General features: G+C 35.2%; 5 protein-coding genes and 1 non-coding gene across 6 annotated transcripts; 4 read left to right on the top strand and 2 right to left on the bottom strand.

The window, feature by feature from the left end:
• Positions 1 to 26,451: 26,451 nt before the first annotated feature.
• Positions 26,452 to 26,524, top strand: TRNAK-UUU (transfer RNA lysine (anticodon UUU)). The gene has a single exon. It is a non-coding gene; the product is annotated as a tRNA-Lys (tRNA).
• A 1,437-nt stretch (positions 26,525 to 27,961) lies between these two features.
• LOC145140612 (uncharacterized) lies at positions 27,962 to 28,977 on the bottom strand. Its single transcript, XM_079074043.1, has 3 exons — positions 28,822 to 28,977; positions 28,431 to 28,707; positions 27,962 to 28,341 (listed from the first exon to the last, which is right to left on the bottom strand). The coding sequence occupies exons 1-3, from the start codon at positions 28,975 to 28,977 to the stop codon at positions 27,962 to 27,964; spliced, it is 813 nt and encodes a 270-aa protein (XP_078930169.1).
• A 7,312-nt stretch (positions 28,978 to 36,289) lies between these two features.
• On the top strand, positions 36,290 to 39,471 carry LOC145136995 (serine carboxypeptidase-like). The gene is made up of 9 exons (XM_079071132.1): positions 36,290 to 36,683; positions 37,281 to 37,449; positions 37,567 to 37,686; positions 37,765 to 37,908; positions 37,985 to 38,135; positions 38,226 to 38,317; positions 38,462 to 38,720; positions 38,948 to 39,081; positions 39,158 to 39,471. Exons 1-9 carry the CDS (start codon positions 36,373 to 36,375, stop codon positions 39,284 to 39,286), a joined length of 1,509 nt encoding a protein of 502 aa, XP_078927258.1. The 5' UTR covers positions 36,290 to 36,372; the 3' UTR covers positions 39,287 to 39,471.
• A 4,821-nt stretch (positions 39,472 to 44,292) lies between these two features.
• On the top strand, positions 44,293 to 47,435 carry LOC145135657 (phosphopantothenate--cysteine ligase 2-like). Its single transcript, XM_079069907.1, has 10 exons — positions 44,293 to 44,429; positions 45,366 to 45,502; positions 45,583 to 45,706; positions 45,797 to 45,841; positions 46,167 to 46,252; positions 46,362 to 46,414; positions 46,530 to 46,589; positions 46,679 to 46,780; positions 46,862 to 46,981; positions 47,086 to 47,435. The coding sequence occupies exons 2-10, from the start codon at positions 45,385 to 45,387 to the stop codon at positions 47,308 to 47,310; spliced, it is 933 nt and encodes a 310-aa protein (XP_078926033.1). The 5' UTR covers positions 44,293 to 44,429; positions 45,366 to 45,384; the 3' UTR covers positions 47,311 to 47,435.
• A 10,502-nt stretch (positions 47,436 to 57,937) lies between these two features.
• LOC145141008 (glycerol-3-phosphate dehydrogenase SDP6, mitochondrial-like) lies at positions 57,938 to 61,804 on the top strand. The gene is made up of 6 exons (XM_079074372.1): positions 57,938 to 58,382; positions 58,687 to 59,160; positions 60,065 to 60,396; positions 60,621 to 60,781; positions 60,888 to 61,146; positions 61,245 to 61,804. The coding sequence occupies exons 1-6, from the start codon at positions 58,010 to 58,012 to the stop codon at positions 61,542 to 61,544; spliced, it is 1,899 nt and encodes a 632-aa protein (XP_078930498.1). The 5' UTR covers positions 57,938 to 58,009; the 3' UTR covers positions 61,545 to 61,804.
• Positions 61,805 to 62,418: 614 nt separating this feature from the next.
• On the bottom strand, positions 62,419 to 65,413 carry LOC145141009 (serine carboxypeptidase-like). Its single transcript, XM_079074373.1, has 9 exons — positions 65,048 to 65,413; positions 64,364 to 64,532; positions 64,130 to 64,249; positions 63,915 to 64,058; positions 63,684 to 63,834; positions 63,453 to 63,541; positions 63,085 to 63,343; positions 62,767 to 62,900; positions 62,419 to 62,679 (listed from the first exon to the last, which is right to left on the bottom strand). Exons 1-9 carry the CDS (start codon positions 65,356 to 65,358, stop codon positions 62,551 to 62,553), a joined length of 1,506 nt encoding a protein of 501 aa, XP_078930499.1. The 5' UTR covers positions 65,359 to 65,413; the 3' UTR covers positions 62,419 to 62,550.
• Between the last annotated feature and the right edge of the window lie 6,676 nt (positions 65,414 to 72,089).

Here is a 72,089-nt window from a genome sequence, read left to right as displayed (position 1 = left end):
ACACTGCAGCTATGTCTAAAACACCTAGAAAAACTACAAACCCATTCACGACAGTCTTGCCTCAATACCTACTTCCAAAGTATGATCGACTGTGGATGGTTTGAATAACATAGTTATTCGGGAAGTCAAAACATGCAAAGTGAAACACAAGAATAATATTAATCCTATATGGCCCCAAAACTTTTGATTCATATTGATTACTCATTACTCATTATATAATGTTTCGATTTATCAACTTAATACTTGAATTCAAACAATAGCTATGCCATGCTCCAAGCATTCACACTATGTTTGTCTATGGTCCTGACTTTGTGAAATAGATAAATTGAAAAACATTTCAATGATGCTCATTTCACAATTCCAAATCTTTATTGCAAGTGTAAGAATTCTAGATTCTTGTCACTGCTAGGAAGTTTTAGATTCTAAACTATCATGCAATGATTCTTCTGTAATGTCTAGGTACCAAAAGTCACAGAGACTTGACCAACGATATTACAAAATATTCCTTTGGAGATTGTTACAAGACAATTCCATGAAATGAAGTGTCAAATTCAAAGTACATTCCTTTGAACATCCTTCTTGCATAAAAGTTTCTAACTTTCTTATCTATTCTTCAACTCCCAATATGGAAACATTCCATATTTTCCATACGACAAATCATTATTAATAGACTCCTGTCTATTCATAATAATGTCAATATGGTTCATCCATTACTATACTTCCAACTGTCCTTAAGCGACCAATCCTTGGCGAACCTTAGATTGTCCTTAACAGTGTTTAACCATTCTAGTCATATCCGGTTCTATTCATTTATCCCTCTTAATGCCCCAGGCATTTGGAAAATTAGAACACGAGAATATTATAGCATATGCAATCGATCCTATACCCGAAGCATATGGGATGCGATTCATAATGTCTAACATAAAGACATGATACTTGATCAGCATTTTGCTATAATATTTCTATTTTCCATGTTCTCAAAATTCAATTATGAAGAGGGATGTCGTAATCATAATTGAATTTTGATGACACAATTAACATTTCCATATAGAATTTCCTTACGCCGAATCTTGATGACACAATTAACATTCATATATGTCCTTGACTAAATTTGATTAAAAACTCAATCTAAGCTTTTAGATTTTACATGAAGTATAATATCCTCTCCCTTAATTATAGCAAAACAACTTTTCAAACCCTGCAACTTTGTGAAATGAAACCTTTGTTTTCTATAATTAACATTGCTAACTTGCAACTCTTACCATAATAATTATGCTCCCACTAGCATAATAAGTACATTCTTATTAGCATAACACTTATGCTCCCACTAGCTTTGACATGTATTCAGAAATCAGCTGGGCTTCTGGAAATCAATACTTATTGACTTTCATTACCAAAGTTCAGATTTCTGATACGAGATGCTTCGATAAGACTTTATCTAGGCTTCTCAAAATCATACACCTTTCCTTAGATAACTTCCATGTGTGTCTTAGCTATTCAGAATTTACGACAATAAGTTCCAAATGTTTAGACCCTTTTGCCATTTCTCACAATTCGAACTATGAAGAGGGATGTCGTAATCATAATCGAATTTGAGAATGCAAATATCACAATTGCTATCTCCTTAAAATCTACTTAATGAAAGCGTTTCCTCACAATCATTTTCATGAATTGGAGAGAAACCTTATGACACTTAGATTTTATGGTGTATGTGTTCCAATCCATGTGAATTTGTCATAACCATAATCATAAGACAAGGTTAGTGACAAATCCAAACTCATATGGACTGAACTTGTTCAATCTTAATTTCTTGCCACCTGGCAGCACAAGGGCCTACCATTGCTTCCAAGGTTGTTATGCAAACAACTGAGAACTCATAGAACTCACATGCATAGTCAACTTTAACTGGAATGGGCACAAAAACAAGAAAATGTCAACACGATAGGTTACAAACCTCATGTCGTGTGCTAGCGATAAACAACAGGTTTACTCTTGATTAGTTCTTGAAACTTTCAAGATCATTAAGACTCCCACTGACCTCTTGACATATAAGATTCTCTTGTCAAGAACCAATCCTTGACAAACAAATATTCAAGAGTTAGTGCGGTTTCTTACCAAGACATCACAACTTACCAATTTCAAATGTACAAGAGTAAGAAACATGTTACTCTACATTTGATGAGTGTTATAAACCTTCTTAATTTAGTGTCACTCAAGGCACAAGCTTGGGGTAGAACTCTAAGACTTGTTTTGGAACAAAGTATGACTCGTCTTCTAGATTTAACCATTTCAACAATTCACGATTCCTCTTCTTAGCCATACAAATGCACTAAGATATTAATTGTGACATGGTTTTCATAATCATTAAGATGATCGTAAAACACGATACACAAGTACTCTCCCATCTTTTCAGATTGAAGAAACTTCTATATTTCTGCCTAATTTGATTTTTCTCATTCGTTCTGCCATACATTGAACTTTTCCAATGATTCAGAATTATACTTAAACTTGTAAGCATAACCATATTTACTAAACTTTAGTAAATCATGACGAATAGTCTTATCATTCTTTGTGGTGGACCTGACCAGCGCACACCCAGTGTACCCGATCCCCTAGTCCTTCACTTGACTCACATATACATGTGAACAAGGAATTAGTCTTAATTTCCCAAAGATGAAAGTTCTCATTCATCACACAATACAAGTTGCATGATTCCAAGTTTCTATCCAACTGAAACTTGGGTGATGAGAATCTTTCCTTATTTGGAAAATTCTCGACACTACCACAAACGAAGGAATCAAATTCATATTGCTAACATAGAAACATACAAACATCAATTTTCACAAATGTCATTGCAAGGAGATATAATAAAATAAAATAGAAAATTTTATTTATTTATAAAATGCGGAAAAACTTTTCCTTACAATGCAATTACAAATGAAAACTATGTTACTACATATTTGTAAGCAATCTATCATAACTCTCTAAGCAGCAGCTCAAAAATCCGATCATCGAACCATGCGATTGAAATCCAACTTCGCGATCAGATTCAACATACTCTTCTTTTAAGTTTCCTCTCTTTTCGATCCTACAAAACATCAAAATGCGACCTAGTTACATCTTGTATTAAGAATCTCCAAATAGGAACTTAATAGAGTTAGACAGTAGATTTACCTGAAGCAGAGTCAAACTTTTTGATTGTACCTTCTTTGGATCTTTCAGGTAAATGTGGCAGCTTCGCAACCAATACCCCTTCTCTTGGCAATAGAAACATATGGACTCTTTGGTAATGGTACACGGGACTATCTAAGACTTAGCATTTCTCTTTACCATTCGGTCAAATGACTTGACCATGGCTAATCCCTTTCCATTGGGAAGAGAAAGCTTTTTTGGACTTCCACTGTTACCATTGTCAATGTCCATGAAAGTTTGGGGTAGATCTTCCAATCAAATTTGCTTAACCAGTGCGCCAAATCATTGTTGATTCAGCAGCAACAAGCAAATATGTTAGATCATAAGGGTCATGTTGTGGTCCCCCATATAATAGTCCTTAAAGAACCCGCTATATGACTCAGGAAGTGATTGCAGAACCCAGTCAACAGCCAACTTCCTCGAGACAACGACACCCAATACTCTCAGCCTGTCAATATGTGACTTCATCTCGAAGACGTGAGTACACACATACTTTCCTTCCTGCCAATAGGGCTTTGAGTAACCTTGAACTTGTGGGTTAGGGAGAATTATTGGAGGAGGCGGAGGAAGTGAAGTTCCACTACAGCACGAAGAAGGGATTAATCTTTCACCTTGATCGCCTTGTGGAAAATCATCTTTATAAAGAAATCTTTTTCCAAAAGATTCGGGAAGACCATAGTTGTCTGAACTACACATTTATGAGGGAGAAATTCAAGTTTAGTTGATTTTAGTCCTTAATATAACACCCAACATGAAATATAAAGGCTAGGACCCAACACAATACTTTACAATTCGGAAGAGGGATGTCGTAATCCAAATTGCAAAATATTTGAAGGTAGGTAAATGACGATTTACCAATTTCCACCATGAAAAACGAAATTGATTATTAAGTTTTAAATGGATTGAAACTCCTAGATCCTTTGAGATTCATTGATTTTTTCAATGGCATGTTTAAATCTCGATTGTGCCCTTCAAGTTTGTGACTGGGATGCCGAGTATTACAAACAAGGTGTGAATAACCATGCAAATTAGCTTGGTACACCCAATGTTACAACCACCTAATCAATGTGCCAGTTAACCACACACGCTCTATTAATCTATGATTAACATCAAGCTACCCTTTGCCACGCACTGTCAGTCCTAGGTTAGTGTGCCGGTTAACCACACACGCTCCACTAACGACTTAACAAGGTGCAAAGTGCAATTTCATGGGTTAGCACCAAATTTGCATTTTCCTAAGTAACTAAGATTGAGAATTTAATAAAATTTTAGTTACTTTATAATTATCATTATACTTATAATGAAAATTAATGTCCTATCATACCCGTTCGGCTAACGACCCTCCACCAGTCAAGGAAGCGGTGGGTGAGAGTGGACACCCATTAAACTGCCATTTTATAGGCAGTAACCTTATACCCCCCCCCCCCTTATAGACCGGCCGGTAAGACTGACTTGTCTTATACATATATATATATATATATATATATATATATATATATATATTAAACTTATAATAATATAAAGTATAAGAGTTGAATTTTACACTTTTAAAATTCTAGGGTTTGGAATTAAATGTTTCAAAGTGAGATTTTGCATTTACAAATTCCAAAACTCGAGGGCAAGTTTTTAACTATTCAACAACTTTTGGTATCCATAACTTATGAGTTTAATATAGGTTTTATGAAAAGACTCTTAACATTCCATAACTTAAGGACAAGTTATGGAGTTCATAAAAAACATTTATGTAAAGAATTCTTCAAGTTCCATAACTTGAGGACAAGTTATGGAAGACTTAAACCCATTAAAGATGATATTTAAAAATGAGACCTTTAATTTTCCATAACTTGAGGACAAGTTATGGATTTCACCAAAAACAATTAGATCAAAAATTCCAACTAACAAAATCAAACAATTTGCCTATGATCTAATTAAATTCATAAGTTAAGATAATTCATATCAAACAAGTTTCAAGAAATTAGCCTAATCATATAAACTAATACAAATCATGAAAATTTCACAATTATCTTTTATTTGGATGAGTATCATCATTACCATAACAACAAAATCAAATTTTATGAACTAAAACATTTTGTGGTAATGATTCTAATCTAAAACAGGCCAAAAAAAACTCGAAAAACTGCCCACTGGAGCACCAACTCGGCGAGTACATGAACTGGACTCGTCGAGTTTGACTTTTCTTGAGTGGACTCGGCGAGTCACCCAGTGGACTCGGCGAGTTCACTGTCCAGAATGCAGAAAATTCGATTTTTTTTGCTTTGAAAACCAATAAAACATCAAGTATAGTGGAAAACAATCCTAGGCTCTGATACCACTGATGGGTTTTGGTATACTACAACATCCTATGGTGCACATACAACCCTAAATGATTTGGATCTATGTTTTCTCTAATTATACATGCAATATTGTTTCCAAAGCATTAAGCCTACAACTAGCATGAAAATGACATAATCAACATAAAAGAGAGTTATAGAATTACCTCTTTGTTGTAGCTTGTAGAACTTCTATAGTTTGGCCTTTAAGAACTTAGTGCCCCGAGTGTTGCACCTCAAATGGAATCACAACACACCTTTGGACAAAGGATGACTTTGAGAGAGTATGGTGTAGACCAATCAGCTCAATGATCTCCAAGAACACTAGTGTCATTTTTGGATGTTAAGGGGCTTCTTATATAGTGTGGCAAAACTAGGGTTACACCATGTAAACCCTAATGGACATGACCTTCCATATTCCTTAGGATCCATGGGTTTAAACCTCCATGGATCATCCATGGATTGTCACATGGGTTTAGCCCAACTTAAGGAATCATGGATCATTGCCCACACCATAAGAATGAATGATTTACCAAATCAACCCCTTATATTTAATTAGTCTCTTTTGATCACAAAATTAAATCCAAACTAATTCTTGATCAATACGAATAAAATAATATGATTTCATATTAATATATTAGAACTTATAATATATTAATAAATCATAAATAACCTCTTCTCAAAAGTCCATTCTATCAAATTGTCCTGGTGATATGCAACCCAAATGGACCATGCTACTCTCGGGTAAAGTACATACCAATTATAGTTATGGGCTTATACACCTAATCCAACACAAGCAACCACCTTGAAAGCCGCCATTTGGGCAACTAAGAATGTCGAGACCCAGTTAAGGGAGAAGTGTCTGGAGAGAGCTGAGGTATGAGAGAAAAGGAAGTTTGATGGATCTTCAAGATCCGAAATGAAAAAAATAGGTTCTCGAAGTCTGACCTCAACAACAAGAGGTATGGGGATAGCAATGAAGAAAAGTGGAGTGACAAGTGCAGAAGGAAACACATTGGGAGATGCTCTAAAGAGGTGACCTGCTTCAAATGAGGGAAGATTGGTCCACTATGCCAACGAATGCATGAAAAAGAGAGAATTCTACTTTAAGTGTGGTGAAGAAGGACACTTCAAGCAAGACTGTCCAAAGAGGGAAGGAGCTACAAAGCTAAACGTACCGCCAAAGCCAAAGGCAAGAGCATTCCAGATGATCCTTAATGAAGCAGGCGAGGATGCAAGGGATCAGGAGTAAGGATCTATATATATATATATATATATATATATATATATATATATATATATATATATATGGGGAAATCTCCAGAAAAGTCCTAAAATTTTACCCTAATTTACGAAAAAGTCCTAAACTAAAATTTGTTTACGAAAAAACATGAATTACCGGTAAAAATGGCGATTTGACCCCTTTTTTCCGGTTTACCGGTTTTATTACTTACATGTTTCACTAAAGTCCCATTATTTTACCCTAATTTGCGAATAAGTCCCAAAATAAAATTTACTGATGATTTAGTCCTTTTCTTCTTGTAACATACATTTTATCGGTTTCATTGTTGAGTTAGACACCTAGTCATTAAGTTAGTTGACAAGATGAATACGATTGGTTATATAATGTCACATTTACTGAAAAATTTGATATCTATCTCATCGGCTCATTTATGACTATGTATCTATATCAGCAATGAAACCAATAAAATGTGTGTTTCCAATAAAAAAAGGCAGAAAATGAGTTGATGTCTGATGAGATGGATATATTGGGTTACATAAGATTAGATAGACAATTCGATATTTCTTATAAACGTAAAAAATAACGTAGTTGTTGTTAGTTTATGTAATTATTGTAGTCGTCGTTGGATGCATTTCATGTTTTAAAAAGATATACAATACATCAGGATATCAAGTTTTATGCTAAACATAGCATTATATAACTAAACATATCTATCTCATCATCTCATTTAATGACTAGGCGTCCAGGTCAACAATGAAACCGGTAAAATGTATGTTACATAGAGCAAAGGGCCAAATCATCAGTAAATTTTATGTTGGGACTTATTCGCAAATTAGGGTAAAATAATGGGACTTTAGTGAAATAGGTAAGTAATAAAACTGGGAAACCGGAAAAAGGGGTCAAATCGTCATTTTTACCGATAATTCATGCTTTTTCATAAACAAAATTTAGTTTGGGATTTTTTCGTAAATTAGGATAAAATTTTAGGACTTTTCTGGAGATTTCCCTATATATATATATATATATATATATATATATATATATATATATATATATATATATACCTGAAGATCGAGATATAAAGTAGCCATATAAATAGTATCATGTGGTGTAGCCTAATATAAGAGGCATAGTATAGGGTGAACTTGAACATCTTTGTAATCGTTTCAAGAAATAATATAAACCTTGGTTAGGTTATCTGATGTGTTAAGTTGCTATATGATTTTTCTTGTGTGGTGACTTGGAGAACTACGAGACAATACTTGGGACGAGTATGAGTATGTGTGAAAGGTAGTAGAGGCCTATACTACCGGAAGCATAGGATTTGCACTTGGATCAGGGAAAATCACAAGGTTACCAAGGCACTAGTAATTTATTCTGTATTGTTCATGTATGTTGTTACCATCGTTTCGGTAATGACCAAGAAGATGATTGTTTTTCCAACCCTAGTGGTCATAGCAAATCAAGTACGACTAAGATAAGTATGTTACGTGGTTCAGAGAACCAAGATCGATGTAGCATCTGACTTAAGCCGGAAGATTGAAGTGAATGATAATTGAAGCGATCAATAGAAGTATTGCGATCGTTGTTAAGGTAAGAAGCTTGTAGTTAGAAATTCTACATGCTAGAATGCGATTGTATCACATTAGAACAAGAAGGAAGGTATATTCCATTCTGGAATCTGACTCAAAAAGACCCGAGTCTAAGTGTTGCATCATACGATAAGAGGACATTATAACATGACCCATCGGTCTGTTATGATAATCTAAGTAAAGGACATGTCTTAAGTTAAGTTTGTTTATGAATGCGCAGGAGTCTCCAATAAAGATCAGGTTTGTAACTTGAAGGTTACGATTGAAAGTCCAACACAGTATGAAGAACGGGTGCAAGATTGAGCACTATCAGCAGTTAAGAAGCCCAAGAGTTAGATACTCATTTAAAAAGGACATAAGAGTTACGTGTTGAGTCATTATACAAGCCCTATTTTGTTGATGATTCAGGGATGTAATCATCCTAAAGGGGATATAATTTTAACGTATGCAGATTCGGGCTAGTCAATTTAGAGGCAATAAGCGTCAAAAATGACTTTTTGAAAGAATATTATTTAGAGTAAATAATCTTAACCAAGTTATATTATATTTCACAAGGATTTCGTACGTATAAAGAACGCTAAAATCCGACTTATAACGAAGAAGTTATGACACGTTGAAGTTTCGCGACTAAACCGGCACGACACCGCGTATCGCAAAAAGTAAATTTTTGATAAACTACTTTTTAGCCTTAAAAATATAAACAAAAGTCATAGAATTTTAGACCGATCGATTTTAGCCAACACAACCTAAACGAGAATTGAAGATCTCATAAATAGGAGCTTAACGATATAGAGACAGCTGAAAACGGACGTCGGATGACAAAGTTATGAATTCTTAACGGACTTTAACTGTTTAAGTCTGTTAAAATATAACTTTAAAATATAAAGTCAAAATTAGCCGATGCGAAAGAACGTCAAAACGGAGCTCATATGCGAAAGTTACGAAATTTAGAAGATAATTAATATTTGGGATTAACCAGCGAGTGACACGTGGCAAGATCTGGGCCACTACTTCCTCCCCACGGCTTTGCACGAGATGACAACACCTAGAAAATTATTCCCAATGTACCTCTTAGGTATGCCCAGCATACTGATGTTTTTCCCATTACGCCCAACGTAATGTTGAGTATGCCCAGCGTACTGGGCACTAGGCAGCCTATAAATAGAGCTCGTTTTCACTCCTTTTCTCACATCTTCTCATCCAACTCTCTCCCAAACACCCCTAAACCCTCAAGACTTTTCCCTAGCACCTCCTATGTATTATTAGCGAGTCCTGATGCGCCAGAAGGCTCCGAGAAAAAGATCTTTCGGCTCAAAAGTTCTACTCGTGCAGAGCCCGGTTCCTCGCTAAACTCCCTTGTAAGTGGGTTATGATTACCCAACTTTAAGTATAACTTATGTTTAAGTTCATTATCGTTATTATGAACCTATAAAAAAGATTTATCAGTGATTCCAAGTCGTTATATTGATTGATCTACATACGGGGATGATGTCTAGACTGTGATTTAGTGAGGTGTTTAAAGTGAGATTTTCAAACAATATACTTAGTATACCAAACGGACCCTACCTCCGATATGATCCTATTTGGCTGTTCCTTACTTGATAGATCATGAAAGTAGACTTTGAGTTAATGATGAATCTAGACTACTAATTAGTCGCAATAAATATTAGACTAAAACTTAGCAATAATAATGTTAGGTTACGTCAAAAGAAAAGACAGTTGCTAGAAGCGAAGCTCTGCCCGAATTTCGAGTCGTCACTTTAACAGGTGAGTGCATAGTCCCTTTCATGAACATGATTTTAATACAAGTATTAATAAAAGTGTTAAATATATTTTGAAAGTTTGTATGTGAGTTATATGCTTATTATCTGGAAATATGTGTTATATGTGTATTTGATGATATACGCTATGCGAACCAGACATGGTTCTATATGTGTTGAGATATATTTACATGATAATAATAATAATAAAAGTATTATAAATGAGAAGATAAATGTATGTTAATACTTAATACTCTATATAAAATATTACACTAAATTCGGATAATGTTGCCGAGACAGAGTTAGTATCGGAAGTTGATTATAAGCATTGTAGGCTTGCTTAGTGATGAAATAAGACTTGAAGGAGATGCTTAGTTCAATTAAGTTTGGATATTGGGTAGTATCTTATTAAGGGTACGTGTGTGATCGGAATAGAGAGTAGAAACTTTGTTGAAGGATATTGATGATTGATGGAGTATGTTCTACATACAAAAGTACTATCTTTGTACCAAGTCTTTTCCAAAGCTCCATGTCTTAGGTGTTGCTTGTGCCAGGGTATTATGATGTTTTAGGGTACGAGTCCTACTCATACCAGGGTACTATAATGTGGGAGAAGTACTATCATGTACAAAGTCCTTTTTTTGACACTATCGTGTGTCGAGGTATGGGAGCGTACGGGAGTACTTTATTAGTATTTCCCCATACCTTTTATTTTAAAGAGCTTTGGAGTTATCGTTTCTTTTATGAAGTGATCGGATGAGCTTCATGTGTCAGTGTTTCCTTTGACAAAGTAATTGAGGGAACTTCGTAGACTGCCTAATAGAGTGTTTCAGTAATAGACCACTACCAGGTATGTCTAGTGTTGTATTGTCGGATAGGGTGAGTCTGGGGGTAAAATACCTCACGTTGTCAGACCACTTCTAGGCAAAGTTTGATATTGTATTGCCGAATAGGGTGAGTCTGGGGGTAAAATACCTCACGATGTCAGACCACTGCTAGGCATAGTTATCTAGATAACCACCCCTGACTTAATTGTATTGTTGTTTTTACGAACGGAGGTTCGTGGTGAAACTTGTTCCATTCCCCTCATTTGATGTATTTATTGATCCTCGTTTGCTGCCAGGGAATTTCCCAAGAAGCGTCGTCAGTTTGTTGTTCATATTGATCCTTTAGGTTAGATCTTGTAAGATCGTTGTATAGGATCTATACGTTGGAATCGACGCGATGGGATAAATTGTTTTAGAGATATGATATATCTGTGTTAATGATAATAGTTGGATTTGCAGGTTTTAGAAATATATTATTATCACATTATAGGATTGAAATCCCTATGTACTCAGCAGGTTTCCCACCATGACCCACTCAGTTTATTGTATCACAGGTGGCTATATGAAAGATACATTCTCCTGCGAGATTCAAGGAGTATTAGGCCACTAGTTTAATTACTGTAAGGCTTTAATATTTTGTTATGGTTATGTTTTTGTATTGACCATGACATCTCAATGTTTTAACATAAATAAAATACATTTCTTTTGAAATGCTTTGATAATATCATTATCATGTTTTCTGGGAACAAATTCCGCAATATTATTCTTTAAAAAGGATACTTTGATTTTTAAAGAAGCATAAACAAATAGGTATTTTTTGGCCGTGAAAATGGGGATGTCACACCATCCCTAAGCCCTTAGAAATACTTAATGAAGTCACAAAGCAGCCTGATCCACAGCCAGAAGAAGAAAAGATCGAAGAAGAAAAGACATTTGCCTAGTTCTCACGACGTGACGAGCTCTCTGTCACGTCATGGCCTCGACAGTTTCAGTCAAAGAATTCTTCGGTTAAGCCTTATCATCCGCCATTACCTTATCCTTATCGACCAAGGACACATGCACTGGAACAAGAGAATAGAAGATTCATCAACTAAGTGAAGGGTAATCCGATTATATGGCCAAGATGCCCAAATACGCTAAATTTCTTAAAGATCTTCCCGACCCTCGTCAACAGCTAGAATGTTGGGTTCGAAATTGTTGTAAGGTGTCGATGTGTCCTATGTCTTTAGTTACTATCGAAGTAAGTTTTGTTTATTTGCATAAGGGTATCTTGTAAGGTTTCGAAGCGTGAACGTATAACCCCTTATGTATTTTTTGTATGTTTTTGTTATCCCTATAAATAAGTGATAGGTACTAGAGTTAGAGGGATCTTTTGAAGTCTTCGCTACTTTACTCTATATTCTCTCTGTACCTTTCAAAAACATAAATTGAGCCATACAGATTCTATTTACTTTCGGCGTCCATCTTTAAATCTTAACTCTGATTACTTTCAAACACTCGATCGATATTCTCTACATTTCATATCAGAGCAGGATTCATTCAGCTGCAATCTGATTTTCTTTTGATTTCAAAAGTTTTTTAATCTAGTTCTAGACTCAAAATCTTTCCGCACTTTTGAATTTTAAAATCGCTATAGATCTACTGTTGTGATTCGATTCCGCTTTCGGTTTTTATAATCGAGTGTTTCTGGTTCAATTTCTGGAAGTTTTAATCATCAAATACTTGATCTCTGAAGTTTTCTCTCAAAATCATTTGAGTACATTAATGGCCAGTTTCAACATGAACACCATGACTTCTTATTCTCATCTTCTTGGTTCATCAACTAAGATACCGATGTTGAGTCCTGAGTTTTATGATCAATGGGTTGATCGAATGGAAGACTATTTGAACGGAATCGACAAAGTTCTCTGGAAATGTATCACTGATGAATTTCATCCTGCGAGTCTGTTACAACAAGTTGGAATTGTTGCTGCTAATGCTGATGTTGCTCAACAAACAGAGAAACGGAAGAAAAATGAGAAAAGATGCCTACGTGAACTCCGTGGAGCTCTTCCACCGGTTGTTTACAATTATGTGTGTGGTTGTAAGACATCAAAAGAAATTTGGGATACTTTGAAATAGAAGTATCAAGGTAGTGAAAAGACAAGGAAAAGCTCAGTTAAGCAATGTTTGCTTGAGCTTGGAGAGTTCAGACAAAAGGAAGGTGAAAACATTGAGCACTATTACGATCGTCTGAATGACTTAATCTACAAGTGCAGCAGATATGAAGTCATCCGATCAACAATGGAGTACAATTTAACATTCTTAATGGGGCTTCTCAAGGAATGGCGAAATGTTAGTCTGATAATCAAAACTTAACAATGTTTCGACAATTTCTCACTTAGTGATCTTTATCATGAGTTGAAGGCTCAAGAGAATGAAGTCACTGAAATTGATGAAGAATCGAAGATGAGCTTGGGATGACCACATGCATTGATGTCGAAAGTCTCTGGGAAGGAAGATGATGATGAGTTGGTTGAGAAAGAAGGTTCAGGTGAAGAAGGTTTTATTGTAAATTCTGATAACGAAGCAGTGACCTTCTATTCGAACAATAAGGTCAAGAAATTTTTTAAAAAGCCATTTTGTTCAAAGTATAAGCCAAGTGAGCCGAAGGGAAGTTCTTCTGGGAAGGTAGTGAGAGAGGAGAAGAAAGTTGAAAAGAAGGAAATTAGGACTGAGGATGCAAAAACTAAAAAGAAACTTAAAGGTGACTCTAGGTTCGACTGCCATTATTGAAATGGTGCGAACCACATGAAAAACGATTATATGCTTAGGAAAAGAGATGAGAAGAAAGAGAAGGTTAAGAACGAAGCCTACTATGTAGAAAGGCTTTATGAGATAAGAGCGAAGACAAAGGGAATGTCGTTAGTTGCGAAAGGAGCTGATGAAGAAGAAGGGACGTATTAAATCTGGTCATCTGGATCAGATGATGAAGAGATGCAAAACCCAACTCATGGAGCAATGTAAGCAAGGCTTGAAGAGGAAGAAGAGGATGAGGAGAATGTTACTGGAAGGTGTTTTGTTTCAACCACAGCTCACAAGTCTCCAATGACTTTAAAGGTACGTTCTCTTTTTGAATCCTTTAATATTCCTTCTAGTTCATATGATTCGATTTTATCCGAGTTTGATGTAACTATTACATATGTTAGTGATTTGCTTATTTCTACCAATAGTGATGCTGAAAAGACAAAATTGTTATTTCTAGAATGTCAGAGGTGTTTGGAGTCGAAGAATTCTAAGATAGATAGTTTAGATGTTCAAGTAACAAATGTCATGTGTGATAGGGAAAGTCTTAAAACTGATAATAGCATTTTGTTGAGACAAAGAAATATCTATGTAATTTGGCTACACGGTTCTATGGCAAATTAACTGCATTACATCATTCATATGACATTAGCAAAGAACAACATAGGAAACTTTTGCCCTTTTTAGCTTTCGAAAGGGAGAAAATAGATTCTATTTCCTATGACCATGAGAAGAAGATATCTGAATTTGACAAGGTCCCGAATGACTCATATGCATATGGTGTAGTAAAAATTGATGAATGTTTAGATGCAAATGATCTTGTTGATATTGTAAATAAGACCTTGACCAAAACCGAACAAATGCAAATTTTGAAAAGAACTGAGCATTCGACATCTGACTCTCTAAACATTTTTGCTTATATCGAAGATGATTCAGATAATATCATTGAAATAGAGGATGAGGAATTTGTTGATTATTCTCAGTTATCTATCATTAATGTCACTTCAATGGCTAAGGGTGAAGAAATCTGTAATGATTCTTCGGTTAAAGTTGACACTGACAAACCCTCAACTTCAAAAGTTCATGATCTTGACCATGTGACTGTCAAAGATAGTAAAACAAACAGTGATGATGATGACGAAGATGTTTCGAATGAAACAACCATACCCCGGGTTGTAGTTGATCAGGGATTGGGTGCATCAAAGAATTCAGATTAAGGTGAAGTTGTTGGAAAAATGTCAAGCATATAAATTCTTACTAAATTTCCAGTATCAACAACAACTACTTCTACAACCATGACTTCGAAACCTTTAACTAAAGGTATTGTCATTGGTTCATCTACTGGTGGGTCAAGTTCGAAAATGCCTCCATCATCAGAAGAGTTGAAACAAAGAGGGAAGGATATTCTGATAGAACCAACTGCCGAAGAGAAAAAGTTGGCATTGGCGCAGGAAATGGAAAAACAAAGAAAGATACAGAGTATTCTTTGACAAAGACAAAGCGATCCTCCTGGTCTAGATAAAGGTGATCCTTCCAAACACTATAGCTACGGAACAATTGAGGCTAATGTGTTCAGCGGAGTTATGCATGAGTTTACCAAAATTCCCAAAAAGAGCTATAATATCGAAAACTCAGATGTCAATCAGCTTGACTTCCCAATCAATGAAATGATGTTCATATATTCGCAATATCAAATTGTTGATAAGTTTGATGAAAAGGTAGAATTTAAAAGAATGAAGTTAAGATTCCATGCAGTTCTTGGGAAGAAAGAAGAAGAGATTTAGTCATTGGTGAAGATTGTGAAAGTCTTGAATATCTCAAAGGATGTGTTATTTGAAGGGGTATTATAGAACTTCAGATTTCATGCAGGTTGAGCCAACAACGTAGCTTTTGATTATCTCGCAATGACAGATGTTGAGCTTCCACTTACAATGGGAAATCAAGTCACAGTCCCACAAACCTTGTTAAAAGGTACAAAGAGTTTGAAGGATTACGATGATGGCAAAATTTGTTTGAAGCCACGGGGAATTGTTTTTGTTAGAAAGAGTAAAAACAACAAAATTACAAAGTTTTTGTTTAAGGTAGAAGATGTGGAAAGGTATACGAACTCTCAGTATACAAATTTACGGGTTCGTATCAATAATTACAAGAAGAATTCAGAAGGTGATAAAGCGGAAGTTCGTAAGACAATCTTGTGGTATATGGAAGTTCGGAAGGTCTTACATCAAGTTGCTCAGATGCTGATGACTTAAGATTCGACATTGCTTACAAAGAGGGAGAATGTTGGGTTCGAAATTGTTGTAAGGTGCCGATGTGTGCTATGTCTTTAATTAGTATCGAAGACAGTTTTGTTTATCTGCATAAGGGTGTCTTATGAGGTTTCGAATCGTGAATGTATAATCCCTTATGTATTTTTTATATGTTTCTGTTATCCCTATAAATAGGTGATAAGTATTAGAGTTAGACGGATCTTTGAAGTCTTCGCTACTTTACTCTATATTCTCTCCGTACCTTTCAGAAACATAAATTGAGCCATACAGATTCTATTTACTTTCAGTGTTCATCTTTCAATCTTAACTCTGATTACTTTCAAACACTCGATCGATATTCTCTACATATAAAAGATATTCAAGGTTGTTCTTAATGAACAATGTTCAGTGGTAGTTATGGAAGGAATACTAACAAATATGGGAGATCTAGGACGCCTTAATTTTCCATGTGAGTTTGGAAATGCCACGAAGATATTTGCTTTAGCCAATTATGGAACTAGCATTAATTTGATGCCATATTCTTTTTACCAAAATATTTACCTTCCAAAATTAAAGACTACAAAAATGGCGATCCATATGGCTAACCGTTCGGTTACTTACCCTCGAGGCATAGTTGACGATTTATTGGTTAAAATTGGAAAATTTGTTTTTCCAATTGATTTTGTTGTTTAGGATATGAAAGACGATGAATATGTACCCATCATTCTTGGACGCCCACTTTTTCCTATGGTTAGTTTTAAGACATGGATTAATTCAGTTGAAAGACGATTTTAAAATGTTATATATGCTAGATTGATTAAAATTAAAAAAAGACTTGAAAAATGGTCTAAATTGTAACACCTTGATTTCCAGGTATTCCTTTTATACCCTTGTTATAAATATTGTTGGCAAAAAGGGTCCCTAGTTGCGTTTGAAGAAAAAAAAACGCATCTTCAGTAGAACGCTATGCATTTGTTGAGATCGCCATGCGTTGTGGACACTATGCATCTGTTGTGGATGCTATGCATTCCCGGCCTGGACTCAAAACCCTAATTTTTAGGGTTTGGACCCTATTTAAGCATCATTATAACCCCATACCCTTCCTCATCTCCAACCTCCCTCTCTATTTCAAAACCCTAAAGTGTGTGAGTGTGTTTTGAAGCTTAGAGTGTCATTTGGTGCCATTTTGGTGTTCTTGGTGGTGATGAAAGATTTTGAAGTTGTGGAGTTTCACTCAAGGCATTGGATCCATCATCTATTCTCCCTTTTGCATCATTTCGAGGTATAAAGCTCCAAACTTGATGAGTTTTCCTTTAGATCTTGATTTAGCTAAAGTTACTCCTTTTTGTCCCAAATCGTGATCCTTGTGAGTATGGAATACTACAGGACCTTTGACTTGTCCTTTCAGATGTTTTGAGGTGTGATAAGTCATAAAAATATAGTCTTGGTCGTTGGTGTCCTTCCATGCATGAACTAGGATGTCTTTTGGGTTAAGAAGTGAGGGTTTTGGCATTAAGCACTTTTTAGCCATGCAAGAACATAATGTTGGAAAATTTATGGTTAAGGACGTTAGTTTTGAAGGGTTTTGAGCATTCTAACACTCCTAAGGTGTAACCCTATGTTGGAAAATTTATGGTTAAGGACGTTAGTTTAGAACTTATAATATATTAATAAATCATATATAACCTTCTCTCAAGAATCCATCCTAACAAATTGTCCTGATGATATGCAACCCAAATGGACCATGCTACACTCGGGTCGAGTACATACCAATAATAGTTATGGGCTTATACATTTAATCCAACAGTCTCCCACTTGTATAAGTCTAAAATTATTATTGCAAGTACGACTTCATAACCCGACTAGCAATCGTAGCTCTTAAAGTCGCTGTCGAACTCTGAACCAATAAATGATGCGTCCATTAGATAAGGGATCATATATTCCTCCATTCTAGATATCATATGGACTGAGACATGGATTATAATCATTCTCTCTGCCCATTTGTTGTTTCCCGATTTCCGATTTTTGACGACTGACTAATTGAACAAATCAAATCAGTTCTGGCTTGGCCAAGCACTCACAAGTGTCATCATTAAATCATCGAGGGGCCCACAGATATCACTTTTATCCCTTTAAGGGTAAAAGGAATAGATAAACTTCGACTCATATGGCTTGTTCTACTACTTGTTGAATCATACACAAAGGCACGTTTTATAACATCGAGTTACCAATGCGTTTTCGTGCAATCAATGTATAACCAACTCATATCTCTAGGTTTGAAGAATATAGGATATTATCGTCTCATGATCACTCGTGATAAAATACATGAAGTGATTCAAATGAGCGTGGGTTGAATCCAATACTCAGAACTTATGAGTACTCATGAGTGTTGTAGCAACTCTTGCCATGTCCAACATCTTAGACATCTACAAGCCAACTCATGACAGTCTTGATTTAATACCTACTTCCAATGTATTAATGACTGTGGATGGTTTGAATAACTTAGTTATTCGGGAAGAATGACCTAGTTATTCTGGAAGTCAAAACATGCAAAGTGAAACATAAGAATAATACTAATCCCAACACTTTGAGAGTAAATAAAACACCTTTTATCTAAGCACCATATTGATTACTCATTATTCAATGTTTCGATTTTATCAACTTTATACTTGAATTAAAAAACACTAGTTGTCCCATGCTCCAAGCATGTACACTATGTTTTTCTAAACACCAGTTATGCCATACACAAAGTATGCACACTATGTTTGTTTACGATCCTTACTTTGTGAAATAGATCGATTGAACATAATTCCAATGATTCTCATTTCACACTCCCAAATCCATATCGAAAAATGTAAGAATTCCAAATTCCTGCCATTTACCGAAATCTGTTAGATTTTAAACTTATATGCACTGATCCTCTGTAATGATTATGCACAAAGTCACAAAGACTTGTCACCGGACATTACAGAGTATTCCAATGGAGATCAACTCCATGGAAACGAAGTCTCATATTCAAAGTACATTGCTTTGAACATCCTTCTTGCATTAAGTTTTCTAATCTTACACAGATTGAATAACTTCCACCTATGAGAATATTTCCATATTCCCATTTTGACTATCACTTCTGAACAAGAGTTGCCTCTTTTCCGAATATGTCAATATGGTCCTTCCAAAATTAACACTATACTTCCAACTGTCCCTGAGCAACCAATCTTTGGTAAACCTTAGATTGTCCTCGACAATTGTTTAATCATTTTAGTCATATCCAATTCTAGACCTTTTCCCTTCTTAATGCCCCAGACATTTGGAAAATTTAGAAAGGATAAATATTATAGCGCATGTAATCGATCCTATACCCGAAGCATATGGGACACGATTCATGCTATAAAATTTTTATTTGCCATGTTCTCAAAATTTGACTATGAGGAGGAATGTCGTAATCATAATCGAATTTTGAGAACGCAATATATAGAATTTTCTTATGTTGAACCAATCCAACATAAAATTCATATATATATATCCTTGACTAAAGGTGATTAAAATCTTAATCTAAGCTTTTAGAGTTGAAATGAAGTATATCCTCTCCCTTAATTATAGCAACACAACTTTTCCAACCCCTGCAACTTCAAGAATTGAAACTTTGTTTTCTATAATTAACATTGCTAACTTGCAATACTTATCATAATTATCATGCTCCCACTAACATGATGATTATTAGCATAACACTTATGCTCCCACTAGCTTTGACATGTATCAGAAAACAGCTGGACTTCTAGAAGTCAATACTTTATTGACTTTCTTACTAAAGTTCAGATTTCTGATACGAGATTGCTTTGACAAGACTTTATCAAAATCATACACCTTTTCTTAGATAGCTCACATGTGTGTCTAAACAATTTCAGAACTATGAAAAGGGATGTCGTAATCATAGTCTCAATTGTTTAGACCTTTGCCATTTCTCATAAGTCCATGTTAGTGTGCCGGTTAACCACGCACGCTCCACTAACGACTTTGAGAATGCAAAGATCACAAATGCTATCTACTTAAAGTCTACTTAGTGAAAGCGTTTCCTCACCATCATTTTCATGAATCGGAGAGAAACCTTATGACACTTAGATTTTTTATGGTGTAAATGTTCCTATCCATGTGAATTTGTCATAACCTTAATCACAAGAATATGTCAACACAATAGGTTACAGACCTCAAGTTGTGTGCTAGTGATTAACAATAGGTTTACTCTTGATTAGTTCTTGAAACTATTCAAGATCTTTAAGACTCCCACTGTGCTCTTGACATATAAGATTCTTTTTGTCAAGAACCATTCCTTGACAAAACAAATATTCAAGAGTTAGTGCGGATTCTGATCAAGTTAAACACTTCTCACAATTGGTCTTAGTTGGTCTTTGTCTTATCCAAAACATCACAACTTACCAATTTCAAATATACTAGAGTAAGAAAACATTTTACTCTACATTTGACAAGTGTTTTAAACATTTCTTAAGATTATGTCACTCAAGTTACAATCTTAGAGTATGACTCTAAGATTTGATTTTGGAACAAAGTACGATTTATCTTTTGAGATAACCATTTCAACAATTCATGATTCCTCTCCATAGTCAAACAAATGCACTAAGGTGTCCTTAGAGAATCAATTGTGATATGGTTTCATAATCACTAAGATAGTCATAAAACAAGATATTCAAGTACTCTCCCATCTCTTCAGATTGGAGAAACTTTTATCTTTCTGCCTTACTTGATTCTTCTCATCCGTTCTGCCATACATTGAAACTTTTCCAATGTTTCAGAATTACACTTAAACTTGTAAGCATAACCATATTTACTAAACGTTAGTAAATCATAATGAATAATCGTATTGACCTTTGTGGTGAACCTGATCAGCACACAACCAAGTGTACTCAATCCTTTAGTCCTTCACTCGACTCACACATACATGTGAACAAGGTCTTAGTCTTAATTTCCCAAAGATGAAAATTTTCATTCATCACACAATACAACTTGCATGATTCCAAGTTTCTATCCAACTGAAACTTAGGTGATGAGAATCTTTCCTTATTTGGTAAATTATGACACTACCATAAATGAAAGAATCAAATTTTATTTTCCAATATTGCTTTCAATGGAAACATATAAACAACAATTTTTCACAAATGCGATTGTAAGGATACTTAAAATAAATAAATCAAAACTTTTTTTATTTTTATTTAAAACTTGCTGAAAAATCTTATCCTTACAATGCAAATACATATGAAAACTATGTTGATATCTATTCCTAAGCAATCTATCGTAACTCTTAAGTAGTTGCTCAAAATTCTGATCACCGAACCATTTTCGCGATCAGAATCAGCATACTCTTTCTTTAAGCTTCCTTTGATTTTCTAAAACATCAAAATGTAATTAGATTACATTATGTATTAAGAATCTCCAAAAGATACTTAATAGAGTTAGATAATGGACTTTACCTGAAGTAGAGTCAAACTTTTGACTTTACCAGATCTTTCAGGTAAATTTGGCAGCTTCGCAACCAATGTCCCTTCTTTTGGCAAAAGAAACATATGGACTCTTTCAAAATGGTACATGAGACTATCTCAGACTTATCCTTTCTCTTTACCATTAGGTCAAATGAATTGACCATGGCTGATCCCTTTCCATTGGGAAGAGAAAGCTTTTCTGGACTTCTAATGTTACCATTGTCAATGTCCATGGAAGTTTGGGAAGTTGATCTTCCAATCAAATTTTGCTTTACCAGTGCCCCAAATCATTGCTGATTTAGCAACATCAAGCAAATAGGTAAGATCATTAAGGGTCATGTCTTGATCTGTCATCAGGGTGTGACTGAAGAACCAAGTCAACAGCCAGCTACCTCGAGACTTCGACAATCGACTCTCCCGGCTTGCCAATAGGGATTGAGTGACCTTGAACTTTTCAAGTATTTGAACTTGTGGGATAGGGAGAATAATTGGAGGAGGTGGAGGAAGTGAAGCATGATTTCCAGTCCCATTAATGCACAACAAATGGATTAATTTTTCACCTTGATTGCCATGTGGGATATCATCTTCAATAGGAAAGCTTGTTCCTAAAGATTTGGGAAGACCATAGTTGTCTTAACTAGACATCTATAATGGGAGAAATTCAAGTTTAGTTGATTTAAAGTCCTTAATATAACACCCAATATGAAATATTAAGGCTAGGATCCAACAACCTATTTATAACCGGAAGAGGGATGTCGTAATCCAAGCTATAAAATAGTTGAAGGTAGGTAAATGACGATTTACCAATTTCCACCATGAAAACGAAATATAATTAAGTTTTAATTAGATTTGAAACTCCTAGATCTTTTGAGATACATTGAACTTTCAATGGCATGTTTGAATCTCGATTGTGCCCTCTCAAGTTTGTGACTGGGATGCCGATGATCACAAACAAGGTGTGAATAACCATGCAAATTGACTTGGTACCCTCAACTTTATCACCTAATTGATGTGCCGTTTAATCACACACGCTCCACCAATCTATGATAAACTTAAGTTACCCTTCGCCACACATTGTCAGTCCCATGTTAGTGTGCCGGTTAACCACACACGCTCCACTAACGACTTAACAAAGGTGCAAAGTGTAATTTCATGGGTTAGCACCATTTCACATTTTCCTAAGTAACTAAGATTGGGAATTTATAAGTGTTTAGTTACTTAGTATTTATCATTATAATTTTACTGAAGGGAGAATTATAGTCTTTATCCTACCCGTTCGACTAACGACCCTCCACCAGTCAAGGAAGCGGTGGGTGAGAGTGGACACCCATTAAACTGCCATTTTATAGGCAGTAACCTTATACCCCCCCCCCCCCTTATAGACCGGTTTCGTGAATGAGGCCTACTAATGGTAAGATTGACTTTATCTTATACATATCTATATAATTAAAATTATAATAATAATATAAGGGTTGAATTTTAAACTTTTAAAATTCTAGGGCTTGATTTGGAATTAAAGCATTCATAAGTAAATATTTACAAATTCCAAAACTTGAGGCAAGTTTTGAAACTATTCAAAACTCTTTGATTTTCATAACTTATGAGTTTAATTAAAGTTTTAGAGACTTAAATGAAGAGACTCTTGAACATCCATAACTTGAGGACAAGTTACGGAGTTCATAAAAACTATTTATGAGAAAAAGACTCTTCATTTTGTAACCTATGGAATTATTTATGAGTTTTAAGAATCATAAATGTGTCTTTTCATATAACTTGAGGACAAGTTACAAAAACACATTTTATGAACAATTTGTAGATTAATTTGGATTGAAAACAACTAACACAAAGTTTTTTATTAATCTAAATTAACTCATAAAACAAGGTAACACAAAAAAACTTTTGATAATCCATAACTTATGGAAGTTTCAAAACTCTTAAAATCATAACTTTTAAAAAATACTTTTGAGTTCCAAAATTTTATGACAAAATTTGTAACTCTTAAGATCACCAACCAAGCCGCACATGGAAACTGTTAATCATTTACTACGATATCTCAAACATAATCAAGGTCAAGGATTATTTTTATCCTCCAAACAATCATTACAGCTTCGTGCTTTTAGTGATTCAGATTGGGCGGGATGTCCCAACACAAGGCGTTCCATAACTGGTTTTTGTATTTTCATTGGAGATTCTATGATTTCTTGGAAATCTAAGAAACAAACCATTGTTTCACGCTCTTCTACTGAGGCGGAATATCGTGCCTTAGCTGCCACAACTAGTGAAATTATATGGCTCAAGCATTTGTTACAAGCTTTTCAAGTTGATACCTCACAACCTACATTACTCTTTTGTGATAATGAGTCAGCTATCAAAATAGCCTCTAATCCACAATTTCACGAAAGGACAAAGCATATAGAGTTGGACTGCCATTTCATTCGCGATAAAGTTCTGGATAAAACAGTCAAGCTCATGCTTATTCGTTCTCAACATCAAGTTGCTGATTTATTCACTAAACCTTTACCAAAAGCCAAGATGGTTCCTTTATTATCTAAGATGGCCCTTCAAGATATTTTTCAGCGCCCATCTTAAGGGGGGTATATTAGATATATTTATACATACGTGTTCTTTGACAGCTAATCAGTTAGTCGGTTCATTCAGTTAGTTGTTATAGCTGTTAGGCGTACGATAAGAATATAGTGTATGATAAGAGGTGTGATTTAGTTATGTTTAGAGATTGTATATAAACAGTTTGTAATGATGAAATTCAGTAATGAGAGAAATAATTTCATCTTTTTGTGAACTTCAATATTATTGGTATTTATCCATATTAATAAAATTCTTTCTTCAAAATCCTACAACCATACCAAAGTCTAGACCATTCAATGTAACAAATCACATTATTCAACTTCCATCTTAACATCTAAATCCACCATCTAGCTTCCAAAATTCACTAACATATAAAAACAAAGTTACAAGCCTTATTTATTGGGATACCTCTCTAAAGAGTGGTTAAAAATCGAGGGAATGTTTTTCCTCCCATCCCAAACCACATCATCATGATATCAAATTGTCTCTGTCATCTCACCATGTCACAGAACCATCCCTCAACCGTGGAACTGGTCTCCCTTGCACCCCACATATTTTTATTTAAAAACTCAAATTTATATAAAACTTATAAAAAAAATATAAAAACTAGAAAACATTAAAGATAACATTCTATTAATAAAAAAACAAGAGTAAATAATAATTCAAATAAAAAACCACTAAATAAAAAACTTTAAAAAGTTGTCCAAATTGAGTACGATGGCGGTTGAAATATATTCCATGAGATCCGCTTAAAGGTTATTGTGGGTTTCTAGGGATTGCAATTCTAGACGAGTATAAACACTTGAAAGGCCTTCTTGATTTGTTGGAAAATTATTTTCATCAAAAGGGTATACTACCGAACCTTTGTCTTCTAAAATGATATTGTGTAATGTAATGCAACTGTATGTTATATTGTGAATTCTAGAAATATCCATTTGACGGTTCAACGACATGAAGAATTTCCAAACATTTTTTTAGAAACCAAAAGCTTGTTCCACGTCTTTCATTGGTGCTTCACGTACATTCTTGAACCTTTTTCATCTATCATCATTTTGATGGCTAAACAATTTGATAATAGTATCCTAATTGGTTATATTCCATCGACAAGATAACACTCATCCTTTGTAGTTTGCTCAGTGAACATGAAATGCACTATTATGTGCACTTCCATTTGATATGGAGCTGAATAATGACAATTGTTGGAGGACATTAATGTTATCGTTGGAACTAAGGAAACCAAAAAAATACATGCCAAAAACGTAAATCCTTGGATGTTATTTTTTCAAGCATAATTATCGAATGCATGTGGTCGTGATTGTGTCTTGTTTATTGGCAATGTCATTATTTTGCTCAATTACTCCAAACCTAATGGATATAATCAATATTGCATATCATTCGAGGAAATCCATGTCTAGATTCATAAGATGCGTACAATTGTTATATGTTCTTGCATGTATGGTTCCCGATCCTCTTCACCCCTCCCATTCTGTCTAGCCTAAGTAGGTAACTTTTAAAAGATTTTTTTTGAACAACCATATTTTTATAAAGAAAAACTCGCAAAAGCTAGAAATCAAAAACCAATTACAAAGAGTCAAGAGGTTTTGCAACCACTAGGTCCAAGATATGTTGTTTTTGTTATTTCTACTAGAGAACCAATTAAAAGAATGAATGACAATGCTTTCAAAAATATGACTTTTTCGTATGTTGTACATCTTGAACACCTCGTCTCTCTGTTCCTATAAGCCCAAATAAACCAGATTCAATATCGTATCGTCTGGTACTCGTCTCTCAAATCATACATTGAATTAGACCTGAATCACAGGCTTGTTTTATATTAATAATCCAAGCCTACTACTAGTAAACATAAACAACATCCTTTCGGCAGGGGCGGATGCACGATTTCATAGTAGGGGTGTCACGGGAAGTCATAGATTGGACGATAGTAGAAAAAAAAAATCGAAAATTTTCGGAAAAGTTTACATTGCGTTCGGTAAAGTCAGGAGTTGCACGGGCCACCGTGTGTCATATACTAAATCCGCCACTGCCTTTTAGTAAAAACTAAAATAAAATATAGGTTCTGTATAGCAAAACGATCTTTCTATAACTAGATTCAAGTAGTGGGTTGAACTAGATTTAAGTAGTGGATCGAGTTTACCCAACTAATTTGTATAAGTTTTGCTCGGAGAATTAACTTTACTATTCTTTCTTGAAAGTTACCCTCTTAAGTTTATACTAAATATTTATCTTTTAAAAGAATTTTCTCAAAATATACGTGCGATATGAGTTCTAGAAAGTAGAAACATATAACTTGTACAAGTTTAAGATAACTTGGGTTTTCTGTTGTAAAAAGATTAACATTTACATAGAAATTTAACTTAAACTACCAGAATATCCTAGCCGTTCTAGCTCAGTTGGTAGAGCGCGTGGCTTTTAACCACGTGGTCGTGGGTTCGAGTCCCACGGATGGCGACTGTTTTAGATTATTATATTTAATCTTGAACACAATTTTTTTAATATGTTAGGAACCACATATTTTTGCCCGATCACTAATTTGTTGTTATTAAGGATGGATATCTTTACTAATCTTCTGCTTGTGTCGTTCTTTTAAAACTATTTATACTTATTTTGATGATAAAATTCGTCATGTCTGTTACTATTTATAGATCATTTATGACAAATTTCGTTAATATATCAAAAGGTGTTTTATAAAGTCATACAACTTTACTAACTTCGATTGTAATATACACTTAAAACATAAATATTTGTGTATAATTTTAACTTGGCCACACAAAATACTACGACAATTACAGGAATTTCACATGCAAAGTATAGCATATATTACATAATTACATTTTTCCCTCTCCGGCTCTCCCCTTTTTTTTTTTTTTTTTTTTGGAAAAGCAAAATTTTCTCTTCTCCCTCTTGGAAGGCCAACCCATCTAGATAAACAACTATCTCCCCAAGTTCATATGAAACAGTAGAAAACCTATTGTCTCATAGTTTACAATTGCAACAAAAATCATATATTAATGTAACTTAAGAACCTATTTTCCAATTAGCGACAAAGTAGTGATAGAAGCATTGAAGCAACATTTATAGATTTTCTACAAAAACCTTAGCAACGAATTTAATGAAAAGGTTGATTGTTGCCCTTGCTAATCCATCCTAATACGCCATTAAAAATGCACTACGCCGGTAAATATCAAAATATTTACACTATGTCGGATTATTTCTCAACAGTAGTATAGTTGGTTCCCCTATACCGGGTGTTATCTCTCGGACAGCTGCATACCCTACGATGAGACGTTTGCATGCACCTGATTGTCAACGTATTCTCGATGTTACTAATGTAGTTTAGTCCACTTCATAGTTTATAAGTTGATATGACATAAATAACTTAAGATTAACATTTATATATTGTTTTTTATGCAGCGTACCCCCAACGAGTTGTTGTAACCTAATGCGCAGGAGCATGCTGCTAGGTGGTGGATTGAGAGTGTCCAGTTGATAGATGTTGCATATTACGCAATGTTTGAGTTATGGTTTTCTTTGTCAATGTTTTAAAACAATTTCCTTTTGAAGATGTAGCAAAAACAAGTTTATCGTTCCGAACAACATTTTGTAGAATATTATGATATCGTACAAACATCACTACGGGTTTTTTAAATCAACAATATCATATTGTTAGCTACCTTTTTGACTAGTATGTCTACTCTTAGACTTAACATTACTTTTGCCACTTGACTTGGTCCTACTTGAAGATTCATTTTTTGTTGGCTCTGCAGGAAACGAAGCGTCACAGTTTCTGCTTGTGTGACCGATCCTTTAGCAACAACAACATTTTTTCTGAATCGGACCTTCACCTTGGGATGAGGTACGGTTATGGTTTTTAGGTCGTCTGACTTGTCATTTGTCCATCAATGGTGGCAAAACAACCATGACTTCATTTGGTTCTTTGTATTCAGCTGGAACTGGCACATGAAACACAACCTCTACATATGTTGATCGATATGTTTCCATTCTGAAGTACGATGACACCCATGCACTACAATGTTGATATCTTAGTTCCTTGAATACTGTCATAGCATGAGTACAAGGTATACCTGGCAATTTCCATTTCCCACACGTGCAATAACGACTTTCCAAGTTTGCTATACCATTTTTCATTTGGTCAGTCACCTCATATCTAATTTGATCAATCCGGTATACCCGAAAAGCAGCGGATTTGTTGATCCTCTTGTCGATGACCTTCTCAGCATACTCAGTGACATCTTTTTTGCTTTCAGCTATAACAAACATTTACGTATATGTTGTCATGCACAGTAAATTACACTACATTTATCATTGAACTATTATAATATAGGGAAACACTTACCTCCAACATTACGTCGTTGGCACCACCATTGTTGCATAGTTGCCCGAAAGAAATCAATCAACATTGTTATCGGTAGTTTCCGTGCGTCTCTTGATAATGCATTGATGAACTCGACACTATTTGTTGTCATAGTATTGTACTGAACCACAGAGAAACACAACCTTGCCCATCTCTCATTACCGATTCTGTCTAGCCATGTCTGACAATCATCGTTTAGTGCACGACGTAGCCTACCTAAGCTTTCTTTTAAATCAGACTCTCGGTAAGCCTTTGCAGCCTCCCAAAACAAAATTTATGTTCTCTCTTGCTTGTCGATCTTTGCTCTCATATTCATCAACAAATGGCGACATCAGAGTCCGTGATATGCATTCACGAACACGGCTTGAATGACCATTTCAATTAAATTGTCTCTATCTGATATGATAGCCAAAGATGACATGTCCCCGACACATTCTTTGAGTCTTGATAAAAACCAAATCCATGACTCTTCACTTTCAGTTTTCCCAACACCAAATGCGATAAAGAGGATTTGGTTATTACCATCCATGCTTATTGCTAGGAACATGGTGCCCAAGTATTTATCTTTAAGGTGTGCGCCGTCAATGATAATAATAGGATGCAAACATCTTTGAAACGCTTGAACCTAAAAAGTAATTAATAATCTAATTAAAGTGAACACGTGTATATGAACATTAAATATAAAGAAGTAGGTATATAAAATATAGGGAAACTATATTATCGTGCAACCGATAGCCATGAAAAAGGTATTCAAATTTGTTGCATCACTCGTCTTTATATGTGTAACCGTCCATGGATTCTTCTTCTCAAAGTTGAAACAATATAAAGGTAGTCTTAGAATGCTTTCTTCAGGGGTCCCTCTCAATAAATATAGAGCATATATTTTAGCATTCCATGCTTGTCAATATGAAATATGTACACAAAGACGGTCATTTAAAGTTCGTTGTATCTGTTTCCCCCGCAACAAATTACCGGTACTATCAGCTAATATGCCCTTCAAGAAGTGACCTAATACCTTTTTGTTGGCTTGTCGGTGATGGGGACGTAGATGTGTGTTTGAGCAAGTATGTTTCTCCGATAGTTTAACCACTTGAATTGTATCATTAGTATTATGTTTTGTTGCCCTAATCCGCCAGTCACAATTATCCATATAGCAAACAACTTCAAACCTGTCTTTTGTAGATTTTTTCACTTTATATTGGAAACCTTCACTAATACTTTTCAATCCTAAATTAAGCTTAAGTGCTTTTTTTTGAAGAGTTGGTATATGTAACGCCCCGTTCCTGGTACGCATTTAATCTATTAAAGTATTCATTTTTGTAAGAGCTACTCGACGATTTAATAGCCCTAGCTCGTCGATTAGATGCCAGATTGGTCGCGGGGTTTAAGTGGTCTACTCGACGAGTCGAAGCCTTGACTCGACGAGTAGGTCCATCAGGAGGAAACCCTAATCTTTAGGGTTTGCACCTTATTTAAACATCATATCTGGCCTCTACCCCAGCCTCTATCACCTCCAAACCCTAATCTCAAAACCCTAATCCACCTTGAGTGATTTTGAGCTATTTCTTGCCATTTTGAGTGTTTTTGTGCCTTTTAAAGCTTGTGGAAGAAGAAGAAGATAGAAGGATCAAAGGGGAAGAAGTAGATCCAGGAACTACACTCCATTTGCTACATTTTCTGGTAATCAAGTCTCTAACTTGATCATTCTTCTCTTAGATCTATTTGTTTCCATTTTATGAAGGTTTTGGTTCAAGAACCTTGGTCCTTGGGATTTGGACGTCCCAAGTGACTTATATCTCAGATTTGGGATCTAGGAAGGGTTCCATGGCATAAAGATGCAAACTTTATGACCATGGAAGTCCCATGCAAGCTTGTAAGCAAGTATATGGCCTTTTTAGCCCTAAAAGACCATGCATGGAAGGAAAGCTCGGGACTTTATGTGTCCAACAGACGATAAAGGCCTAGATCTAGTATATTGTGCCTTGGTTTAGGGTGTTATGGCTTGTGGGCCAAGATTTATGCTTTAGAGAAGTTAGGGTTTGGGTTAAACCCATTAAGAAGGATTAAGGACGGGTAAAGTTGGAAACTTTACCCTTAAGAGTGTATTCCCAACATGTAGATGAAGTTTGGAGCATAGATTTGAAAGGTAGGAGCTTAATCCTTTGGGATGGCTCAATCAGACAGGGGAACTCGGCGAGTCCAGGGAAGGACTCGACGAGTTGAAGCGAGCTGTCCCGATCTTTACGACAGGAAGAACTCGACGAGTCTGTTATATGACTCGACGAGTTGACTCAGTTGACCACGAGTTTGAGCATTGCAGGGACTCGTCGAGTTGGGAGATAACTCGACGAATTGGGTTGACTGGGAGTTGACCTTGACTTTGACTATGACCAGGACGTTGACTTTAACCAAGGGTAAAATGGTCATTTTACCTTATGAAGGGTTATCATATTTTGATTAAGTGTTTTATGGAATTGATAGCCGGAGAGTCGTCGGAGCAACAGACAGGGATTCCTCACTCGAGTTTTCAGCAGTCAGTCTTGTGAGGTGAGTTTCCTTCAGTAGGAACGGGTCTACGGCACCAAGGCCGGCCCGTATATGTGATATGTTAATAGCTGAGTGTGGGCGGGGCCCAGATCTCGTAGCAGCTTAGAGTGGGCGGGGCCTGATTCTCATAGTATTATTTGAGTATAGATATGTGATTGTTTGGTAGATATACTTGTTGTCTGTGTGATACATGTATGCATGTTAGTAGCGGAGTGTGGGCGGGGCCCGAATCTCCTAGACAGCAGAGTGTGGGCGGGGCCCGAATCTCCATGAGAGTGGGCGGGCCCCATATCTCCTAGTTGCATGATATTTGTATGGTATGTGGTAGTTGGGGAGACTCACTAAGCTTCGTGCTTACAGTTTTCAGTTTTGGTTTCAGGTACTTCCACTAGCAAAGGAAGGGCTCGGGATGATCGCATGACACACACCACAATTTCAGCCTGGGATTGTTTAGACTCTGATATTTTCTCATATGATTTGATATAGTTTTTGACATGATGTTTGAGATACATGATTCTTGATTTCCTTATTTATGATGATGGATGATTTATGGTTTTACTAATGGTTTTAAAAAGAAATTTTTGGTCTGTATTTTTGGGATGTTTCAGCATAACTTCATATGAGAATTATAGTTGTCTGCTGTGGCCCATTTACGATTTTGTTGAGCTACTTCGGGCAGTGGTAAAGGTTCAGGTCTGCCCCAATGGATGGGTTGTGTTTCTTCAGAATTGGAAAAATAAAAAGGAAACTTTTCCTATTGTGCTTTTCGAGGTTGTAAGGGATCAGTTTCCTCCTCTCCATCTTCATGATCATCCCCATCAAATTCAGTGTAACTCTGAAAATGTTCAACTGGCTCTCCATGTGGAATTATATTACCATCATCAACCAACATCATTAGTTTTGCCTCATCATTCGTAGATTCATCAACATCAACAGTAAGGTTAGCGTGAACAACAACCTTACCTTTAGAGCTATAATCACCCCTATGTATAGGGTTATTGTAAGAAGGAACATGGTTGGTTGTCATAGGTAATAAATTACAAATTTGGTTACTTCCAGCATCGAAAGAACCATTTCCAAAACAATTTTCCCCGGGAAATCGATTAGTATCACTTTCCATAACATTATTAATTACAAACAATTATACCGTGTTGGGAGGCATAGTAGTAATAAAACTAAGAAAATATCTAACATCACTATCTTTGAGAATCTGCATAAGTATATTTGATCGATGACATTGAAAAGATAAACAAATTTGATTAGTGTGTAACTTGGACTTGGAAGCAACAAACGTAACTAACCCAACAAAGTTGATATCATTGCTTATATCTACACCAAAACATGTGTAATCCGGAGCAAGATACTGCATACATCCGTCGATACGCTGTCATTGCCCTCCACTAGAAACTGGAACTCAAAAAACCCGTATACGTACTCATTCCAGAATGTTTATGGAAAGTATCGAACACACAAATTTATTAGACACACAAATATATTGCATATTTGGAACAAAAACATACAAAAACCCTAATTCTAGCTCTCCAGAATGTACGGTCGTTCCAGACATCAGTCAGGAATATACTTTTTCTGTCTGGAAGGTACGGAGTGTCAGATTCTGTAACACCCATAAAATTCATGCCAATTAAAACATTTTAACCCATTCAAAAACCATTAAGTTATTACAACTTGTTTTCAAAATAGTTTAAACATCAGAGTATCCCCAGAACCAAATCACAAAATCATGAAATATGAGGAGCGGTACGATCACGCCTTTGCCTTGCCACGATCACCTGATGTACCTGAAACAATAAACTGAAAACCGTAAGCTCGAAAGATTAGTGAGTTCACCCAAAATACCCGTACACACATAATCATACACATACAACAATGAACAACATACTATGGGTCCAATCAACCATCAGGTTGGAATACCTCACGCCCTCAACCGTCGGGTTGGAATGCCAACATACTACGAGTCCAATCATCCTCGGGATGGAATACTCTCGGCCCACAACCATCAGGTTGGAATGCCCACACACCTATACATACAATAACTATTATGGGTCCAATCATCCCTCGGGATGGAATACCCCTGGCCCTCAACCATCAGGTTGGAATGCCCACCTACTATGAGTCCAATCATCCTACCGGGATGGAATACTCCTGGCCCTCAACCATCGGGTTGGAATGCCCACCTACTATACATACACTAACTACTATGGGTCCAATCATCCCTCGGGATGGAATACCTCAGGCCCTCAACCATCAGGTTGGAATGCCCACCTACTATGAGTCCAATCATCCTACCGGGATGGAATACTCCTGGCCCTCAACCATCGGGTTGGAATGCCCACATACTGGCAAACATGTACACCTATCAAATAACCATATAACAGTCTACAAGACAACATACTAGGGCCCTATCATCCTACCGGGATGGAATACCCTCTACTACTGCTCAACACGTGCACATATAACAGGTAATCTCCTACCAGCATACAGACAGTCAGACCAACTACAAGTCACTAAGCATAGCCACATCCAATCTACCAGAATACCGATCTAACAGAGCATACCATCATATAGCCATCCTATCTACCAGGATGCCAACTAACAGAACATACCATCATAAAGCCATCCTATCTACCAGGATGCCAACTAACATATCACAGCAGTAACTAACTCAAATAACAAATCAAAGGGCCGGCCTTGGTGCCTTAGACCCTTGGGTATAGTGAGGATAACTCACCTTGCAACTGCCGAACCGAACCACGAAAGCACAATCCCAAAGCACTGCCCAAAACTCCAACACCTATAGCCATCAATGATCCATTGACATAAATACCAAATTACCATAATACCCTTGAAGGTCAAACTGGTCAAAGTCAAAGTCCTGGCCAAAGTCAACCTTCCTGATTAACCCTACTCGTCGAGTCAACCCCCTGACTCGCCGAGTTCCTAAACTCAGAAAACTCTCATATCACGACTCGACTCGCCGAGTCACCCCATGACTCGTCGAGTTCAACAATCTCTGAGTCCTATCATGTCCAACTCACTGAGTCACCACTCAACTCGCTGATCTGAGTCTTAACCAGAAGAGGTTGGGGTTTTGCGTTCTGACTCGCCGAGTCCAAGAACAGACTCGCCGAGTCCACGACAATCTTCAACAGACTCGCCGAGTTGTTCCTCCAACTCGTCGAGTTCATGCCTATCTTCAACAGACTCGCCGAGTCTAAGAACAGACTCGCCGAGTCCCTTCAGTCCTTTATTCATACAGAGGCTTTTCGAGTCATGCAGGGGCTCCAAAATGTATATCTACTCTTCTAGGGCATGACTCTCACGTAAAGTTGCAAACTTTACGTGGAAACAAAGAGTTATAGGCCCAAATCAATCTAGGGCTAAGGTTTAAGACAAGGATGCTTCACCAACAAGCCAAAGGCTGATACTTTGTGAGTTTCTGGACCAAGACAAGTCTAGATCTGAAGTAGCAACCTCAGATCTAGACCCCTAACCCGAAATAGATCCTTAACATGCAAAAAGGGCCCCAAATCTCATTCTTGAATAGATATAAATGCAATAGAGTCAAGGTAACAGGTTGTTACCTCCAAAATGTGCCCAAGCTGAAGTAGATCCTGGATCTATACCAATCCCTTGATGCTAGCCTCTTGATCTTCAAGTTCCCTTCTCAAAATTCCTCCTCCAAAGCTCAAATCTCTTTAACAATGGAAGCTCACACGATTTTAGGGTTTACTGACTCTCAAGGGCAATAAGGAGGTTGAGGGGAGGACATATGGTCCTTTAAATAGGGTGTAACCCTTAAAATTAGGGTTTTCTCTTTTCAGCACCAACTCGTCGAGTCCAGCTGCCGACTCGGCGAGTTGGTCACTTAACTCGTGACCAGAACCCGCTCTGACTCGACGAGTAAGCATACCTACTCGTCGAGTACCTTCTTCAATTTACTCTTAAGTCCTTCAATCATACTTTTAAATTTTGGGATGTTACAGATTCCGGACCAAATTCCCACCAACCGGCACTCACTCCGGAACAAGATCATAAATACTCTGGAATATCGTATTCCGAATCACAACTCCGGAACAAAACTATGTGCTCCAGAATTAGATATTCCAGATCATATGGTCATTTTCCAAAAAAATGTTGTTTATTTTTATTAAAATGGTTGTTTATAAGGGTTAGACTACTCAATTTCCCTATATATTATAAGAATGAACTATTGATTAATAAAAAACAAAGAAGTATTGGAAGCAAGAGTCGAACAATGGTCTTTTTGAAAAAGCAAGCAAACAAAGCGCACTTTGCCAACTAAGTTGCGAGTCATATTTGAAGTTTAGTTACGCAAATTGATATATATTTAGGTCCTATATTTTTTCAGGACATATTCGGTCGCACGCTTTGAACCCCATTAGGGTCGGACCTGATTATCTCTTACTAATATTCATATACAAATAAAAGAAATATCATTAACACACTTTGAACCCCATTAGGGTATCTCTTACTAATATTCATATACAAACAGGGGCGGAACACAAGTGTGATAATTAGGGTGACCGAAACTAAAATTTCAAAAATTCTAATATTACATATTTCTATATAGCTCATCAAAGTGACACTTTTCGATATGCACAATTGTTGCTAAACTAAATGTCTGTTTAGTTGGACGTAAAAAATTGGTAAATGAATCGAACCAAGTAATGAAACAAATAATTCCGTTGTATGAGAGTTTATTATGTTAAGTTATAATTTTATATTTCAAGTTTCAAAGAAGTTCGTTTGAATAACAACGCATTTCGGTTTTATTTCATTTTCAATAAATTTTTTTTTATTTAGAATGACAAAATATTTGAACACTTTTATTTTTGATGATATGTTTTTGTTACTTTAATATAAAAATAACAATATACTTTAAATCTCATTTAAAAAAAAATTCAAAATATGAGGTTAAACTTAATAAATAAGATAGATAGAAATATACTTGTAAAATATGACCTTTAAGATCAATTAAGAAGATAGATAGAGACGTACTAATAAGTTATAATTTAAATTGAGACAAAATAATTTATTCATCTATATATTTAATTGTACCTGATATCATAAATCTAAAAATAAAAAGACAGTTAAGGTGTATATGAAAGGCAATGAAGATAGAATTGTCATTTTAAAAAGTTATTATCTTAACCCTAGGTACCGTCTAAGCATAAAAAAAATATCCTTAATTACATTTATATGCAAATAAAAAAAAATGAGAGATATCAGTCATTCATTTTTTAAAAAAAGTTGTTATCTTCATATCTTGACCCTAGGTACCATCTACGTATATGTTAATTTACAAGTAATCTCATCTCTCTTCTAGAAGTCTAAAATGGAGTGTTTGAGGCTACTCATCCTCTCTCTTGCTCTCGCCTCTCTTTCTCCGGCGACCAGTCTCAGCCACAACGACCCCAAGTTCCCGTCGACTCAAGCGAGGAAACTGATCAGAGGCCTCAATTTGTTCCCAAAACACTCCATCAACATCGTCGATCGCGATGTCACCAACCGTTCATCTATTCCCGGTTCGAAGATAGTCGAGAAGCCATTTCAATTCCCCAATTTCGTTGATGCAGACAGCGTCACCATTGAAGATTTAGGTCATCATGCTGGTTATTATCAGATTGAACACTCTCATGATGCTCAGTATATTCCTAAAACCCTGTGTTACTCCTATTATTGTTCTTGACATGCCTCCTTTTTATAAGTTTGCTGATATCATGAGTATCTAGGAACTTTTTCTTCGCGTAAATCAATAAGCTGATTTTTCGCGTGGGAGCTTCTCGGCGATGAACCCACATTGTATTTACAGAAATAGTCCTTAAATTATATCCGAATTTACATTTTAGTCCTTTCAAGTTTCAACATTCATAGGAGCGGTAGTTACGGGACTATTTTAACCAATTTTGCTACATCTACTCTTGTTAACATTGAAAAAAATATTTATCTCTGCCACCTTCGCGTAAATGGAACTATTTTTTCGTGAATACGAGGTCAGAAAAAGCTATTTCACAAATGATCGAACTTTATTTTTCCGAGAAATAATTGGTTATTTTGTGAAAAAATATTTACCTATTTTGGTCATTTTACTTGTTATATTGCAGTTAATTCTATTCCTAGCTAACTATCCATTTATGTCATAGATGCAATTTATTTGATAACTTTCTATATTCGGAAACAGTTGCTTTATTCATTTCCCTCATTTTCACTAGCATCTAAGAATGATATTTGGATTATTTGTAGGATGTTTTACTTTTACTTCGAATCACGCAACAGTGAAAAGGACCCTGTTGTTATCTGGTTGACTGGGGGACCAGGCTGTAGCAGTGAGCTTGCTCTTTTCTATGAAAATGGCCCTTTCAAAATCGGAGATAACTTGACTCTTGTATGGAATGAGTATGGGTGGGACCAGGTGATAGTTTATTGGTTGAATATTATTATTTACCATTTGATACTTTTTTAATGCTCCTTTTTTCCTATTTCTTGTATTTTGTACACAACAATCAATAATATTTTTGTGTAAATTCAGGCATCAAATCTAATATATGTTGACCAACCTACTGGAACTGGCTTTAGTTATAGCTCCGATATAAGAGACATTCGCTATGATGAAAAAGGAGTCAGTGATGACTTATACGATTTCTTACAGGTCTGTTTCTTTGTCAAATGACCTGTTTGCCCTCCACAGATGATTTTTATAATTTATATGGATATAATTCTTTTTCAGGCCTTTTTCACAGAGCATCCTGAAGTTGTGGACAACGACTTTTATATTACTGGAGAATCATATGCTGGGCATTACATTCCTGCTGTTGCTTCTCGAGTCCACAAAGGAAACAAAAACAAGGAAGGGATACACATAAACCTGAAGGTATCTTTTTTTTTTTTTAAAATAAATATTTGTTTTATCGGTTGAGTTTGTGCATTGAGTTTATGAGTTTTTAAAGGGATTTGCCATTGGAAATGGGCTCACTGATCCAGCAATTCAGTACAAGGCTTATACTGATTATGCATTGGATATGGGGATAATTACAGAGTCTCAGTCTAAACGCATCAACTTGATACTTCCTGTGTGTGAAGCAGCAATTAAACTTTGTGGTAATGTTGCATCTCTCTCTCCCTCACACACATACACACACAGTGGGAAATTTCTTATACTGATATACTTCTTCTTTTGCTCTTTTTTAGGCACTGATGGGACAGTTTCTTGTGTAGCTGCATATTTGGTTTGCAACTCCATTTTCATTTCGATCACTTCTATTCCATCAGGCAAGATCAATGTAAGCAAATCTGATTCTTTGTTTTTGAATGAATTTAAGCGCAAAAAACAACTGATAAACACAATAAATAGGACTTCTGCTTTTTCAGTACTATGATATTATCTAACCTATAACATGACGCTCATTTTTAATTTGTTTTTTCAGTACTATGACATAAGAAAGGAGTGTATAGGAAGCTTGTGCTATGACTTCTCAGACATGGAGACACTCCTAAACAAGAAATCTGTTAGAAAAGCTCTTGGAGTTGGAGATGTAGAGTTTGTTTCGTGTAGCACTAGTGTCTACCTGGCCATGCTTATGGACTGGATGAGAAATCTTGAAACTGGCATTCCTGCTCTCCTTGAAGATGGAATTAAGTTGCTTGTATACGCTGGAGAATACGACCTAATCTGTAACTGGCTCGGTTAGTTTTCACTCAACACCATTTCTCAAATCAAATGTTAAGCAGGACAAGACATGACAAGACATGACAGAACAGATTGTACCGCATCAGACCAAGACTCAGACAGACTGACAGACACAGACTGGTGTGGGTGAAACAAAAATTGCAATTTGTTTGTAAAAATTGCAAATCGTTGAAAATAGCCGTAGAAAGCTTGTATTTATTTTTGTTTTTTTATTTTAAAAAAGGTAATTCGAGATGGGTTCATGCTATGGAATGGAGTGGAACGAAAGAGTTTGGTGCGTCTCCTGAAATTCCTTTTGATGTCTCGGGATCTGAAGCGGGCTTACTCAAAAGCTACGGTCCACTCAGTTTCCTCAAGGTATTATGTTGCACTCCTTAGACAGAACAGGTTATACTGCGTTTGTCATACACTGAGACTGATGTGAATGAAACAGGTTCATGATGCTGGTCATATGGTTCCTATGGATCAGCCGAAGGCAGCTCTGGAGATGCTAAAGAGGTGGACAGAGGACTCGCTTTCCAAAACTCCAATGAAGCCTAAATCTCTGGTTTCCTCTATATAATACTATGGATGGGTCTGTGTCTGTTGTTTATAAATAATGTTGGTCGTGGGTTTGGGTCCCACGGATGATGAGTTTTTTGTAGTAAAATTCTTATGACGTTTTTTTTGTTGAGATAAATAGTAAAAATGTTCTTAATGGTAATTAGTATGCATATTGAGAAGCAAATAAATGTTTGTGTTCATTCATTTTGTGGTGTGGTTATTTTACATTTTCAGATAATTACAAACTTAAATATTTATGTTGGTGTATTGTAGAAAGTAAGGTGGTCTTTGTTTTTTGTCTGTAAACCTTCTTGGCTTTTTTTTTTTGTCTGTGTAGACCACGAGCAAACATTAGCCTACATTAATCTTCACAAACTGTTTGTTTTTTAGAAAAACGCAGCCTTCACAAAAACTGTTTGTTTTTTAAGATGACCACAGATCTAAAAATGTTGGTATGTCCTCTTATTGACGTAGATGTAGACTAGAGTCTTCTAAACTCTTCTAGTGAAGGGAAGGAGAGGAAGAAGTTCTTTGTTTTGTTAGCATCAGAAAAATGAAAGCGAAAGCATTTTGTTGTTACTGTTTCTTTTGTAAATGAGAGATTTTTAGCTCAATAATTGCTAATTTCAGTTTATTATGCATATATGGGTTTGTGATATATTATAAGTTTCATTTTTAGAAGGGAAATTAGCCGAAAAGTCCAAGAATATGAGCTCTTGAATGTGGGTTTTTATGTAAATTTTATTCATAGTTTATCATGTACTCTTCAAGTTGATTTGTTCTTAGTTTATTTATATAGATTGTTCAAGTTAATATTCGGTTAGTTTATTTGTATATGTGTTTATTTATATATATCGTTCACATTGATTTTTGGCTAGTTTATTTGTAGAGAAAATGACTTAGAAGGGTAATTATCTGTTACTTTTGTTCACATATGGGTAACATTTACACCATAAGATAACTAACTTGTTTATTGTGTTTACATCTTACCAATGTTAACAGTTATCTTAGGTTACTACTTATATGTCATACATGTAGCATATACATGACATATAAATGGTATGTACGTGGACAAGAAAAAAGGAAAATGACTTAGGATGATATTTATCTTTTATATTTGTTTACATATAACATTTTATTTTGTGTACACCATAAGGTATTTAACTTTTTTATCGTATTTACATCTTACCAATATTATCGGTTATCTTAGGTTATTGCTTATGTGGCATATACGTGGCATGTGCGTAGACAATAAAAATAAATGTGTATATCATAATAATTTTGTTTTCAATTGTTAAAAATTTTAATCTAAAAGTGGAGGCTCCAATTCACCAATTTCACTCAAATCAAGTGTGACATCCCCATTTTCACGGCCAGAAAAGACCGATTTTGTTTATGCTTTATAAAATCAGACTACCATTTTTAATAAAAATGTTGCGGAATTTGTTCCTAGTAAAACATGATAAATACGTTATCAAAACATTTCCGAAGAAATGTATTTTTATTCATTTTAAAACATTTGGGATGTCATTGTCAATACAGAAACATAAGCATAAACATAACTTACATTCATTTACACTAGTGATCTACACCTCTTTAATCTCCCAGTGTAATATAACTTCGTATCGGCACCTGTGATTCAAATAAGCTTGAGTGGGTCAGGTTGGGAAACCTGGTGAGTACATAGGGTTTTCAACCTACAATAATATAATTATTATGTTTAAACATCAAACAATCAACCCAATTACTCTGAAGGATCTACCCTAAGAATTAGCTATTCCTCGTTCATTCATTCCTAAGGATCATTCTAAGGAATCGGCACGAAATCCATCGTTGCCAGGGTTTACTCAACAGGCCACTAAGTCGCATAGTCGCCAGGGTTTAGGCACCAAGTCTACATGGTCGCCCGGGTTTAGGCACCAAGTCTGCATGATCGTCGGGGGTTTAGGCACTAAGTCTGCATAGTCGCCAGGGTCAGGCACCAAGTCTGCATGATCGCCGGAGTTTAGGCACTAAGTCTGCATAGTCGCCAGGGTTAGGCACCAAGTTTGCATGATCGTCGGGGTTTAGGCACTTAAACACATCGTTCACAACACCTACAGGTTGCGAGTCTGCTAGTGTTCCACTGGACTGTCTAGAATAGTCTGTGGTTGTCATCCATACTCTGCTAGATGACGGGGCCATCATTTGGGAAAAAGGTGTAACATCCCAAAAATACAACCCAAAAGTTTCGTTTCAAAACATTATTAAAGCCATCAACCATCCAAAATCATAAGTAAAATCATAATCGTGTATCATAAACATCATAGTATCTGTCTCAAATCAAATCTCATATCCAAATATCAGAGTCTAGCTCCCAGGCTGAAGACTGTGGTGTGTGCCATGCGATCATCACGAGCCCTTCCCAGTGCTAGTGGAAGTACCTGAAACCAAAACTGAAAACAGTAAGCACAAAGCTTAGCGAGTCTCCCCAATCTACCACATACCATCTACACATAGCATGCAACTAGGAGATACGGGCCTCGCCCTCACTCCGCTAACTGGGAGATACGGGTCCCGCCCACACTTCGTTATCTAGGAGATACGAGTAGTTAAAAAGATATTATAACGACACTTATATAAGTCATAATAATAGCCCAAATATTTATTATAAGTTCATAATAATAATACTAATTTTAAATATAAGCTATATTAAAATAGGGTAATCATAACTTACTTACAAGAGGGTTTTAGCTAGGACTCTGGCTCTGCAGGGGCAGAACTTCGTCGCTGAATCTTTCTAGGAAAGATTCGTGCAGCGTTTCAGCGCTCACCTTACTATACTAAAACTACAGAAAGAGAAGTCGAATCACGAGGGACCGAAATGCTCGGGGGATAAGAAGAGAAAGACTCTTGAATCAAGAGAATGGTACAATAAATATGAGAGCACAAGGCTCTTATTTATAGTAATTGAATTTTCAAAAACTACCCTCATAGTTACTTAATGACATTATAGTTATATAAACAACTAAACACCTATTTATAATAATATTTTAAATAGATTTAACGATATTTTTGCTAAACTAATGTCGAAAGTATTCAACGCTAGTCTTATAATGACCGCATCGTCGATACTTTTCTAATGATATATACATATGTATATATATGTGTACGTATATATGATTTATACTTTATTTTAATACGTAAATATGTATTATAATTTGTAATTTGTTCATACGAACTCCGTTTTTTACGCTCTTTATATCCACGTGTAGGTGGAGACGTACTTTACATTTAGACTCCGTCGGTTAAATTTGACTTTATTTTTAAAGTTATATTTTTAACAGGCCGGGACAGGAAAAGTTCGTTAAAAATTCATAACTTCTTCATCCGACGTCCGTTTTCGTATGTCTTTTTACCGTTGTGCTACTATTAATGAGATCTCCAATTCTCATTTAGGTTGTGTTGGCCAAAAATCAATCGATCTAAAATTCGAATTTCGGGCTATGCACTGCTATGCCAAATCTTAGATATCTAAGGCTAAACTTCTTCGTTATAACTCGGATTTCAGCGTTCTTTATATGTACGGAACCCTTGTAACATATACTATAACTTGGTTAAGATTAATCCTTATAAATAATCTTCCATCAAAAACTCATTTTTGATGCTCATTGTCTCTAAATTGACTAGCCAGATCTACGGGCGTTACATCAAGCTTTGTCTGGGTCCTTTCATCATCCACCCATTCACATAATTTACATTTTGGGGGTCGTCCACTATTCAATCGAAGGGAAAACAAGGTTAGAATTAGGAAGATTAAACTAAAAGCTCAAAAAGGATAAATTGGTTTGCCAGTGAGTTTGGTAAACTTTAAATTTCCGCCGAGGGTTATCTTCGATCCTTGATTTACACGAGATGGTAACTTACAGTAACATGTATGCTCAGCTTGGAATTCATCAGGTTGTCCGGAAAAGACGAAAAAGAATTTGTTGATCTCTACTTTTGAGTCTCAACTAATAACCTAAATGTATGCCACACTTTTATAATGCATACATGTGTTTTTCTTGTCTACGTACATGCCACATATATGTCACATAAACAATAACCTAAGATAACCGGTAATATTGGTAAGATGTGAACGCAATAAACAAGTTAGTTACCTTATATGGTACAAAAGATAAAATGTTATCCATATGTAAACAAAACTAAAAAAATAATTACCATGTTAATTCATTTTCCTTTTTTCTTGTCCACATATATGCCATGCATATTCCACATATATGCCACATAAGTAGGAACATAAGATAACCGATAATATTGATAAGACGCGAACACAATAAACAAGTTAGTTACCTTATGGTATACAAAAGATGAAATGTTACCCATATGTGCAAAACTAAAAGATAATTACCATCCTAATTTATTTTCCCTTTATTTGTAATATATTTTGTACATACAAGACTACAAATAATCTATGTAAAGATATAACGTTTTTAAGTCAAACCAAGTGTGGATGTGAAAAGGTTAAAAACATAATATGTTAATGGCATAAACTATTGGTCATTTATTTTACTTTTATTATTACAAATATAATAAAGTTATATTAAAAGTATAAAACATGAGGTAGGAGTTGTTTGCTCTCATTGCCAAAGACAAGAGATAGGTATAGGTGATGATCAATAGTAAACCCGACAATTTAATAGACGAAGGGACTGAGATGATACAAACAACGCCTAACTTATGTAAAAATTTTTGAATTTTTTTTTCCTACTATCGTGCCACTACTTAAAATTTCGGTGTAATCCTACTATGAAATCTTGCGTCCGCCTCTTGATAGATCAATAGTAGACCTGACAATTTTATAGGTGATGAGATTTAGATATACAAACATGACTCGTGTTTAGTGTTTATTCGTATTTACATCAATTTCAAATTGGTGTTTGTGTATTATATATATAGACACAAAATTATCCGTTTAATCGACATAGATAAATATCGCCCACATACATTTAAATTTATATATAATTAATAATTAATTTTTTATTATAATTTGAATTTTTTTTCCCTAAAACTCGTTAGAAGCCCGTCCCTCACGACGCCCTCGCCGCCGCAGTTTTCATTTCCTGCGCTTGACTATAACGCTTTGTTTCTGCCGCCGTCCCTCACCGGAACTTGCTTAACAGGTACGTATATCGACGGTCGTGATTTTCTTGTTTCGTTCTCGTTATGTGTTCTATCTTGTAGATCAATCATTTGTCCGTGTTCTAGAATTTATACTCTGTGATGTTATATTATTCCTTTGAAAGTCGATATTTAGTCGGTATATTCTTCGCAATTTGTGTGAGTTACGTACCTACATGAGTTGGATTATGAGATTTGTGATTTATCGTTCTAATTAGGGCATATTGACGATCATCGTATACAACATTTTATCTTCAATAGTGTTCGATATTATACCGATCTCAGTTTTTTTAATGGTTGAGATGCTATAATCAATATATGATAGCAACATCTTGATACAATGTTTATCTTCAATATGCTAGAACCCTAAAAATCAATACTAATGTATTCTTACAAAGTTAAATACAAGCTAGTGTCACTTGCTTAGTTTCTTGGGTTGAATACCTTAAAATATTTATGCTATTATTCCACCTCCATATTGAACCATAGAACACCTTGATTCACTACTCATACTTACTACAAATTGAGATGTTTTTAAGCCTAAGATTCTCTGGAACACAAGTCTTGGATGATTCTTCTTAGTTCCTCCCTTTGGAGAATAAACAACTTCAAATCCTTTGGTTATGTATAATTTGAATATGTTTAAATCTTTATATGAAGAATACCAAGAATAAATTGTTATTTAATTTTAATCTCCTTATAGTCAGGGATTTATATCAAGTAATTAAAAAACATGACAAAAATAGTAAGAAAATGAGATGTTTTATGAAGTATATCTGGAAAAAAATTGACATTTATTTTAAATTCCTTAAAATTTGGGATTTATAAAAAAAAAATACTAAGAAAATGAGATGTGGCATTATTATGCATAAAAATATGACATGCATCAATCAAAATGTTTCTTTTATTATAACAGGGATATATTGGTTTAATTGCAGTTAATTGGTAGCCATTTCCATGGATGCTGTGGCTGAAACAACATCCTTCTTTAACACAGCACCCCTTCTGAAAGATGCTGATACCATAACCAGAAAATTAACCCAATTTATTGATCATAATACTTCTTCTTTATCAGGCATGTTCACTTCACTTCACTTGTTTGTATATATTTTGTTTCACTTTAAACATTTTATAAAGTTGTATATATATGTTTAGGAAGTGTGGGGCCTAGAAGGGTTGTATGTGTGACATCTGGTGGGACCACTGTTCCTTTAGAGCAACGTTGTGTGCGTTACATTGATAACTTTAGCTCTGGGCATAGAGGAGCAACTTCTACCGAGTATACCCCTACCCTAACTATACACAATTACACAACTTTTTTTAATTATTTAATTTCAAACTTAACAAGATAATCTGGATTTGCATTCAGGTACTTTTTGAAATCTGGATATTCAGTCATCTTTCTGTATAGGAGGTGAATATATACATATATACCCTTTCTGTTTCCATTTAGACAAAAACTAGGGTGATATTAAGTTGTAATCTGTAAATTTTCTATTTGGCAGGGACCATTTTTGTAATTTTTCTAAACACATAGAAAACTTTTCTATGGACAGTTTTCGTAATTTATTTTTTACACAGGGACCAAACCTGCCAACATACGAAAGTCTTAAACACATGGACTGTTTCTATAAAAACAAATCTAGACAGGGACCTTTTCTGTAAATTACAGTGACAGTTTTTGTAATTTATTTTTTACACAAGGACCAAACCTGTCAATATACATAAATGTTGTGTAGGGGAACATGCCAGCCATTTTGTAGATCGCTTCCAGATGATGCACTACTTGAATGTTTCGAGCTTACTGATGATTCATGCATAAAAGGTCATACTTTTTATAGTAAATCATTTTGGTCAAACTTTTTGTTGACTATGAATATGGACCACATAGGCTCATATCATAAAGAAATGAATACAATTTATTTGTTTTACAGTGCAGGAGTCACAGTCTGAAGTAGTTAAGAGGGCAATTAAGGAACATCACAAAGTAGGAGTCATCTCTTTTGTTTAAAGCTGTGTTTGTTTTGTTATATACAATGTATACATATACATATACATATTACATATTGCATTTACACATAAAAGATTTCATATGATCACAGGCTGTTTCAGGAGGCTTGTTGCTTAAACTGCCTTTCACAACCATCTTTGAGTATCTTCAGGTAAATTTTATTTATTTATTTTCAATCAAACTGGAGAAAACAACATTTTATGAATAAGTTAATTAAAATTTGTAGTAAAATATGAGCAGATTTTAAGGTTGATTGCAACATCAATGAAGATAATTGGAGCAAGTGGTATGTTTTATCTTGCGGCTGCTGTATCCGACTTTTATGTTCCATGGGAGACCATGGTAATTATTTTTACTTCACTCAAATAAAAAAGAGGTTAATTTAATTGATGGATTATTTATTTATTTATTTATTTATTGTAGGTAGTACATAAAATCCAGTCAGCATCTGGTCCTCTGGATATGCGGCTGGCTCAAGTACCTAAGATGCTTTCGGTTCTGCGAAACGAGTGGGCCCCAGAAGCATTCTGTGTGTCATTCAAGGTAAGATAATTTCCTTCCTTACAAGTTTTGTTTGCATTTGGAATTGGGAGAGGAATGGAATGAAAAAAAAAATGGTTTTAAATTAATATGATGATTAATTATAGTTGGAGACAGACAAAGAGATTCTTTTAGAGAAGGCGGATACAGCTCTTAAAAGGTACAAAATGCATGCGGTAGTAGCAAATGAACTTTCGACCCGTAAAGAGGTAGTCATACTCGTCACTGACAATGGAAAAACTTATGTATACCGTGAAAACGACCACTCAGATGTCGAATCTCCTTTGATAAAACTACTTGTGGACAAACATTCGACTTTCATCAATACGTGAACAATAAACCAGCTAGTGGACTATGTTTCTCATAGATACAAAAGAAAATCTCAAGATACAAAGCTTGTCAAGAAGTGAGAACAAATTTAAGTGTAAATTGGTGAAAATTGTATTTTCTTTTCCAAGTTTATTGGTACTTTTGTAGTTTAAAGATACATTTTCTATAATCATTTGTTTTTAAATAAAACAAGGTCAGAGTTTTAATTGCGGAAAAAAAATACGGTCTTATAGTTCAAAATAAGTTTTTAGTATCATTCTAAACATTTTTATTATGGAATTAGGTTCCAAGGTTTGAAACATTGTTGGTTGAGTACAAAACAACGAGTAAGTTAATGAACACCATATCGCCTCGAAAGTCTTGAATCTGAGCACAAATCAAAATAAGTTAGTCGATGGAAGTGTCAAGTGAGAATATCCGATGTTGATTATTTTGAGTAAGAAGATATCAATGAAAAAAATCATCATGTCATAAGTATTAATGAACTAAACGATAGAATACTATAGCTCAACTAAACAAGGGCAAAGAGTATATGTATCCATATTTAAATCAAACTATATAAAATATATAAATCAAAATCAAAAGTTTAATAACTCAAAATTTTAACCAAAAAAGGTAGTAATCAAATCCAAGAACTTACTAAACAATAATATGTAACAAGGGAATTTGTAATTCATGATCCAAAGCAAATGGTTAATTAACCTATAATTCCAAATAAAATGTTTAATCTTTCAATAAACCAAAACATAAGAAGTAATAAGTCATAAATTGGGATTTAATGACCTAACTAAAATAAAAATGGTCTTAATAACCTACAGTTCCAAACATAATCAAAGGCTAAATGTTGGTTAACAAGATTGACAAATCATATTATAGCTTTAAGCTAAATCTTAACCCCTTAAAAAATATATATCAATACAGTTGTAGTAATATTAAAACCCATGAAAATGGATTATCTCAAACCCATGAAATGAAATATCTCGACGCAGTTGCGGTAGCGACATAACCTATGAAGGGATTATCTCGAAGTCAAGAAAAAGAATACCTCTATGCAGCTGTGGTAGCGACATAACCCATGAAAGGGAATATCTCAAGTTCAAATAGAGTGTTCGGATCTCTCAATCTCAATCCTATCATAAGTAAATGTATATAAGGATGTTTTACAACAATTCTAAAGCAAAGCGTAAACTTTTCTCCAAAACAGGATAACTTCTTAAGGACAGTTCTCATAGATGTAGGTAAGTACTCATAGTACGCATATAACATCAAAGATGTATCATATAAAAATGATAAATAGTTTTCAATTTATCAAACAATATCTCAAATGAGCAACATACTTTCCAAAAAAAAGTTTTTCATGTTATGTATAAATAATATTCATAGTTAAACACATTGCACATAGCATAAATATCATATAATTAAACAACTCAAAGCATAGCTAACATCTAATAACATAGAAATCTCCAAAATAAGAAATCAATATAGAGGGCATGTGCTCCTAATAAACTCACCTCAAAAGTTACCAAAGCAACCACAAGAACTTCAAGCCCTTGATACACTTCAATCACTATATATTGATGATAACCAAAGGTTAATAGTGGACCTATACATCGCTACATCACCCTACAACTCAACATAGACCTCTAATACACTTAGAAAGTCAACAAACAAGAATGGGGAAACATGTTTTAGAATTGGCGTCTGGGAAGCCAACTCCGACACCAGGCTCACAAACCCTGATGCCAAGGCATCATACATGGGGTCTTAGATGCCCATTAAGACGCCAATGTGCAAGTTTTTTCCATTTTAGCAATGTACTTTGACCATTTTGCAACTAAACCTTGATGGGTTTTCGGAAGCTAAAAACGATCTTTTTTATAAAACAATTTTAAGCGACAACGGAAGCAATATTAAAAATAACTATTATTTTTAGACCATTTTAACATAACCACTAAGGATCCAATTACATGATATTATAAAGATTATGACAACCATAGAATGTTAAGAATACAACCTTTGAAGATTGCGATCCCACTTGGTTTGAGATGTTGATGAAGATGGCAAAAACTCAAGAAAAAATTTCTCTATAATATCCATCGACAAGTATATGTCACCAATAATGTTAGTTTTTATCTTGTATGAAGTACTTCTTAAGCCTTTAAGCAAGGTTGTAGAACTCGTTACTCGGTACCTGTTCGGCCGACTACCGAGTAGCGAGTACCCGTGAGTACTCGGATTCGGTAATTCATGTAGAAATATTTTTAGAGAAATTATATATGTCAAAATCATATGTTAAAATTATAACTTGATTGAAACATATAACAAAATTAGATACATGTGAATACACAAAAGCTAAAAAAACACATAATGGTCTCACTTCGTGAATAATTACTGAAAATTTAAGATGTATATGTAGTAATAATCACATGTGTGTGTTAAATAATAAATCATTAAGTATATTATACATATTAATCATCGAGTTGACCGCGTTTTACAGCACTACTCAGTTCAGTAAGGGGCTAATCAGGGAGTACTCGGGATTCTGTAACTCGCCTCGGTAAGGGGCCGAGTAGCGAGTACTTGGAGGAGTAATCGGTCAACTCGGCGAGTTTTACAACACTGCCTTTAAGTGATTATCACAAATAAGTATTAAAGGAAAATCAGTTCTAAGCATCAAATATCTGCTAGCTTCAAAAGACGAGAAAAAGAGGATAGGGGAGGAAGAACCTACGGTTCTTGCATGGGAAGAGAGAAAGAGTTTTTTGAATAACTCCAAAATGAAACCCTTGGGCCTCCTTTTATAGTTTACATGCATGTATCATGCACCATACCTCTCATAAATAAAAGCATGGGCTAAAGGAAGAGTCATGGATGTGTAAGAGGTTGCTTCACAATCAACCTCTCCTCTTGAGAAGCAACATATGGTTTTGACCTCAAAAGGTCAAAGTATGGGTGTCATCCATTCCTTATTTTATACAAGCATGTACACCATTTATTTATAAGGGTATATACGAAATTCTCCATTTAAACTAGCTTTATATAAACGGACTACAAAAAGTCCAAAAAGATGTACACAACATATAAATCCATACCTTATGGGTTTCTAGTTATTTTTCTCTCTTAGAAAATATTATTTACATAAATCATAATATTCCAATTAAATACAAGAGTTGGTAATATTTATTAATAATCAAATTACTTAATAAATAATCAATAAATGACAACTTGCTAAAGGTGTGACCCTATAGGATTATATGCTATTGGCAAACATCATTCTAAAATGATTCTTAAGCATATAGATCCAACAAAACTTCCCAAACTCTATCAATAAATGTCTATTCATGTTTTAAAGCCCAAATACACATCTTATCAACAAAATATCTCTTCTTCCATCTATTTATATTTAAAACAACAATGCAAAACCAAATTCATGTTATGATTCCAAACCAACAAAACTTGTGTTGATTCCAATTCCCCCTATGAAATTTTATAATTATGTGTACATAAAAGCTTAGTTAATATTACTCAATCATTCTAGATTTGTCTTTCATGTTTCATTTCCAAAATCATTTTATCGTTTTGATGGTCAACATTATTCCTAAAAACTCTTTATTCCGTTCTAATGGTGTTTCCACCATTGGAATTGTCAATTTCAATTACATTTTCAAAGGAAAAAACCATGGAATCCTAACTAGAATCAAAATATAAATAATATAATAACATTAATACTCTAGATTTACATCAATTACAAGTTACATAATTAATGTACAACTCAATGAAGCTTAAGTACAACACTAGACATGGTTTTAGGGCTGATTTAAATCATCAATTCATCTGTGGAGATGGAATCTAGCATTTCTTTGATGAAGTAGTGATTCAATGGTGATCAAAACACATGTTTCTAGCATTCTTACTTAAACAAAACATTACATACCTTGTTAAATTCGGATTTCATCATAGATCTAGGCTTTGAGAATCATAAGCTCCATTAAATGTTGAATAAAGCTCTAAAATTCAAAGAGGGATGCTAGAAACATATCTAATATTTAATTCAACATTCAATAACTACTAGAACTCTATGAATATATTCAAATTTTGGATTTGGGGATCACATGAAACCCTAATTCGAGATTTATGAAGAAATAGGGAGAACTAGTGATCTTAATTACCTCTCCAAGTTGTACACCTTTTTATCTATCCTTTATTGCTTCAACTCCTTCAAAGCTCCATCTATGTTACCAACAAATTCTCTAAAATCGCTTATGGAGCTTTTTCCAGATATCCTAAGTCATGTTCCACAAGAGATTGAGAAAGAGAGTAGGGTTGGGTCTTATTTCAAATTCCCCTTATCCTAATTTGGCCACTCAACTTTTATTTTTTTACAAAATGGCCATCATTTTATAAGTCTTGCAATTAATAATTGTCCATTCCCATATTTAGTCATCCCCACCATTTTTATGACTTTAGTAGTCCCGGTTCCACTTAACTTAGTCAACACCCGGTTAAACTAAACTTTATCAAATGACAATTCTTTAAAGACTACCAAGAGCAAAGGTTTGACTATTTGAGAAAGCTTTAAATTGTGCTAGAGATATAACTCCTTATTTAGGGATTGATAATAATAAAAGAAGAACTATTAAAAAAAGACAGTGTGAGGAGAGTGATGTTGAATCATTAGAACAAGTACATGAACTTTCGCCCCAAGAATCATTTAGGGTTTAATATTTTGTGTATATAGTTGATCAAGCTAAATGTTTGAGCAATACAAAACAATATGAAGATATTTTTGGTTTCTTATTCTCAACAAAAAAGTTGAAGTTACTGAAAATTGATGAGCTAAAGGCAAGTTACAAAAAATCTTGAAAAGAGTTTACGAGATGGTCATATCTCGGTCATCAGTGGTGATGATTTATTCAAATTATTCGGTGAGAGGGAATTATTACAAATTTTTTTTACTGGACATTATACAGCCACCACAATACTACAATTCTTGAAGAGGTTAAACATTTATTTGGTTTCTTGTCTAGCATACATAATATTGTTGATTGTTCACATTACAATTGCATTAGCAAAAAAAAAAAAACTTTTCAAAACTAAAACTGTTGAAATCTTATTTACAGTATACCATGTCTCATGAGATATTAAATGTTTGACTTTTTGATTTCAATTGAAAACGAGTTTCTTGAAAATATTGATTATGAAAGTATAATAGATAAATTTGTTTTTAAAAATGCTACAAGATCGATGTTTAGAAAATAATAAGCGTTACATGCATGTTTATCATCTTTTAGAAAGTTGTTTATAGGAATCCGGTTATCTAACGCTTTATTATGTTGTGCTTATTATCAACTTTGTATTTTAATTGAATCTTTTTGATATTTATGTAATGCGTTATGGAGATCAAATAAGTTTTTTATAAACTCCAAATTTTGAATTTAGTGTTAAAGATTTACTTTATAACATTTTACAAAAATAAAATTATAAGGTATTATTTTGATTTTCATATGAAGCCTCCAAAATATCAAAGGAATTTGTTGCTCGATTTGATTCCTAATCAATATAAAAATTTCCTCTATTTTTAATGAACTAGATCATGACCCGTGTAAAACGCGGGGAACATATAAAAAATACATATAAAAGTATAAAAAATTGGCACAATAATTAAAAAGAAAGTAACATAAATAGAATCAGTTTTATTGGTAACATTGAAAAAAACAATGAAATGCTTGAATATCTATAACCGATGAATGACCTCTTTGTAAACAACGTTTTTTGTTTTATTAGTTGGACGACCTTGTCACATATGAGTACCTTCAATACTATATCTTTTTAATTTATACTCTTCTTAGGTTCGGGAACCAATGTCAGGTGTCTTTTTTCTTTCTTGTTGATGTATCAATTAATGCAATACAAATTGGTGCTACATTTGGAGCTTTTAGTGCTATTAGTCGATTTGTTAATGATCTTCCAGTAAGTTCATTTTTTTTTTCAAAAAAATTACAACTTTTTATATTTTCTTCGAGTTAATGTTTTATTTATTTGTAATAATAATAATATAATTGGTGTAGGAGGGTCCTCAAACACTTGTGGGAATTACATTTGACTCATTGCAACAGGTTATTTTAAAAAAAAATTAACCTTTCAAAAAAAATTATTCCTTCAAGCTCTTTTGCATTTTTTATTGCAGCCATTGATTTTCTTAGTTCCAGACATATATGATGTTTACACTCATCTCCCCTCTGATTTTATTGTTCAACTTTCTAAGGTGATGAAGTTACCAAAGACTGGTGTTGACGATCATTGACATTAGCAAATAACATAAATGCTTTTTCAAGAATCCTGTAAGTAAATCTATTTCTAACTCTAGTTACGACAACACCCTTGTGTTTGTCTGTCGTGTGTTTATCATAACATTTATTAAGGGTATTAGTATCAATTTATACATATCTCCAAATATAAGTCAATTTTAATCAAGGGGAAAAATACTCTTTTTCTTGAGTTGGCAAAAAACTTTAACCTGGAGAACACAAGTGCGACCTATATGAAAACTGTCAAATGTCCTCTAGAATCTGAAATGTTATAAGTTGTCTTTGTAGTTGAATTATCTGTTATTGTTCATTTTGATTTAAGTTCTTTTTGGGATTAAACAAAAGGAAAAACAACATAATTTCGTTGTATGAAAAAAATTCGAAGTACAAGGCTACAATTGGTATAAAACCCTAAAATGATAGCTCATAAAATTGGCCTAACTCATCTAATTTTGTATCACACACTAAAAGAACAAATAAAAGAATAAAAAAACAGTTGCAATGAAAACCTTGTTTTGTGTACCAATAAGTTGGCATAAAACTCAACAGTTCTTGAATATAGGAAGAGTCTACTCTTCAAAAATGAAATTCGAAACTATAATAAGTAACCAGTTCGTGTAGATGTGCGGTCTGTAATCAAATCCAACCGTCCGAGTATACTTGAAGGGCTAATTTTCTCATGGAGAGCATGACAAAATCACCGATGAGAAATTCCTTTGGTGGCAAGTTAAAAAGCTTTTTGAATGTCGAATTCCTATGAGGTGACTTCATATTGAGCTGTCAAGAAGTTAGAATAATTCGTATAGATGTGCAGTCCATAATCAATACTCCTATAATGCAAAAGTTAAAAGATTTTACAAAAAAATGAAAATAAAACGCCCTAAAAAGAAGTGTAAAAGGGTCATTTACCAAACTTTAGATGGCTGCAAAAAAAGAAACACTCTTTGTTCATACTTACTTCACACAGACATCATTTTAATAATGCAAATGTCAATTTACCTATAAGGAAATTAAAAATAAATAAATAAGCCAAACCTGAGATCCTTTTTGACAACATATGCATCCGACTTAACTATATTGGATCTTGGAAAGCAAATGTATTGGTTAATGCAAGTGAAGGATATGGAATTGATTTTCCAACATCCATTTTTGGGTAACATCCACTTTCATATCCCTTTTACACATACTTCAGATCTCATCATGTGCGATTCTTGCTTCTGTTAAAAAAATACAAAGTTATACAACCATATAAATCAGATAAGAATTGCACTTTTAGAAAGCATGCATATTATGGAATAAGGTTAGAACACGTTTGGTCTTCAAATGTAAGAATCTTAAGAATGACCTAACTACAAAGATTCCCAAGTATAATGTCCAACGGTTGGTTTTTTATTCCAGTGAAGGGGATTGTATCCCATTACCTCGATAGTATATTATCTAAGAAAGTAAGAAATAAGGCCAAATGGAACTTGATGGCAAAACACCATTCTTTCGTTGGTTATACTGAAAAATATATAAATTTTATAAATTCTTGGAAGTGGATATATTCTGTTTTGATAATCAACCTTCTTGTAACATCCATAAAAATTAAGCCAAATTAAAACATTTTTATTTCATTCAAAAACCATTAAGTTCACACATCTTGTTTTCAAAATAGTTTAAACATCAGAGTATCCCCAGAACCATATCACATAAATCATAAAACATGAGGAGCGGTACGATCACGCCTTCGCCTTGCCACGATCTCCTGAAGTACCTGAAACAATACACTGAAACTGTAAGCCCGAAAGCTTAGTGAGTTACTCCCAAAATACCAACCACACATAAACATACTCATAACATCTCATAAATAGAGCAACCATGCACATCGGGTCTACTGTGTGACTGGTCCGCCCGCACCGGGCCTTCAGTCCACCTGGTCCACCCTCCGAGTCCAGCCATGTACATCGAGTCTACAGTGTGATTGGTCCGCCCACATCGGGCCTTCAATCCACCTGGTCCACTCTCTGAGTCTACAGTATGACTGGTCAGCCCACACCGGGCCTTCAGTCGGCCTGGTCCACTCTCCGAGCCTCGGCACGTCTGGTCCGCCCTCTTGGGGCCTTCAGCCTATCCGGACCGCTCGCTGGGCCTTCGGAATATCCGGTCCGCCTTGGGTATGTTGGCCTACAGCACAAAGCAGGACCCGCCTCAACCCAACCCCCGTCAAACAACCATGTGCACATAAAACAATTCATCACATAACAAATCCTTAACCAGACTATCAGTCTAACAGATCACATAGCATATCAACATCCTAACCAGGATTCTGACCTAACCGGTCACTAGCATAGCATTACCCTATATACCGGGTACCGACCTTAACCAGGTCACTAACATAACATCATCCTAAATACCAGGATGCAGATCTAGCAAAGCAATAACATAACAACAATACCCGGATTTCCATCCGATAAAGGGCCGGCCTTGGTGCCGTAGACCCTGTCGATATAGTGAGGATAACTCACCTGCAATTGCCGACTGGAAAGATAAGACCAAGCTGCTCCGACCACCGACACGATCTTCACCACAGAACACTACCAAAGAACCAATTCCATAAATACCCTTGAAGGTCAAAGTCAAAGTCCAGGCCAAAGTCAAACTTCCTGACTGACCATACTCGCCGAGTCAACCCGTTGACTCGTCGAGTCCTTATACTCTGAAAACTCTTAGAACACGACTCAACTCGCCGAGTCACCCCAAGACTCGTCGAGTCCAACGATCTCCGAGTCTCATCCTGCCCAACTCACTGAGTCACCCCTCGACTCACTGATATGCGTCTTAACCAGAAGAGGTTTGGGGTTCTGCGACCTGACTCGCCGAGTCCAAGGCAATCTTCAACAGACTCGCCAAGTTGTTCTTCCAACTCGCCGAGTCCATGCACATGTTCATACAACTCGTCGAGTACACCCATGTGACTCGCCGAGTCTCTTTAGTTCTCAATCCATACAGAGGCTTTTCGAGCCATGCAGGGGCTCCAATCCATAGATCCACTCTTCTACAGCCTAACCCTCACATAAAGTTGCAAACTTTACGTGAAACCAAGGAGATATAGGCCCAAAACACACTAGGGCTTCGGTTTTAGACAAAGGGGCTTCACCAACAACTCAAAGACTGAAGCTTTATGACATCCTAGGCCATCATGAGTCTAGATCTGGAGTAGCAACCTCAGATCTAACTCTAAATCCGAAATAGATCTAAAAAAAAGCTAAAGAACTCCCAAAACAACCACCAAGGATGAACCAAAAAGGAAATAGCTTAAGATAAGGGCTCCTTACCTCAGAGATGTGCCCAAAACTGATGTAGATCCCAGATCTTTACAAGCCCCTTGATGCTAGCTTCCAATTTATCAAGCTCCTTCCACCAATTTCCTCTTCCAAGCCCCAATCTCCTCAACAATGAAGCCTCACACAAAATTAGGGTTTTCTGGAACTCTCTGGGGGTTTAGGAGGCTGGAAGAGGGACATAAAGTCCTTTAAATAGGGTGCAAACCCTAAGATTAGGGTTTTCTCATTCCAGCACCAACTCGTCGAGTCCAAGCCTCCGACTCGGCGAGTTGGTCACTTAATTCGCGATCCAAACCCACTCCGACTAGACGAGTAAGCGTACCTACTCGTCGGGTCCCTTCCTTTATTTACACTTAGCACCCTTCACTTCTTGTTCCGAACTTGGGATGTTACACTTCTATACTTAAAAATCCCAAATCTTCCCGATGATAAACTTTGATAGTACACGGTCATTACAAATTTTTTTGTCATTAATAGATTTCCTAATTTTAAAAGTAATTTTATTTTTGCTGAGATTTAATTGTCATTAATAGATTTCCTAATTTTAAAAATAATTTTATTTTTGGTTATATTTAATTGTCATTAATAGATTTCCTAATGTTAAAAGTAATTGTCATTAATAGATTTCATTAAATTGGTGGACAAAAAAAAAGGTTGACCAAATGATGATGTCGGCATAACGATCTAAAGGTGGAAAATATATGAATGAAACACAATCAATGACTTTGATTGTTGAAAGTAATGTTACAAAATTTCTCTTTTAATAATATATATATATATATATATATATATATATATATATATATATATATATATATATATATATATATATATAAGACGGGATATATTTTAATTTTGTGACAAAAAAATTTAAAGAAAAGAAAAAACAGAATAAAAAATAGCAACTATTTACACGCTCATTAATAAGAAACGCACCTTTGCATGCTTAATCACCTGGAGAGGTGGCATCATGTTAATTTTCGATTTCAGTTTTCCTTTTTGATTTCCCACTTTCTTCACTCATTCTCTCTTCTATCTCTTTCTCATCGCGTTTGGACAAGAAAAGTATGGCGAGGCTTTTTCTCGCTCGGCGCGTAAGCATCACCGCCGGTGCACTTGCCGTCGCCGTCGGCGGTTCTTATATGACACTACGTGATACCTCCGTATCTGCAAGCGACCGTGGAGGTGGTACAGCGTTGGAGGCTTTACGGAGGAGGATCACCGACCCTGCCGCGGTTGTACCGTCTCGTGCCTCACAAGAATCATCTCTAACCGCCGCTACTTCCGGTAATCCGCTCGACATTCTTGTCATTGGTGGCGGTGCTACCGGCTGCGGCGTCGCTCTTGATGCCGCCACCAGAGGCCTACGCGTTGGCCTTGTGGAACGCGAGGACTTCTCTTCCGGTACGTCGTCGCGGTCTACGAAGCTTATTCACGGAGGTACGTATCGCATACGGAATCTGATTTTGATTGTTATGATCGATCAAACACATTTCTAGAAGATTCAAAATTGATATTACGATTTTCCTAATTTTAATTGAATCATTATCTTCTCTCTTCGAATTTGTTCATCACTTTCAATTGCATCATGTCTAATGCTAAATAGTTACATATGTTAGAATAGCTTTTTTAATTACAGAATAAACACAATTTGTACATTAGAAATGAATTTCTCTGATACAAATTATAGTATTTTGTAGCTTGTGAAAGATATCAACTGAAATATCTCCTTCATCTCTTTCAGGAGTTCGATACTTGGAGAAAGCTGTGTTCAATTTAGATTATGGGCAACTAAAGTTAGTTTTTCATGCCCTGTTGGAGCGTAAACAGGTTATTGATAATGCTCCACACCTGTGTCATGCTTTACCTTGCATGACACCATGTTTTGGTTGGTTTGAGACACTGTACTATTGGGTGGGTCTGAAAATGTATGATCTAGTTGCAGGAAGACACTTACTGCATCTTTCAAGGTATTATTCTGCACAAGAGTCTTCTGAACTTTTCCCCACACTTGCAAGAAAGGGTAACGATAGAAGTTTGAAAGGAACAGTGGTTTATTATGATGGCCAAATGAATGATTCACGGGTTAATGTTGGATTAGCTTGCACTGCTGCTTTAGCTGGTGCAGCTGTTCTTAATCATGCTGAGGTTGTGGAATTGTTGAGAGAAAATGGTAAAGGGAGGGTTATTGGAGCACGAATTCGGGATAACTTATCAGGTACTACAAGCAACACTTATGCCATTTTTAGTTTTATTTTTCTCATTATGAGTATCTGTGTAATAGGAGCTTTTTCAAGCTAAAAAGCTCTTGAAAAATGAAAAAAGCTATTGGATTAGCTTTTTCATTGAGCTTGTTAATTAAAAAAGCTCAACTCTTGTGTTGAGCTTGTTAATTAACAAGCTCTTGTGATGAAAGCATGTTGAAAAAGCTCACCTATTGTGGAGAAATATAGAGTTTTTTCATGAAAAAGATTTCCTATTGTGGATTCTTTAAGTGTTGTGTCTGGATAAATGACTATTAAAACATGTTTGAGAAAATAACAGCACACTTGAGGAAATGGAAGGAAAAATATAAATGAGGGAAAATATGTAAAAACTTAGGACTTAATGGGAAAAGCCTCATTTCTTAACTTTCTATTAAGTCGTTCTTTGTGTATTAATTCATAAAGAAACACCCATATGTAGCTTATCAGATTAAGTCCTTTTTTGATTATAGGATTGTTTCTTTTTTACTTAATGAGCTTAATGGGTTTAACACTTAATCTAAACAGCTATACGTGGCTGTTTTCTTTTGAGTTAATTTAGACATAATGACTTAATCGGTTATAAGCCAAAAGAAACTACACTTAATTTATTTAGACATGAACTTTGTACCTATTTGCCCTTTTCACATTAAAATTGATGAATATTGTGAACTCTGTTTTTTAGAATGTGTAACAGTAAAATGGTCATTTAGTCTCATTCGGTTGGTTATTCATCCAGGAAAAGAAACAAACCTTATGTAAACAACAATTTATCCATACAGGACTTAATTAAAAAAAAAAAAAAAAAAAAAACACCTTATATTTGTATATTATAATTCTTTTCTTGAAGATATTTTTTTGTGTTGGGAAAATATATAGGAAAAGAGTTTGATACCTACGCAAAAGTTATCGTGAATGCGGGCGGACCATTTTGTGACTCAGTAAGAAAACTGGCCGATAAAGATGCAAAATCCATGATTTGCCCTAGCAGTGGGGTCCACATTGTGCTTCCAGACTATTATTCTCCACAAGGAATGGGATTGATAGTCCCTAAAACAAAAGACGGGCGCGTTGTATTCATGCTCCCATGGTTGGGGAGGACAGTTGCCGGGACAACTGACTCCAACACCAAAATTACTATGTTACCAGAACCTCGTGAGGATGAAATCGAGTTCATTCTAGATGCCATCCGTGATTATCTTAATGTTAAGGTTTGTTTCTCAATTTCACTTTCACTTTCGCTTATTTGTTTATAATAGCATCCCACTTTCATTTATCTGTATCACATCATTAGTTTATTTATATTAAGACATTGTACTTTGAAAAATCTATCCAATTGTAGCATTCTACTTTCATTTAGGACAATGTACTTTGAAAAACCTTGTCATATTTTATACCAATTTAGATGTTATTCTTTATGGGAATAATTGAATAGGTCCGGCGTATGGATGTTTTGTCTGCTTGGAGTGGGATTCGTCCACTAGCAATGGATCCAAATGCAAAGAACACAGAAAGCATTTCAAGGGATCACATTGTATGTGAAGATTTCCCTGGTTTGGTCACTATTACTGGTGGAAAGTGGACTACATATAGAAGGTGTTCTTTTAATGAAAAGTAAAAAAAAAAAAAGAAAAAAAAAAAAGAAACAACACCTAAGTAATAGTGATGGTGTGCTAACTTAACATTTAACCTAATTGTTCAGTATGGCTGAAGATGCAGTGGATGCAGCTATTAAGTCGGGAAAATTAAATCCATTGAATAAATGTTTGACATCCAATTTATGTCTTGTGGGTGGAGATGGGTGGGACCCAGCATTTTTCACTGTGATTGCTCAAGAATATGTACGCATGAAGAATACACAAAATGGGACATTAGTTCGTGGAGTGATGGACACTGCTGCAGCAAAACATTTGTCTCACTCTTATGGTACCATGTCCCAAAGAGTAGCTTCCATTGCTCAGGTTTTCCCTTTTTATCTATTCCAGTTTTTAAATTTATGACTAAATTCTACTTTCATATTTTCTTATTACAATTATTCTGACAATGGGGATTTGTGTAGAATGAAAATCTAGGGAAGAGGCTGGCCCACGGGTACCCGTATCTTGAAGCTGAGGTGGCATACTGTGCTCGGAATGAATACTGTGAATCTGCGGTAGATTTTATTGCTAGAAGATCTAGACTTGCTTTCCTGGACACAGATGCAGCAAACTATGCATTGCCACGTGTCATTGAGCTATTGGCTGCTGAACACAATTGGGACAAATCAAGGCAAAATGAAGAGATGGATACGGCGATGAAGTTTCTAGAGACTTTTAGGTCATCGAAGAACGCTCATTTCCATGACGGATGGCATACATAATAGTCGTCACTTGTGACTGGTGAGCGACTTCTTTCAATATTTATTTTGAGTAAATAGTTGGTTTTCTTGTACTTTAGGGAGAATCAAGTTGTACTCTATGTTTGAGTGGTTGTGCTTTTGATGGTATGGGTACAGCTTGAGGTTTTAAATAATGGTTAGGCTTTTAACTTGTCGACATATTTATAATTCTTCATGTTTTCCCTTAATAAGAAGATCTTCGTTTACATCAAAATAACATTGCATTTGTTGTCTTTGTGACGGATTTTTTTAGTGGAAGATACTTTTTGCTCATCTATATGACTCTTCTATTATATTATTTGGAGATTTAGGGTATATGTCCATGAAAATCGGTTACCTTAAACTTAAATGAGTAAATAATACGGGAAATTGTTTTAGATTATTAAAATCTTCGGCATTTATAAGCATAAGAAAACTTGACCCCCTATAAATTCCTGATTTCCTAATAAAAGGTTGCATTGTATCATTTTTTACTAGACAGTGTATCTCACTACTGATTCTTCCTTCCCCGTTGAAATTGTGTATTTTCCTATTGGTTCCATAATTTAGTAGCATCTTGATGTTAAAAATTATTTTTTCTCAAAGGCTTAACAATCACTGAATGACCAAAACTGTAGCAAGTATACCGGAGATCTGGAATTGATGACATTTCCATTTATAAAAACTTTTGTTGGGATTTGGATGAAGATACTAATCATCCGATTTTGGTAAAAGAAACAAAAGATAAATCAAACATGAACTTTTGTAATCTCTGGTAAGGAAATATAGCATCACATCCACTGTGATTGTTTAAGAGCATTTGCAATCCACAAAAGAAGAAGAAAGCGGCTAAAAGATGCTTTGATGAGTCCTACTCTTATGTGTGCAACTGGGTTAGTTAAAAGCCTATAAAGTTCATAGTCAAGTCAAAGGCAACCAACATTATTTACAAACAACAGACACAGACCCATGCATAGTGATAATGATAGTGATTGTATTATTATTATTATTATATAGAGGAAACCAAAGATTTAGGCTCCATTGGTGCTTTGGAAAGCGAGTCCCCTATCCACCTCTTTAGCATCTCCAGAGCTGCCTCCGGCTGATCCATAGGAACCATATGCCCAGCATCATGAACCTGTTTCATTATCAGTATCATTATCAGTATCAGTATATCAATATTTGTCTCTGTTCCATCTTTATGTGTAGTGAGTAGTGACCATACCTTGATGAAACTGAGTGGACCGTAGCTTTTGAGTAAGCCCGCTTCAGATCCCGAGACTTCAAAAGGAAGTTCAGAAGACGCACCAAACTCTTTCGTCCCACTCCATTCCATAGCATGAACCCATCTCGAATTACCTTTTTTTTTTTTTTAAAACAAACAAAAGTAAATACAAGCTTTCTATCACATCTAGTCTAATGCGCTACAACCTGTTCTGTTATGTCATGTCTGAGTCTTAAGTCTAATGCGGTACAACCTGTTCTGTCATGTCATGTCCTGCTTAAAATTTAATTTGAGAAAAAGTGTTGAGTGAAAACTAACCAAGCCAGTTACAAATAAGGTCGTATTCCCCAGCGTATACGAGCAATTTAATCCCATCTTCAAGGAGAGCAGGAATGCCAGTCTCGAGATCTTTCATCCAGTCCATAAGTAAGGCTTGATAGACACTTGTGCTACACGAAACAAACTCTATGTCTCCAACTCCAAGTGCTTTCCTAACAGGTTTCGTGTTTAAAAGTGTCTCCATGTCTGAGAAGTCATAGCACAGGCTTCCTATACACTCCTTTCTTATGTCATAGTACTGAAAAAACCAAATTATAAATGAGTGTCATGTAATGTTAGGTTAGATAGTGTCATATTAGTGACATTCAATGTAATAATTAATAAGACAAAGAATCAGATTTCCTTACATTGATTTTGCCTGCTATATTAGTGATTGAACTAAAAATGGTGTTGCAAACCAAGTATGCAGCCATACAAGAAACTGTCCCATCAGTGCCTAGAAAGATAGCACAAGAATAAAAAATTTATTAATAGGAGAAAGTTCCCAATTACTATGTGTGTGTGTGTGTGTGTGTGTGTGTGAGAGAGAGAGAGAGAGAGAGAGAGAGAGAGAGAGAGAGAGAGAGATGCAACATTACCACAAAGCTTTATTGCAGCTTCACACACAGGAACTATCAAGTTGATGCGTTTAGATTGAGACTCTGTAATTATCCCCATGTCCAATGCATAATCAGTATAAGCCTTGTACTGAATTGCTGGATCAGTGAGCCCATTTCCAATGGCAAATCCCTTTATAAACTCATAAACTCAATACACAAACTCAACTGATAAAACAAATATTTATTTAAAAAAAAAAAAAAAAAAGATACCTTCAGGTTTATGTGTATCCCTTCCTTGTTTTTGTTTCCTTTGTGGACTCGTGAAGCAACAGCAGGAATGTAATGCCCAGCGTATGATTCTCCAGTAATATAGAAGTCATTGTCCACAAGTTCAGGATGCTCTTTGAAAAAAGCCTGAAAAGGAATTATATCGATATAAAAATCATCTGTGGAGGGCAAACAGGTCATTTAACAAAGAAACAGACCTGTAAGAAGTCGTATAGGTCATCACTGACTCCTTGTTCATCATGGCGAATGTCTCTTTTATCAGAGCTATAACTAAAGCCCGTTCCAGTAGGTTGGTCAACATATATTAGATTTGATGCCTGAATTTACACATAAATATTATTGATTGTTGTGTACAACATACAAGAAATAGGAAAAAAGGAGCACTAAAAAATTATCAAATGGTAAATAATATGCAACTAATAAACTATCACCTGGTCCCACCCATACTCATTCCATACAAGAGTCAAGTTATCTCCGATTTTGAAAGGGCCATTTTCATAGAAAAGAGCAAGCTCACTGCTACAGCCTGGTCCCCCAGTCAACCAGATAACAACAGGGTCCTTTTCACTGTTGCGTGATTCGAAGTAAAAGTAAAACATCCTACAAATAATCCAAACATTATTCTTAGATGCTAATGAAAATGAGGGAAATGAATCAATCAACTGTTTCTGAAAATAGAAAGTCATCAAATAAAGTGCATCTATGACAAAAATGGATAGTTAGCTACGAATAGAATTAACTGCACTTGACCACGTGATCCATCATGGTTGAAAAACAGTAATAGTAGATCCATAACAATCTACGATTTAGTCGATTTGATATATGAAGCGGTGATACAGTAGCATTTATATGTTAGGTTCACAGCGAAGGAACAAACTGCAATTCCTTATCCAATCTCTTCATATTCAAAAGCTTTTCAAAATCCTTTACAAAAATATCAGTCTAACTTAACACGGTTAATGATATAAAGTACGCTTACTGATTTACGAATAAGGAAAGAAAAGTTCATCAATAATCATGATATCAGAAAACTGTTCAAAGGAAACATTTCAGGATAATCACGAATCACAAAATATATGGCAATAATTAGAGTACATAGGGTTTTAGAAATATACTGAGCATCATGAGAGTGTTCAATCTGGTAATAACCAGCATGATGACCTAAATCTTCAAGAGTAACGCTGTCTGCATCAACGAGATTGGGGAATTTAAAAGGCTTCTCGACTATCTTCGAACCGAGATTAGACGAACGGTTGGTGACATCGCGATCGACGATGTTGATCGAGTGTTTGGGGAACAAATTGAGTTCTCTGATCAGCTTCCTAGCTTGAGTCGACGGAAACTTGGGGTCCTTAAGGCTGAAACTAGTCGCCGGAGAAAAAGAGGCGAGAACAAGAGAGAGGAGGAGTAGCCCCAAACAGTCCATTTGAGAGAGAAGTAGAAGATTCGTCGAGGGTTTTTGAAAGAGAGAGAAATAGAGGTTACTTATAGGAAGGAACCTGTAGAATACCACGTCGTTTTCTTGCTTTGTGATTTGTGACTTACCTTCACCACCACGTGTTTCGATTTCGATTCTTGAAACTCATATTTGATTATCTCTGATAATTAATGAAGGCTTTTTTTTTTTTTTTTTTTTTTTTTTTTTTTTTTACTCTTACTTAATTTGTTAAATTAATTTTTTTTATATGTTATGAGTTTTCTATTTTATTACTACAATAAATATAATAATAAATGGATATCAATTTTATTAATGAATTACTTTTTAATTTCAAAATTCTCAAAATTAAAACTCACTTAATTTCTTTTATTTATTTATTTAATTTATTTGTTTAAATTTAAAAGATAAAAAATATTTTTATTATAATAATTCATTATTTTTTTTATTTTATTATAAATTCAAAGTTTTCAAATATTTTGACCTTTATATTTAACATTTTTTTTTAAATTAATCTATGTACTACATGAGTTTTACAACTAATTTATTATTAAATTAAATGTTTTAATGAAATTTATGTAATCGATAGAAGTTATTTATTTAGGGAGAAATGAAATATTACCTTTATCTTTAATTTTTATTAATATTTCATTTCAAGTATTTGGAAATTACCTTTATCCTAATTTCACGCATTCCACTCTTGGGTCAAATCTCTCTCGTTGGGGGGGGGGGGGGGGGGGGTAAAGGCGATCCTTGGCAATCTTCCACCTACTATCTCCCTCTTTAAAGATCCGGTAGGGGTGTTGAATGCTTTGGAAAAAATACAACGTCGATTCCTTTGGGGCAGCTGCGATTCCAAGTCCAAAATACATTGGGTTTCATAGGACAAAGTCATTGCTTTAAAAGATAAAGGTGGACTCGGTGTGGGATCATTACGTTCACTGAATATTGCTCTTATGGTCAAATGGTGGTGGAGACTACGAGTGGATACTTCATCTCTCTGGTGCTAGGTCATCAGAGGTAGACATAACCTCACCATAAGAGATGCTGATCATATGTTAAGGAAATCAATCAATGGAGTTTCGAACAATATTGTTGGGACAACAAAGGAATTACAAAAGGTTGGGATCAGTTACACTAATATTTCAAACAAAATTGTTGGATCGAGTCATATCACTTTATTCTGGCAAGATATCTTATTTTGGCAAGATATCTGGTGGGGGCGCTAATCTAAAATCCTTATTGCCGAAGCTATACAATCTCGAAAAAAAATTATTCCATTATGGGCAGAGTAACTGCCAACGGGTTCTCTTAGGACTGGAGGGCTGATCCATTCGCACCTCATCTTAGTCGGAATCTAAACCATCTAAAAGCTGAAATTGAGATGTTCATTCCTTCCAATCACCATATGCTTGGCGTTGTGTTTTTGCATCCAATGGTATCTACATTGTCGATGCACTACGCAGGAGATTGGATGAACTTACCCCTGTGTATAGATATAAGATTGATTGGTTGAATGAGGTCCCGTTAAAGGTATCATGTTTTATCTGGAGGGAAAAATGGAGTAGTATCCCGTCACTTGCTAACAGAGGGGTTAATGTTAACTCACTCACCTGTGGATATTATCATAACATCACTGAATGTGTGGACCACATACTTATTGGTTGCGATTTTGCAAAAATCGTGAGAGATTGGATCACGAGGTGGTGCGGTATATACCTCGGGCATGTTAATGCCATGGTTGAAAGGCTTGAGTCTGCAACCATATGGGGTCATTGTCCAAAAAAATGGGCGAATATTTACGACTATTTGTTATGGTATGATATGGTGTTTATGGAAAGCGCGTAATAATCAAATTTTTAAGCCGGTGAAAACATCCCCTACAAGAATTGCAGACAACATATGATCGGTGGTGTATCTCTGGCTAAACCATAGGGGTCTATGGGGTCTGTTAGATGGTGTGAATGATGCATTCCCCCCCCCCCCCCCCCCCCCCTTGCTTCCCTGTAATTGTTTTTATTTTGTCAATATGTCCTCTGTAAAAACTTTGTTACTGCCTGATCATCTAGCTTCTTGCTAGGTGTTGGTTTCTATTTTTATATATTATATTTGCCATTTCCAAAATAATAATAATAATAATAATAAGTATTAATATTAATTAGAAAGGAGGCCAATGTTGCGCATGGGTCTGGAGTTTTTTTTTTGTTATTGTTTACAACCTTGTAATTAAATTGTTATTACATATTACATGTCTCATTCGCTAAGCCAACTATCAGGTTTCACATTATATGTCAATTGTTATGAGTGTCTGAATAAGAATGTTGATTCTAATATTTTAAAAGATAGATTGCTTATCACATTCATTCAATTTTCTTGCCTTCTTCTTAAGGTTCTTTATGTAGAAGTCAAGTTCTTTTTCCTCCGTTGTGTACCTAGCACATCACAAAACCACACATTAATGTTGGTTCACTAAATGGTAATATAGTCGGTTGTCATTCAAATTTTTTTTTTTATAGTAAATGAGATTTACTAAAAAAACGTGGGTAATTTAATATATCATTTTTTATTTTAATATTAGTTTAAAGGATATATATATATATATATATATATATATATATATATATATATATATATATAATATTTTTTTAGAAAAGGAATGACGCTACCTTACTCATATTAAATATACAAAATAAATAAATAAATAAAAATAACTTTTTTATAAGATATGATTTGCTACATATTTTAACTGTTATATCAACCTTTTTAATAAACTTAAAAACGCTACCTTTTAATATCAAATATAGTTCTTAGATTTAGTGTTATAGCGATAATCTATTCCAATACTTAACTCATATTTGAAAAATCATTACTTGTTACAAAATGACATATATAGCCTTTAAACCTCAGTTTAGTAAACCACAAAAATAATTCCAAATTTATTATTATATATTTCCATTAAAATCTTCGTAAGTTAATATATACATAAATATTTTGCTATGCTTTTGTATCTCTGTTTTGTCCATGTTTCTATTCAAATTTAAGTTTTAATTATATTTTAATATTTTTAAGGGAGTTATATTAAAAACCTATTCAAATATTTAATTCATATTGGTATGCCACCATATATCAAAATTATAACCATTCAATAAAAATGATTGTCAAAGTTGTAACAAAATTGCTAAATGTAAAAGTTGTAAATAAAACATAAAATTAACATGAACAACAAAACGACTTGGTGAAATTTAAGTTTCCATTTTTAGATTTCTTCATTCAGATCGGTTCATCATATTCTATGCTAATCATTGTCGTAACATATTTTCCTTTACTTTCATCTCCCTATAAAACACAAAACATATATGATCAGCCATTCAAAAAAATATATAAACAAACACAAATGTACAAAAATATTGTATAGCAAACTAAGCGAGTTTGTAAATAAGCCAACAATCCAAAATAGTCATGGAAAATACAAAGATACCTTTTCTCTTTACGAACCGCAAAACTTAGCTTCTAGTGTATCATCGACCTTGAAAAATTTAACTAATGTAGAAGATTCTAGTGAAAACAAACAATGTAATATGAGCTTGATGAAAGTGATAAAGTGGGATGTTGCAAGATCAAAGTGAAAAACTAACTCGTTTACATATATAAGATATTATCGAACTGTTTCTATTGTGAAACCTACTATTTTAAAAATTCATATTATGTTTCTATTGTAAAAGGGTGAAATCAAGAATTTACCATTTTGTGATGCTTAAAAAGTCGAAAATAGTCATCGTATCTTTTTTAAAAGTCAAGAATGTACTATTTTAACTTTCAGAAGTCAAATTGACCATGTCAAAAGTATTCAAAATATGTTTAAGAGTCAAGAATGTACTATTTTAACTTTCAGAAGTCAAATTGACCATGTCACAAATTCAAAATATGTGTGAAACATCCCAAAAATACAGACCAAAAATTTCGTTTTAAATTATTAATAAAACCATAGTTATCCCAAACACATGTCATAATATCTCAAACATCATATCAATGTATATCAAAATATCAGAGTATACACATCCCAAGTTGGAACAAATGGTGTGTGCACTGCAATCATCCCGAGCTCTTCCTCTTGCTACCGAAGTACATGAAACCAAAACTGAAAACTGTAAGCACGAAGCTTAGTGAGTCTCCCCAAACTACCACATACCATACACATAACATGCAGCTGAGAGATACGGGCCCCGCCCACTCTCATGGAGATTCGGGCCCCACCCACACTCCGCTGTCTAGGAGATTCGGGCCCCGCCCACACTCCGCTGTCTAGGAGATTCGGCCCCGCCCACACTCCGTTGTCTAGGAGATTCGGGCCTCGCCCACACCTCGTTGTCTAAGATGCATACAAGTATCACACAGACAACAAGTATATATATTCCTATCAAGCATTCGCATAACTATACTCAAATAATACTATGAGATTCGGGCCCCACCCACACTCTGCTACTATGAGATTCGGGCCCCGCCCACACTCAGCTACTATCGTATCACATATACGGGCCGACCTTGGTGCCGTAGACCCGTTCCTACTAAAGGAAACTCACCTCATAAGGCTGACTGCTGAAACTCGAGTGAAGAATCTCTGACTACCGCTTCAGTGACTCCCCGGCTATCAACTACATAATACACTTAATCAAAAATATGATAATCCTTCTCAGGGTAAAATAACCATTTTACCCTTGGTCAAAGTCAACATCTAGGTCAAAGTAAAAGTCAAGGTCAACTCCCAGTCAACCCCAACTCGTCGAGTTATCTCCCAACTCAGCGAATTCATGTACTACTCAAACTCGTGGACAACTGAGTCAACTCGTCGAGTCCCTTATCAGACTCGTCGAGTTCTTCCTGTCATATAATAGGGACACAACGAATTTAACTCGTCGAGTCCCTCATTGGACTCGTTGAGTTCTTCAGTTTCCGACTCCTAATCTTGCCCAACTCACTGAGTCATCTTCCAGACTCAATGATTTCACTCAAACCAGAAAAAGGGTTAGGGGTTCGCGACCCGACTCGTCGAGTCACAAGAACAACTCGTCGAATCCCCCACACGGCAAATCCTTACAGTCGATTCTAATCAATTCCAAAGCTTCCAACTCATAGATCTGAACTCCTTAGACTAGCATTACACGTAAAGTTGCTAACTTTACATGCATGCATGGTGTTATGAAGCTAAAACACCCACCACAAGCTAAGCCTTTATCTAAGCTTCTCAAACTCATACACCTTTCCTTAGATTGCTCACATGTGTGTCTAAACTAATTCAGAACTTATATTACTAAGTCCCAAACGTTCAGACTAATCACTAAATCTCACAATTCGAACTATGAAGAGGGATGTCGTAATCATAATCGAATTTGAGAATGCAATTTACATAATCGCTATCTCCTTAAAATCTCTCTTAGTGAAAGCGTTTCCTCACAATCATTTTCATGAAGGAGAGAAACCTTATGACACTTAGATTTTATGGTGTATGTGTTCCTATCCATGAGAATTTGTCATAACCATCATCGTAAGATAATGTTCGTGACAAATCCAAACTCATATGGACAGAACTTGTTCATACTTGATTTATTGACATCAAGGGTCCCACCATTGCTTCCAAGTTATTTAGCAGTTCACCTATACTTGTTGAGAAAAGAATGGAGAAACATTAGCCTAATGATCAAAACTCAAGAGAGTTTCGATGGTTATTCATTGGCTGATCTGTATAATGTTCTTAAAGCCCATGAAAGTGAGATAATCGAAATTGCTGAAGAAGGAAAGTTAGGCTTGGGAGGACCATTGGCACTGATGTCGAAAGTGACTGCCAAGGTCTCTGAAGTCAAATCTGTTGAAGAAGATAAACTTGAAGAAGAAGGCTTTTGTCACAACCAGGAAATTCTAATGCTTTTGTAAACATTAACAAGGATAACATTTGTAACTAAAACTTGAAAGCATGCATGATGTTTATTCAATGACAACAAAATTCCATCAAACACTCTATACAAACACTTCAAATGGTCAACAAAAGATTGGCAACCCTAAAAATCCCGGTTTAAATCCATTATGGACTAGGATTTCCTTATTGGGCCTAATGGACCAATAAGTTTCCAATTTGACTAGTTTGGGCTTAGAACTCTTAATTGGGCTCTAATTCAACCCACCTTCATGAGATTTAACATTTTGGGCCATATTGGGCCTAAAATGGAATAAACTACTCCAATAAGCCTTATTGGGCCATGACTAATCTAATTAGCCCTAATAGGCCACAAACCTATTCTATTATGCTAAATGGGCCGTGAACCATCCAAAGGAGCCCAATGGGCCGAAAACCTTTTCTAGGAACCTCATGATTTCGAACCAAGGCTAGAGGTGGGCCAAATTAATCCATGTTTCTTTTCTTAAGCCCAACTCGGCCCAACATCATTAAACAAAAAAAGGGAAAAGAATTGTGATAAGAGTGATTAGTGAGGTGCCACCTCACTAATAACCATTAGTCCTACATGCCTAATACACAACATACATCCATAAACTCTCATGTTTCCATGCACCATCATTTCAAGCTTCTCTCATCTCTTCTTCTTATCCTCGGCCGAAGATCACAACACACACACACACATTTAATTTCAAACACCTCCAAATCTCTCAAGAACATCCCTACTTGCTTCTAAGATTTTCGAGATTTATTGCAATTTCAAGAAGGTTTACCA

This window comes from Lactuca virosa, chromosome 9 (assembly GCF_052849685.1).
Source record: "Lactuca virosa cultivar CGN04683 chromosome 9, Lactuca_virosa_CGN04683_v6, whole genome shotgun sequence".
NCBI lineage: Eukaryota > Viridiplantae > Streptophyta > Magnoliopsida > Asterales > Asteraceae > Lactuca > Lactuca virosa.
Note: the sequence above shows the minus strand (reverse complement) of the source record. Positions and strands in the feature narration are given on the sequence as shown.

Excerpts from the sequence above, each read along its gene's own strand:
- LOC145140612 (XM_079074043.1), bottom strand. The coding sequence starts at position 28,977 with ATGGATGGTAATAACCAAATCCTCTTTATCGCATTTGGTGTTGGGAAA. Across the intron at positions 28,708-28,821 it reads GAGACAATTTAATTGAAATG|GCTGCAAAGGCTTACCGAGA; the intron begins GTCATTCAAGCC and ends TTGTTTTGGGAG. Across the intron at positions 28,342-28,430 it reads CCAACGACGTAATGTTGGAG|CTGAAAGCAAAAAAGATGTC; the intron begins GTAAGTGTTTCC and ends TGTTTGTTATAG.
- LOC145136995 (XM_079071132.1), top strand. The coding sequence starts at position 36,373 with ATGGAGTGTTTGAGGCTACTCATCCTCTCTCTTGCTCTCGCCTCTCTT. Across the intron at positions 37,450-37,566 it reads ATGAGTATGGGTGGGACCAG|GCATCAAATCTAATATATGT; the intron begins GTGATAGTTTAT and ends GTGTAAATTCAG. Across the intron at positions 37,687-37,764 it reads ACTTATACGATTTCTTACAG|GCCTTTTTCACAGAGCATCC; the intron begins GTCTGTTTCTTT and ends ATTCTTTTTCAG.
- LOC145135657 (XM_079069907.1), top strand. The coding sequence starts at position 45,385 with ATGGATGCTGTGGCTGAAACAACATCCTTCTTTAACACAGCACCCCTT. Across the intron at positions 46,590-46,678 it reads CCATCTTTGAGTATCTTCAG|ATTTTAAGGTTGATTGCAAC; the intron begins GTAAATTTTATT and ends AAATATGAGCAG. Across the intron at positions 46,982-47,085 it reads CATTCTGTGTGTCATTCAAG|TTGGAGACAGACAAAGAGAT; the intron begins GTAAGATAATTT and ends GATTAATTATAG.
- LOC145141008 (XM_079074372.1), top strand. The coding sequence starts at position 58,010 with ATGGCGAGGCTTTTTCTCGCTCGGCGCGTAAGCATCACCGCCGGTGCA. Across the intron at positions 60,397-60,620 it reads GTGATTATCTTAATGTTAAG|GTCCGGCGTATGGATGTTTT; the intron begins GTTTGTTTCTCA and ends ATAATTGAATAG. Across the intron at positions 61,147-61,244 it reads GAGTAGCTTCCATTGCTCAG|AATGAAAATCTAGGGAAGAG; the intron begins GTTTTCCCTTTT and ends GGATTTGTGTAG.
- LOC145141009 (XM_079074373.1), bottom strand. The coding sequence starts at position 65,358 with ATGGACTGTTTGGGGCTACTCCTCCTCTCTCTTGTTCTCGCCTCTTTT. Across the intron at positions 63,835-63,914 it reads GGATACACATAAACCTGAAG|GGATTTGCCATTGGAAATGG; the intron begins GTATCTTTTTTT and ends GAGTTTATAAAG. Across the intron at positions 62,901-63,084 it reads CCTTATTTGTAACTGGCTTG|GTAATTCGAGATGGGTTCAT; the intron begins GTTAGTTTTCAC and ends AAAAAAAAAAAG.